The sequence below is a fragment of the Salvelinus fontinalis genome, chromosome 12 (assembly GCF_029448725.1).
Source record: "Salvelinus fontinalis isolate EN_2023a chromosome 12, ASM2944872v1, whole genome shotgun sequence".
Lineage (NCBI taxonomy): Eukaryota > Metazoa > Chordata > Actinopteri > Salmoniformes > Salmonidae > Salvelinus > Salvelinus fontinalis.
The window spans coordinates 36,292,355-36,353,302 of record NC_074676.1 but is presented as its reverse complement, the minus strand read 5'-3'; the positions used below and the strand labels follow the sequence as shown (position 1 = coordinate 36,353,302).

Sequence of the window (60,948 nt, the reverse complement as noted above, 5' to 3'; positions counted from 1 at the left end):
AGACCTGGACAACGGACTCACATAACACGAATAACGCACGAACAGGGAAAATAGCCTACACATAAATTAACGATGAACAAACAAACCGAAACAGTCCCGTATGGTGCGACAAACACTGACACAGGAGACAACCACCCACAATGAACACTGTGAAACAACCTACCTAAATATGACTCTTAATTAGAGGAACGCCAAACACTTGCCTCTAATTAAGAGCCATACCAGGCAACCCATAAACCAACATAGAAACAGAAAACATAGAATGCCCACCCAAACTCACGTCCTGACCAACTAACACATACAACAAACTAACAGAAATAGGTCAGGAACGTGACACATGGACATCACAGAACCTCAACATCTTACAGAAAATAGATTCTAGAGAGTATGTTGTTCTATTATCAGTCAAAGTCAATAAAAGTATAAAACTTCCAAAGCCTTTTTAGAGGTTTTGCAGGTTCTTATGAGGTCACTCATAACGCAACCTACGCTCTCATAAAAATCAGGACGGTTGGATTGTATAAACATTAGCAGTTTCTCTAACTGCCCTCCCATCTTACTCAACATACATTTCCCCTGAAGCTATTACCACCTCTATGATCCAAGCAGTGATAAGAGCTGTCAGCACTTTTCCTTTTCTCTCATTATTGTGTGCCAGTTTCTTACAGTTTGTACATGTACCTGTTCTGTTCCTCTCCATTGATTGGCAGTCTGGCAGGGAAATATATTTTGCAATAATGAGATCAACCCCAGTCATGCCTTTGTTAATAAGGATCCGCCCCTTTAAAAAAAAGTTTGCCTAAAATTACATACCCAAGTCTAACTGCCTGTAGCTCAGGACCTGAAGCAAGGATATGCATATTCTTGATACCATTTGAAAAGAAATACTTTGATGTTTGTGGAAATGTTAAATTAATGTATGAGAATACAACACATTAGATCTGGTAAAAGATCATTCAAAGAAAAAAACATGTGTTTTTTGTATTTTTTTGTACCATCATCTTTGAAATGCAAGATAAAGGCCATAATGTATTATTCCAGCCCAGGCAGAATTGAGATTTTAGCCACCAGATGACAGCAGTGTATTTGCAAAGTTTTAGACTGATGCAATGAACCATTGCATTTCTTTTCAAAATGTTGTATCAAGACTGCCCAAATGTACCTAATTGGTTTATCAATACATTTTCAAGTTCATAACTGTGCACTCTCCTCAAACAATAGCATGCTATTATTTCACTGTAATAGCTACTGTAAATTGGACAGTGCAGTTAGATTAACAAGAAGTTCAGCTTTCTGCCAATATCAGATATGTCTATGTCCTGGGAAGTGTTCTTGTTACTTACAACCTCATGCTAATCACATTAGACTATGTTAGCTCAACCGTCACGATCCAAGCAGTGATATCACGTGGGTGACCCACCGATCCTGTAGGTTTTAAGACAAGCATGTGAGTACAAAATGGAGAGACAAACTATCAAATTATCTCCAAGCTAGTGCCTAAGTGGAGTCCTGACTTAATCACTTTGAATGTATACTTTTTTTTAGGCTATTTCTAAATATGTCTGAAACATTGCTTTGACTCTTTTCCTTTTGCTAATTCTTTAAAATGATAGGACAATAATAAATCATGTTTCTGGAGCATTTTGGTGATAAGGGGTAACTAATCACATCCATTATCCCGTGTGATGTTTGGAATGGTCTGTTTGTTGTGGTTCTGGGGAGCTTTATGTCTTAGCTGAGTCAATAACCTAAGGTCTACAGTTGAACAGTTCCCACCCCCTGAATATCATAATGTAGTGGTGAAAGCCTGTGCTGAAGGTTTGTGGAACTTTGTGTCTACTGTACACACTTAATTTCACAATTAGCCAATTAATTTCAGCTTTATCTCAACATTTCTGATTGGAATGAGAGTTCGGTATCTGCAAAAACATGTTGAGTGGATAATAATTTGAGCAAGAATGTAATAAGAAGCTAATTCTCTCTGTGCTTACGCATAGATCATTTTCTCAGTATTTCATTCCCCCACATGCATCTTTGAAATAAAAAAAAACAAACTTCTATGAACTGAGTACTGAGTCACTCGTGAATATCTGCTCAAATTCAAATGTTGACCTGTTTCCTTTTGGCATTGCAACAGCATCCTTTCAGATGAATCACTTGTTATTCTCTTCCTCTCAAGTGAGACTGTTGAGAAATATGAGGTGTGGGCCAAAAACAAGTTTATAGATAGTTTATAGTCTCACAGTGCTCCTGGCAAATACAAAGAAGTCAGTGTTCTGGAACATTGATCACAGTCCATGTTCATATGGCATTGTATTGACAGTTGTATGCCTTGTTCACTGGAAGTTGGGTATGTGGTTTATAGTTCAGAAGCAGCCATTCAGATGTCTGAGATTGATTGAATACATTACTCTTGAACCCTGATAGAACATATTTTAGTGTAATTTCATTGTAGTAGTTCAGTGGCTGTATAGCAATAGTGTTAAATCAACATTAATAAGAGGAATAGGCCACTAGTAGCGATGAAAGAGATACTGTGTGTGTCCTTGGAAAGAAACAGAGGCAAACCAATTAGACAAGGTTGGATTTATGTCTCATTGTGTAGTCTCAGAGATCTTCTCATGGGAACCTTGTCCTCTGCAGCATATTGGAGCCTCCCTGTCACACTCCACTGAGGGCAGGGACAGGAGGTGATACATAGAGAGATTTCTCCTGGGGCATCACACTTGCCTTAAAATGGTGACTGTAGCAAGAATGAACATGTATAAACTGTTATTGATTCTCTGCCCATCATACTGTATCACATTTCAGGTAGATATGTGGCATTACAAGTGATAAGCTTCAGAGAGCTGAAGTTCTGTGTCTGTAAATGCTGAAGGCAATGAGAGGAGTGAAAGCTTTTTTTCAAATGAAACTTGTGCAGTATAAAGAGTTAATGTATAGATAGAGTGTAATGAGCTGTCCTTGGAATCATACAATTAAAAAGGATGAATATGAAGACAACTGTGGGGAAGATGGTTATTATGGACATCATGAAAATATGTCTTTCTATTAATATATATTCTTAATTAGTTTTATGTATTCCCTATTGACATATCCATTGATATTTCTGAGATGTATCAACATTTTGTACTTTATTACATTTTTATTACAAATGTGAACTTATACAAATAATGTTTTCACATAGTAGTGATTGAAATCAAAATAGAAATTGTAGCTTTATATAAAAGTTTAGTGGTCAGGGGCCCTACAGTCAGCATGTAGTCTGCATATAGGCAGAGGCAGCACAGCACACACACAATAATGCTAAGCTGCCAAGTGGCTCATTACTAGCAGGCACCATTCATGGTTAGTCATCTAATGCTAACAGTGAATACAGTAATACAGTATAGTTGTCTTGCTATGCTACTGGATTGCCACCTTAACAATGGAACCTCAGGTATTCTCCCAAAAGCATGTGATATAAACTCATTAAGCCAAACTGTAATATAATGAGTAATGTAATGATGAAGCTCACATTCTACATACAGGATGATATGTCATATATTTGCCCACACATTTCACTTGACATATGGAAATTGGCATACACTGGTTAAAAGACTCTCCAACGAAGCAGCAGCTCAACTACATCCCCTCATTCTCTTTTCTCAGGAAGCTATTGATACAAAAAGGCCATAATTAGATACTGTAAACTTGTCAAACGCAGAAGCATTTCTAAAAGGATTAGTTAAGAGTGAGAGTTGTACCTAGTTGCTTTGCTGCTTATCGACAACAGTCATCAGATTCTGTACCCACTTCTGGCTGGGATTGGCACAAACAGTCTTCCGTTTCTTCAGCATGAACCTACAGATATGAGACACGTGGTGGGATAAAAAGTGTTTGTTTTCCGTTAGACACTCAGACTCAGTATTGTTTTTTAGATTCACATTCTACGAGGAGAAAAAAAGGATATCAAAATATGTAGAAAAATACCAAATTTCTCTGCCAAAAAGCCTTCTTGGCATCCATTGCAGGCAACTGGAGGATTTGTTCTACCTTACCAGTGTCCCAATGATGGACTGACTGTGTAGCTTTGTTGTTGTTTGGGGAGTGAGGACTTAGGGACAGAAGGTGAGGAGGTGTTCTAACACACTCACACAACAGCCTTGATGTTGCAGTCGCCATCTGTTTCCTGTATCCTGTAGCTCATCACGTTCCTCTTGGTGTTCTTCTTCAGGCCAGCAACGTGCTTCAGGCAGCAGTTCCCATAAGAGCCTGACAACAACCAGGGGGAAAGGAAATGGTTACTATTATACTTTGTGCTTACATTTCAATTTAATAAATTATAATGTACTAACATCACAGGAGGTTGGTGGCACTTTAATTGGGGAGGACAGACTCCTGGTAGTGGCTGGTGCGGAATGAGTGGAATGGTATCAAATACATCAAACACATGGTTTGATGCCATTCCATTTGTTCCATTCCAGCTATTACAATGAGTTGTCCTCTCCTCAGCCGTCTCCACTGACTGATATTTCAGTTACACATGGTTTGAAATGTGCAGTTGAAGTTGCGAAATATTACAGTGTGATCGTTTTCTAATAATGTTTTTTTGAGTAAATGTATTGCAGATGTGTGCAAGAGAAGACATATCACCAGGACTATTCATATTCACAATTTCTAATAATGCAAATATGAGAACTGCTTGCAAGTGCAGCATAAGCCATGTACATAACTATTGAAATGGTTGTGAAATCTAGTGCCAGGTGATTTGAGACAATGTTTTGAAAGGATTGGATCACAGAGACAACCATCAGTCTGTGTAAAATTGTCTGGTAAGAAAAATATTTGGAGCTGAAAAATCTTTCTCTTCTGGACATAGTATGGACCAGTTGAAGCTTGTAAAAAAAACAACAACATTATATTGAAATAACTGACTTTGTGCAGAATAATGCTCTCCATTACGAGAGGTTACTACTCTATCTGCAACACGTTATTAGTGTACAGAATGTGGAGTGGCTATAAGTACAGTTGATTTTTCAACAATACCTTCATTACAAGAACAAATCAGGACAAACAATAGGCTTTAGACTGTTACACCAATTACAGGGAACATAAGCTTCATAATAATTAGTCTATAGAATGTACAGTACAGTAGATTTAATGGTGCCTACCTTGAGCCATGCTGAGGTACATGCATGCCAGGAGCAAGAGAAAGAACAAAGCCTGGAACTTCATGGTGTCACTGCTTCTATGGTCCACTGTAAGAACAGGACAGGATGTAAAGCCTGAGAAACGTTCTCTTTTTAATACCACCACACTGTCAACGGGATGTTTTCCTGACAGGGCCACCCCATTTACAATACTGGTATGTTTGTTTTCCAGACCCCAATCCTGACCTCTTGATTTCAAACACTTGGATGTGTGGAGCTGTTTTGTGCAGCAATGTTGGGTTTGGCAGAAGCTCTGACTATGTTCTAATAAAAGTTAGCATGCATTCATCAGATTAACCATAACCTCTGTCTCTTAAAACAGCAGCCTCAACTTGTTTCTTTTACCACAGCATAGGCTAAAAGTTAGTTAAATATGAATTAAGAATCAGACAAGCATATTAACAAGCAATAGGTCAGCATATAAACACACAAGCCTACCAACAAAGCAGAACATGTCGCAAATAAGCTTCTCAAAACACAAAATATCCTTGCAGAAATGACCTGTCTTCTCTGTCTTGTTGAGTTCCCTACTGCTTTATACAGTAGCTGCCATTTGATATCTTCTTCACCCCTCCACCAACCCTGTTCTCTTAATCAGCCACACCTCCTCTCGCATGACAACTAGTAGTACAGTATGTTTTACAATTGCTGGGAAGAGGTAGAATTTGAACAATTTGAGCATCACAATCAAATGCCACTGCAATGCTTTCCTTGGCTTAAGTCCAGTGAAATGATGAGTGACAAACTGTTGAAGACCCTCACAAAATTCTAAAGATGCACCATTGAGGGCATGCTGTCGGGCTGTATCACCGCCTGGTACGGTAATTGGACCGTCCGCAACTGTAGGGCTCTCCAGAGGGTGGTGCGGTAAGCACATTGATTCACCAGGCACACACTGCCTGGCCTCCAGGATATCTACAGCATCCAGTGTCACAGGAAGGCCAAGAAGATCATCAAGGACTTCAGCCACCCGAGCCACAGTCTGTTCACCCACTACCATCTAGATGGTGACGACAGTACAGATGCATCAAAGTTGGGACCAAAAGACTGATACACAGCTTCTATCTCGAGGCCAACAGAATGTTTGATTGTCACCACTAGCCGGCCTCCGCCTAGCATCCTGCCCTGAACCTTAGTCAGTATTACTAGCCAGCATCCCTGTGGAATGCTTTCGACACCTTGTAGAGTCTATGCCCCAACAAATTGAGGCTGTTCTGAGGGCAAAAGACCACTCAATATTAGGAAGGCGTTCCTAATGTTTGTACACTCAGTGTATATATTTACATTCCGGATTCTGACATTGCTCGTTCTGATATTTCTTGATGTCTGTCTTTTTATTTTTGGGATTTGCGTGTATTGTTTTGTATTGTTAGGTATTACTGTACTGTTGGAGCTAGAAACATAAGCATTTAGCTGCATCTGTGAGAACATCTGCAAAATATCTGTACTCAACCATAATTTTTTATTTTTTTAATGTTATTATGTTTTTCGGGAGGGCTTCCATTTCCCTGAGGCCCCTCATTGCTATTGGAGAAGGATCTAAGGTCCAAGGAGCCAGGCCAGCAATCAGTGTACAGGACAAGGGTTTGTTTTAGTCATTTATTAACTGTAAAAATCAACTACATCCTTAGAATTAAGAAAATGTGGACCACACGCAGACTCCTTAATATCTTTTGTATAACAGCAATGAAAACACTGTCTGGAAACCCACTGTCTGCAATTGATTGAATATCAGCCTCTGTGTTTATGTAAGATTCAATACCTGGTTTTGACACAAGCAATTATGTTAAAAGTAGCATCCATTATTGAAGTTATAAGAGGACGGGATAAATTTAATGGCTGGAATAGAATAAATGTAATGGAATCAAACATGTGGTTTCCGTATGTTTTATGTGTTTGATAACGTTCCATTAATTCTATTCCAGCCATTACAATGAGCCCACCAGCCTCCTCTGATTTAACAATACATAAGGGCTGAGACAAGAAAATAATATTTAGGATGTCTTGGGTGGCAGTTGTTTTGTTGTGTTGGTCATTGCTTAGGAAGATTAATTTGCTAGGAACTTGCAAAGACTTGCATAATGTTCTGAAATGTAATTGTCCCGTCAGTCTGAATTTAAATGACTGCACCCTTTTTTTCCTTGTTAAAAGAAAACTCTTGCCATACTAGCCACTATGTGACATCCCTGAACTTGATTCATATCAGATTTGTATAGCATCCCCAAAGTCAATTGGGCAGTTGGGAAAATACTTGTACCTCCCATTTGGCAAAGTGTTATTGAGACCAGATGGTATCAGTCAACATAATACAAGTGTAAATATCTTCAAATCAACTTGAAAATTTGACTTGCTTTGATAGTTGTAAGATCTACTTATCCTCAACAATTTGATTCTTTGATCCATTTGCATCCATTGAATAGTTAACACTTTACATATTTTTAAAGTAGTGACAGATATCAAACAAACAATCATCACACTGGGAAGGAAATATGTTGTCATCCAATAATGTTGTTGGCATCCTTTGGCCCAAAAAATATGCCCTAATGGCCCTTGAAACTTTAAAAGTTATCGGGGCGAGTTGAACTGTTACATATGCAATATACAATTATGTAAAATGAGAGAAAAGAGATGCCCATAAATAATGAACTTCCATTTGACATATTACTCAACAACGTCTTATGAAGAACATTTCCAAAAGCATGGAACATGGTGTATTTTTTTTTATACCCCATCTCAAACTGGCAGTAACTGGAGGCGTATGAGTTTCTGTTTATTGTGAAACCAAATGTTATGTAGAAAACTGCCAAATAAATTATGTTGAAAATGTTGAGATAAAACGTAACGTGATCTTGTTACGCTTTTACAATAAAATAGGAAATCTTCTTGTCAAAACTAAAGGGGTCACAATGAAGAAAAATTATTGATGATTGATAGAATTCCCTGTAAAATGTACTGTACTTTAGAAGCATAAGCATGCTTGGTGTTAATCCCAAAGGAAAATACCTAAGATGTATTCTGTTTCTTCTTTCACTGCAGGATAAGATATATTTAGAAAATTAAGCCTGCATAGGCTACTTTTCACTTACTTGGTTGTGACTATAGAAATAAGAATGACCTTGTTTTATTATAGGCTGTGTTCTATTTTAAACATGACAGCTGTACACAAAAATACATGTATTTGTTTTATGTACATTGCTTGGATAAAAAGCACATAATCATCCTGTGAATGCTGATGAGGACTAGCCTGACTGACACGACTCGGTGCAGGAGGACTTCGAGTTAGGGCGAGGAGGACAGGCCTAGGTTAGAATAATATCCTTATAGCATAGCCTACTATTAGCCCAACCAGCCGAAAGATGGCGCTTTTGCTCCTTTTACGTCGATTCTCGTTGTACGTCAGACTTTAATGTATTCAGCTGGTAATTTACTAGTGTCCCTAGTGGACCGTCTCGTAAATACAACATCCTCCATTCAAGCTGAAAAGGCGTCAGTTTCCTCCATAACTCGATCTAATGGCTCGTCGGTGGAAAAAAACGGGGGAAATGTTTACTACTGTCTTAATGAAACAAAAAAATGCACTATTATCAAGCACACTTGGCCATTGTAATGATGTTTAGGCTACTGATGTTTTCGTCATTTGACCATGCATTTTGCTGACCGTGCGTCTTGGTTGGGTATTTATTTAAATGTTGTCGTTATAAAAAATTATATTATACCGGGTTTCATGACCAATGCTTTCTGTTTTATAGTTATAACAAATGCACTCCACGAATACAATTTATTCAACACTTATATATGTTTTATTTTACACATATAACCAAATAAGAGGACCCGTGACCAAAACGTACCCCACCCTATGGAAATCAAATGCCCGTGCAAACGGATTCATTCTGGGCGCCGGCTCTGAAGCAAATCAGCAATCTGTTCGCTAGCTAACCCGACCTGTGTTGATTTACTGTTTGCTGGTCCAATCAGAGGCCCTAGTCTGCAATTGAACGCGGCACGTGTATAACTACAATCTGTTAGCAAGTCGGACGTTTCCTAGTTTCGACTAGCACATCAACTGTGCCACAAAATGAGTGACAAAACCTGGCCAGATATTTTCAAGTCATAAGTCAAAGTAGAGTCACGAGGCTCCAAGTCAATATGCTAGTTGGAACTAGGAATCTCTGAAATGTTCGATTTACTAACTGGTTGTAGTTATAGTCTACACACGCCGTGTTCAACAATTCAGAAAGTTGCACATTTTCCAATGTCCTAGTTCCAACTATAATATGAACTCGGCACAAGTAAAAAAAGTCTCTATCACAGCCGGCCGTGATTGGGAATCCCATAGGGCGGAGCACAATTGGCTCAGCGTCGTCCGGATTTGGCCGATGTAGGCCGTCATTGTAAATAAGAATGTGTTAACTGACTTGCCTAGTTAAATAAAGGTTAAATTTTAAAAAACATCCCACAACATGGAAAGTCTTGAACGCGTCCAAGACAGCGCGTCATACAAGTCAGATGAGCCAAGTCATATGACCTAATGCCAGCTGACGGAAGCAGAGGTCCACTCAGCTGCGGTAGCGTATAATGTTAATCTGTTGATTTCACGATTAGTTAGTTGAACAAACTATTGTTAAGACTCAGCCATGTAGCAAGCTGATTTACCGTAAATGAATAGGGCACATTGCTGTTGTAAGTCTGACTTTATATGGCAGCATATGTTACCTAGCTAATGCAGATCATTTGGTCAGCAGTGCTCCTCATCTGTTCCTCTTTTGCACTTTTAGAATTCAGCAAGGCTCGTGCCCTGAAGATGGCAGATAATAACTTTCTTTCAGTCTTGTTCATAACACTCTGTACGGTCATTACATGTGGTGAGTTTGCCCTTGTTCAACCAACAAGCTATGATTTTAATAGCTGGTAATCTTGCCGCGTTCAAAATAACTGGGAAATCGGGAAAAATCGGTCATCAACTCGGGAACTCATGCTGCGTTTCTTATGCTAGTCAGAACTAGGAAGCTCGGAAATGTAGTTGAACGCTGCAGGTGTATAACTACAACCAGTTAGCAAGTTGGACGTTTCCTAGTTCCGACTAGGCCGTGAGCGCTGTAAAACAACTTAACTCAAAGTCAAATCATGACTTCAGTGATCTTCAGGTCAGAAAGTCGAGTTGGAATTCTGATTTGTATGACGTTCAAATAGTTTTTTTTCCCGAGTTCCTAGTTGTTTTGAACACGGCATGAGGCTTCTTTCTACAGCTCCAACCTGAAGATCACTGACGTAATGATTTGACCTTGTATTTTTCAGAGATCCCAGTTTTCTTGAAGGCACCATCTGAACCAGTATCTTGGCTTGAGAAGAAGAAAAATAGGACAAAATCTCCTCTCCAGGATCCTGCAATTCAAAATCCCATTAACCATATCCCATTAACTCTGCAAACGTTATAGTCAAATTGTATTTCTCATGATCGCCGAATAGCTTACAACAGATGTTGACTTTACCATGAAATTCTTACTTACGAGCCCTTCAACAACAATGCAGGGTTAAAAAGTAAGAAAAGATGAGCAAATAACAAAAGGGAAACGGTAACAAAATAACCATAACAAGGCAATAAAAAGAGTACCGGTATTGAGTCAATATGCAGGGGTACGAGGTAATATGTACATGTATGTAGGTGTAAAAGTCACTAGGCAATCAGGAAAAGGTCTAAATAAAATCAATGATCTTTCGGGATACTGTGCTGCTGGATCAGCCAACCTGTGAGTGGCAGTAATGAGTGAATTTATTGGAGGTGCTGAAGGTGGATTTAGCGCATGCGCACTTGGTCAAAAACGTTTTATTTATACCTTTTTGGAAGTGCATACTGTGTGTACTGTGTGTAACGGTAGTAATGACTATAGTTGTTCTGCGAAACTCGATATTTTGGTGAGTACCATTATGACGTTTGCAGAGCTTGTTAATGGCACTTTTGCTGCGTTCAAAACAACTGGGAACTTGGAACACTACAACTTCAAGACAACTTGGAAGTGGGAAAAATCGTTTTGAACAGTCATTGAACTCGGCCCTCTTTCTAGAGCGCCAACCTGAAGATCACTGATGTCACGATTTGACCGTTTTTCCCCGAATTCCCAGTTGTCTTGAAAGCACCATCAGAATTGAAGGACCCTGGTTATCAGAGGAGATCTAGTCATATTCATCGTCTCCTCAAGCCCAAGTACTGTTTTAGGAATAATACATTTTGCTAAACAGCCCTATTTGAAAACTGCAATATCATATTCTTTCAACAGATGGGAGTGTATCCCTGTCTGCTCCAGCCACTGTAAATCTGGAGGTCAAAGGTTCAGCCAATATCACCATAACACCTAGGTAACTTTTCTTATATCTGGGCATCTATTGCCAGTTTGTATCAGTATTCCATGTATGTCTATTTGTTGTGATGTGTTTTAATGTTATAATGCAGTGTTTGGCGTTTTATTTCTTTTTGCAGCTCTCCTCTTAATGTGTCCGCACTTATTTATTTTAACTTCACTGACTCCTCTGCAAATGTTACCTCGATACTTCAACTGCCTCAGCAGGTATGCTTTTTAAACCACTCAAACTTACTGAAAAGCATGACCAAAACACCATGTAATTGATTATTAATGCAATCTGAGATCTGAATCTGTCATATTTCAAAGAACTACAGTAGCCACAGTGTGTAAAACATCAATACTCTGTTGTAGGCATAACGGTTTTATATATTTTTTATATTTGCTGTATTTTTGATTTCCAGGTACAATTGCCTGCAAACGCCATATCAAGCACATTTGAGGTTCATGCAGAGCATGTGGGTCAGGTGACCGCCTATTTATACAGTAACAACGCTGACATTGCAAGGTGAGTTGTTCTCAGTTTCTGTCTTTTAGCGAATTTCAACTCTGAGAATTTCCCACATGTCACATTTCAGACAGATTTTAAACCAACACAATGTACTTAAGAGTCTCTTTATGTTTTCCAGCTTTAAGACCAGAATCCGTTTCTTGGTCATTAGAAGCAACATAATCGATATCATTAACCAATTAATTGGGTGGATTTACTTCCTTGCATGGTCTATCTCATTCTACCCTCAAGTATATGAGAACTGGAGAAGAAAAAGGTAGTGCCTCAAACTGTCATATTTATTTCTTAAACAATTTAATCTCAGCCTTAAATGATTTAGACTTAAAGTGCATCTGGATTTGATTTCTGACTTTGTCTATTTGACAGTGTGGTGGGGTTGAACTTTGATTTCCTGGCACTCAACTTGACAGGCTTCATTGCGTACAGTGTCTTCAATGTAGGCCTCTTCTGGGTTCCGTACATGAAGGTAAGAGCTCTGCATGCCCTCACTAACAGTGTAACAAATTGGGACAAATCCTAATTTGAGATCTACATGCACAACTCAGATTTTTGTGTCATTCATGCATTGACACCAATGGGGATTTGTTCAAATATGTTGGTCTTCTATGGACCTATTGACTTGTTTTTTACTCCATATAGTTATATTTTAAATATTTTTTTTAGGAAGAGTTTGTGAAGAATAATCCAAACGGTGTGAACCCAGTGGATGCCAATGATGTGTTTTTCAGTCTCCATGCAGTTCTGCTGACACTTGTGTATATCTGTCAGTGTGCCATCTATGAGGTGAGTAACAGAAGACTAGTAAAATAACTTCCTAGATGTCCCTCTTTGGTTATAGGCTGGAGAAAAATAATGATCAGCTTATGTTTTGATTGTTGGCAAAAAGATACTGTATGTCTGATCCTTTGAAAGGAAAGCATTGTTGTCAAGGCCTCAAATGAACATTGACAGTTAAACGCTTGTTGAAAGTAATGACTGTGTTCCTGTATGTGTGTGGTAAAGAGAGGAGGGCAGAAGTTGTCCAAGATCGCTATTGGCCTTCTGGTGATTGGATGGACATTCGCCCTGGTCACCCTCTTTGTTGCTGTGGCCAATAAGATCACCTGGCTGGAATATCTCTATTATTTCTCCTACATTAAGTTAGGTATCACCCTCGTCAAATACATCCCACAGGTATGGATTTCACAATATTTGACTGCATATTGAATGGTTTTAGCTTATACACAATTATAATTTATGTTACAGTAGATATTGTTGATTTTCATGATCACCACTACATTGTCTATCATCAATACACTGTCTGTGTGTGTCCTCAGGCCTACATGAACTACCAAAGACAAAGCACGGAAGGGTGGAGCATTGGCAATGTGTTGCTGGACTTCATAGGAGGCAGCTTCAGTCTCATTCAGATGATCCTTCAGTCGTATAACAACAGTAAGGCTGCTCACGCATACCATAGATCACCAATGTGCAGACACCTCAGTAAAACATACGGTAATTAGTCAAAGTGAAAACCACAGTCAAAGGACAGTCCCAACAATTGAAAATGTGTCTTCAATTGCAGTCATTCATTGTTTATTTATATAGCTTCTATCTTCATGGGTTTTACTTAACTTAAATTTTTATTTTTTTATTTTTTTACAATTATTCCTGCACATTAACATGACACAGTGGCACAATTATGTAGAATAATTTCCTTTTCATGCCCACCCACGCACAAGCCCGCCCACCAATTCACCATCTCTTTCCCTGTGTTTGGGAGAAGAGCAGACAAATCATAAGAAAAAGTCATCAGCATAAAGAATAACAACAACAAAACCATAAAGAAAGTGGAAAATAAAATGGTTTAAATAATGGTATTAAACATGGTATAATAGTAAATTGAAATAGTGAAACATTTTGATGTTGTTATTCAGATTAGTTCCATCAGTCACACATTCTGCCTTAAACCATTAAATAATTCAGCATGTGATGTAGTATGTCAGGGTATCATATAATGTTTCTATTGTTTCCTAGATGAATGGAAGCTCATCTTTGGCGACCCCACAAAGGCTGGACTTGGTTTGTTGTCCATATTCTTCGATGTGGTGTTCATCATTCAGCACTACTGTCTATACAGGCATAGAACACATTACGAGCCTATGGGTGACCAGAAATAGGCTAATAACCTCTCAGTCTCTGCCTCTGCCAGTGAAACTGGGGCCAAATTACTTCTTATAGGGATTTATACTATGCAGTGTTCAAGGCCATTGAATGAGAAGCTATTTAAACACAGGGCATTTGCTTAAAGTACTTTTTTCCCAAATGATTGTTTAGGGTAATAGGGGTTTCTTTTTGTTACATAATTTGTGAAGAAATTATTAGTTATGGTTTGATACTACTAAGGGAGGAACTCTGTAATCTTTTTAAAAACTGACTGTATAGGCCTATCACTTTTACATCTGTCAAAGCAATAGTTCATTTTATACAATACAATTGTTTATTTTGAAATGTGTTATATATTTGAAAGGTAATTTCTATTTTGAAATGTAAATAGAACATCATGCTTTATTGTCAAATTAGTAAAATGTTTTCCACGAATTAAGATTAGTGTGATGTTTCATTATGCTTAAATTGATTTTATGGAGTAGTGCACAGCACAAAATTGGGGGTGAGGACTATTTCTGTTTTGTTTTGTTGCACAAATGTGTAAACATGACTCCCCCTAGAGGTAGTAACATTTATTTGTCGAGCCATAACGCGCATGTCTACCGCGGAGTATTGTGGGTGTCAGTAAGGAAGTAAAATGGCGGACCTGGCAAACGAAGGTAAGGATTCGCTCAGGGAGAAAGATAAACAAATCTAATAAATGAACCACAATCGCGAGTGAATGTTGCCCAGACAGCTTCGGGACTGTCAGCAGATGTGCAGGGAATGCTCCGTTTTGTTTGCAGCTCGATGTGGAGGCAGCAGTTTGACTAAACATTAGCATTCGTTAGATCCCCGGCCTTTGCTGGCTATATTTTACAGGGGATGTGAAGTGGGGGGCGGCGGTCCGGACCGTGTGGCACAACCGGGGGAGGGGAGGGGCAGTTAACTTTTTTTAAATATCACATCTTTACAGAACTAGCTAACATAAGCTACCTACCAATATATCAGCATGTTTTTGTAGTTAACTAGACAAGAAAAGCAAAAAATTTAAATACTCACGAACAATAGAAATCACATCTGGGTCACATGTGGGGAAACACCGGGTGGAATTTGTCTCCCCGAATAGCCTTTTAAAACCTCCCACCATCTCCATGTAGCTTGATCTACTATGGTCAGAAACTAGCTAACGGCAACACGCAGACAACAATGGCTATGTAGTGTTTTGCACCGCGGTGTTGCTTACAGACAGAAGTTCAGAACTAGGTCCTTCTTGTTCTTGCTCATTGCCGGAGGTTACAAGTCACAGGTGTCTGACCCATTGTAATGTTAGGCCCGACAGACTACATGTTCCAAATTCAAAGTGTAAGTAATTTACTGTACTAGCCAAGTGGCATAACAGGATTAGCAACGTGCTAAACTAGCTATATGGATTTGACTGACTTTGATATATACGATCAAGTCAATCCATTTTATGTAGCTAACAATGCAACCCTGTCTCAGAGCATTTCGCATTATTCTGTACATAACTCAGAGCGTTTAGGATATGTTACGTTTTCTTGGTATGTATTCATTTATGGATGTGTATCACCCATTCGTATGATAAGAATTACAAATCGTGTTATGAATTACAACTCTTATATGTTAAGAATTTGCAAAACGTGAGTGCATACATTTTCATATTTGTTCGTACTAGGTGGCTAACGTTAGCTGGGTTAGGTCATCTAAAAGTGTTACGGTTAGGGGAAGGGTTAGCTAACATGCTAAGTAGATGCTAAAAACTAGTTAAAGTTGCTAAAATGCTAATGTTGTCTGTGATGAGATTTGAACTCGCAACCTAGACATTCGCGCCATACGCCTGCTCCGACCAACCACTCGACTTTCGTTCTTGTGTAACGGATGTGAAATGGCTAGCTAGTTAGCGGGTACGCGCTAGTAGCATTTCAATCAGTTACGTCACTTGCTCTGAGACTTTAAGTAGGGTTGCCCCTTGCTTTGCAAGGGCCGCGGCCTTTGTGGACCGATGGGTAACGATGCTTCGTGGGCGACTGTTGTTGATGTGTGCAGAAGGTCCCTGGTTCGCGCCCGTGTCGTGTCGTCCGTCGTCCCCTTGTCCCCTGTTACACTTGCCTTATGTAACCGTCTGTCTTATGTAACTGTACCAAACGTAACATGTCATACTAATTTGAGGTTCTTTGTTTTACATTTACTATGTTACGTCTAGTCTATGAGACCAGGCTGAGCAATGATGCCAATGCAAATAGCTATCTTGTTGAGCAGGGCCAGTATTGAACAGTATCTATCGCTGAAATGTGCAATCTACTCAGCTGCACATAATGCCTCGATCAGACGAACGGTGTCATTTGCGTTTTGGGACACCAGCAGTACATTCATTTCCAATGGAACGCTGCGTTTGCCTTGCAGCATTGTGTTGCAAAAGCAGTGCATTTTGTGTGTCGTTTGCATCAAACTGTATGTGTAGACTTGACAGAAATGGTAGCAAAAGGTGATAGTTGAATTTTGTTGCACACATATCCAGTAATAATTTTGGATTACATGGATGAGCTAGACACTGCAAAATGTATTACTCGGCATTGATCCCATGACACTGTCGGTCTTTATGCACAGTCATAAGTCTCTATGCACAGTCACACACTGACACTCCAACACACTACATACACTCACACACACAAAACACACATGCGTATTGACCCCACTCACACATAGGGTGTTTCTCAAAATGCATACTACCATACTCTGAGCACGAGAGGGTTGATGTTGAGATATGTCTGTTATTTGAACTCTGAAGCATTTATTTAGGCTGCAAGCTAAGGCTGGTAACTCTAAGGAACTTATCCTCTGCAGCAGAGGTAACTCTGGGTCTTCCTTTCATGTGGTGGTCCTCATGAGAGCCAGTTTCATCATAGCACTTGATGGTTTTTGTGACTGCACTTGAAGAAACTTTCGAAGTTCCTGAAATTGTCTGCATTGACTGACCTTCATATCTTATAGTAATGATGGACTGTTGTTTCTCTTTGCTTATTTGAGCTGTTCTTTCCATAATATGGGCTTACCCATATTTGGTAAAAGACCATCTTCTGTATACCACCCCTACCTTGTCACAACACAACTGATTGGCTCAAATGCATTAAGAAGGAAAGAAATTCCATAAATTAACATTCCAGGTCGCTACCTCATGAAGCTGGTTGAGAGAATGCCAAGAGTGTGCAAAGCTGTCATCAAGGCCAAGGTTGGCTACTTTGAAGAATCTCACATTTTAAATATATTTAGATTTAACACTTTTTTTGTGTTATTTCATAGTTTTGATGTCTTCACTATTATTCTACAATGTAGTAAATAGTAAAAATAAAGAAAAACCCTTGAATGAGTAGGTGTGTCAAAACTGTGACTGGCACTATATTTAGATGATAATTATGAAGTAAAACATTTGCTTTGTGTATATTTCGTTTTGTCTCTATTGTGGCATTGTCCTGGCTGGAAGAAGGTTCAGTGAATGTGGAGATACAGCATGAGGTAATACATTTGAGAAGCACTCCCACTACTGTAATGTTTTATGCGTTCTTCACACTCTCGTCCTCACAAAAACGTACTCGAGAATGTCCTCGAAGTATGCACTTGGAGCATGAGTGTGGAGTACGGTAGTATCATATTGAGAAACACCCATCGACACACTTTCACACTTCACATACGCTGCTGCTACTCTGTTTATTATATGTCCTGATTGCCTAGTGACTTGTACCCCTACCCACATGTACATACTGTACTACCTCTACTACCTCGTACCCCTGCACATTGACTTGGTACTGGTACTCCTTTTATATTGCCTCGTTATTGTTTTTGTGTCACAATTACATTTTCTATTTTTTAACCTTGCATTGTTGAGAAAAGGCTTGTAAGCATTGCACTGTAAAGTCTACACCTGTTGTATTTGGCGCATGTGACCAATAAAAATCTATTTTTATTTGATCTAGGCATAAGAGCACAGCCACCGGAAGTCCAAACTTTCAACTGCCTCTACTCTGGATTTTTACTGATTTTACCATCAAAAAAATACGGAGACTTGTAACACTTCTCTTCAGTGCATGCTCGTTCATTCAAATGTGTGAGATTTAAGATGTGAAATTGAAGGTCGTATGGCTAGCTTCAAAATAAGAGGCTTAGACGGTAGGCCCTATGTGAATAGCTAGAAGACTAATGAGATTAATGCCTGTAGCCACTCTTTGCTCCAGAATGTCACTGTGTTTCTCTGGAGTTAGTCTATTTGACAGCTGCTCCATTGAAAGACACTGGAACTCCCATTCCATTTTGTGAAACCCTCTCACTTCTCTTCTGTGGCCTGGATTCCTTTCTCATTTCGTCAGATGCACGAGGTCATAGGAGACGTGTTTGCTATTTGAATCTGCGACAGTCATTGGACGAAGCCTATCACACACATCATTCATTTCTGTCCGTTTCTAATTTCAATCAAATGGGAAGAATAATCAGTTGTTGTGGTCTCGACAACTTGTTCGCCTTACTGAAACTCATCTGATTTTACTTCTGTTCTTAGCAGGAAGAATGTGAAATGTTCAGTTTGTGATGGTTAGAGCCAGCGGTAGGGATCAAAATTGAAAGTATGGACAAGGACAAGGGTGAGTGGAGATGGGTGAGGCCTTTATGCTGAGTTGGTAGGGGACCCAGAAGCAAAACCAGGTTGCACTCGATCTTACTTTAACGAGATAATGTTTTGGTCCGAGGTGGATCTTTGAAAGTTTTTTCCAAATAATTTTGCCTTGTGAAAGTTAGTTTGGGTGCAATATTGTACAGGCCTTTTATCTTGTCCAGCACCTGAGTTCTGATAATGTGAGCAAGTGTCACCTCACTGATTTCTAGATAAGTTATTCTCTCATGGTAAAGAGCTGAGGCTATATGCTGCATGAAGTAGAAGAGGTTATACTGAACAAAAATATAAACGCAAGAATTTAATTTATTTTACTGTGTTAGAGTTCATATGAGGAATTCAGTCAATTGAAATACATTTATTAGGCCAGAATGTATGGATTTGACATGACTGGGAATACAGATATGCATCTGTTGGTCACAGATACCTTATTAAAAAAGGTTGTCCTCACAATGGGCCTCAGGATCTCGTCACAGTATTTTTTGGGATTGAAATTTCCATCAATAAAATGCAATTGTGTTCGTTGTTCTTAGCTTATGCCTGCCCATACCATAACCCCACTGCCACCATGGGGCAGGTTGGCATCAGCAAACCCACACGACGCCATACACGTGGTCTGCGGTTGTGATGCCGGTTGGGCATGCTGCAAAATTCTCTAAAACTATGTTGGAGGCGGCTTATGGTATTGAAATTAACATTCAATTCTCTGGCAACAGCTCTGGTGGACATTCCTGCAGTCAGCATGCCAACTGCACCCTCCCTCAAAACTTGAGACATCTGTTGCATTGTGTTGTGTGACAAAGCTGCACATTTTAGAGTGGCCTTTTATTGTCCCCAGCACAAGGTGCACCTGTGTAGTGATCTTGCAGTTTAATAAGCTTCTTTATATGCCACACCTGTCAGATGGATTGATTATCTTGGAAAAGGAGAAATGCTCACTAACAGGGATGTGCACAACATTTGAGAGAAATAAGCTTTTTGTGCGTAAGGAACATTTCTGGGATCTTTTATTTCTGCTCATGAAACATGGGACCAACACTTTACATGTTGTGTTTATATTTTTGTTCAGTGTACAGTACGTTGTATCTTAACAACAGACATTCATCTTTCAGTGTGAACACACTGAAATAACTAGCCTTGTCAGAAAGGCTATAGAGTACATTTCAACAGGCTAAGTATAGACTAGAGTGTGAAGGATATATCGAGTTCAACCCAGCATTGTGACACATTTTTATTAAATCAAGGATGTGCAGTTTGTTTTATCAACTTCATTAATTTGATCAAGTAAAAATGCCATTGTGATTTGTTTTGTGACAAAGCAAATCCATTCAGTGTCCTTTTGGTTTTCATTAAAAGGGGAATGTTTCATTGCCATATCGCAGATAGTAGCACTAGTGTGGTTGGAAACCTCAGTAAAACAATGTAATTATGCAGAAGTTCTCGTCAAAGGCCTTGCAGTGTGCATCCACCATGCACTTTTCACACCTGGAGGGCAAATGAGCAATGCCAAGCCATCACAAAGCCTTTTGCCTCACCTGGGGACGACTGACCACACAAACGGGCAAGCTAAAACACACACACACACACACAAACATGCATATTGATGCCACACACAGACACACTTTCACATTCTTCACACACGCAGTTGCTATTCTGTTTATTATCTATCCTAATTGCCTAGTCACTTTTACCCCTAACTACATGTACATATGACCTCAACTACCCCATACCCCTGCACATTGACTCGGTCGCAGTACTCCTTGTATATCCTCGTTTTTTAAATTGAATTGTGTTGCTAATTTTCTTAGTTTTGAACTCTGCATTGTTGAGGGAAGTGGTCATAAGTAAGCATTTCACAGTAAAGTTTACACCTGTTGTATTTGGCGCATATAACAAATATAATTAGATTTGATTAACTAGGCCTACATATTGAAAAGCTATCTTTTTTTGGTTGGAACCAAAAATCTCAAATTTGGACTCAAATAAAGGACAGATTTCCACTGGTCTAATGTCCATTGCTCGTGTTTCTTGGCCTAAGCAAGTCTCTTCTTATTGGTGTCCTTTAGTAGTGGTTTCTTTGCAGCAATTTGACCATGAAGGCCTTATTCATGCAGTCTCCTCTGAACAGTTGATGTTGAGATGTCTGTTACTTGAACTCTGTGAATCATTTATTTGGACTGCAATTTCTGAGGCTGGTAACTCTAATGAACTTATCCTCTACAACACAGGTAACTCTGGGTCTTCCTTTCCTGTGGCGGTCCTCATGAAAGCCAGTTTCATCAAAGCACTTAATGCGTTTTGCGACTGCACTTGAAGAAACTTTCAAAGTTCTTGAAATTTGCTGGATTGACTGACCTTCATGTCTTAAAGTAATGATGGACTGTTGTTTCTCTTTGCTTATTTGAGCTGTTCTTTCCATAAAATGTACTTAGCCCTGTTTGGTAAAATAGGACCATCTTCTGACTGGTACTGTATCTGCTTAATATCAGCTTTTACTGTTCAGTGTCAGTAGCTAGGCACATCCGCCTTCCCAGCCTTCTAAATCGGGCTTTGCTGCCCTTTCTGTTCTGCATTTTTCATGTACCATGACCATCTCACCTTCACATAGTTCAACATAGCTTTCTGTTCTGCATTTTTCATGTACCATGACCATCTCACCTTCACCATAGTTCAACATAGCTTTCTGTTCTGCATTTTTCATGTACCATGACCATCTCACCTTCACCATAGTTCAACATAGCTTTCTGTTCTGCATTTTTCATGTACCATGACCATCTCACCTTCACCATAGTTCAACATAGCTTTCTGTTCTGCATTTTTCATGTACCATGACCATCTCACCTTCACCATAGTTCAACATAGCTTTCTGTTCTGCATTTTTCATGTACCATGACCATCTCACCTTCACCATAGTTCAACATAGCTTTCTTTCTGTCATTTTATTGCCTTTAAAATGGGTGCTTTCCTCCTTTATACACATTACTGATTTATCATTTCAACAAAATGACGTTGAACGGCTGTGAAATAGACGTTGAATTGTCGTTTGCCCAGTGGGTAGAGCCTCCTCAATTAAGTTATGACTGGAGTTCTAATTATAGCGCGGGGGAAAGATTTACTAGGTCCTGGCTGAGGTTCTATCAAAGCTTTGTGGGCACTGACAGTGACAGGGGAGTCCACTTACACTGACTTGGATGCCTGAACCCTGAGGTGTATTGTGTTATGGGGAAGGTGAAGTAAGTGCACAGTTGTACAAAACTTGTCACGGTTTCACTTAGGCACAACCTGCGGGTCTTTATCAGCTCTGTAGAATTCAACTGGTAATATTTGTAGTCTAGAAATGCAGACAAGGCTCATAGTAGGAGAGGGGGTTTTATAGACAAAGTGAAGAGACATCCATCATAAAGCTTTTGCCCAAAGATGTGTAAAGTGAGATCTCCAACAGTGACACATCTGATTTCTCTTGCAGAGAAGCATGCCATAGCCCCACCAGTGTTTGTGTTCCAGAAAGATAAAGCTCAGAAGGTGAGAAACACTCTTTTCATACCTCTTCTGAAAATGTAAACAGTGTGACGGCATGCTATGGAGCAGACTTGGCTTCACACTGACTGGATAATTTCCTCGGTTTCCTCTGTCTGAATGTCTGTTATGTTCTTCCTCTCTTTCTTCCTCTATCTCCATCTTTCTCTGTCAAACCCTTAACAGAGGTCAGTAGAAGGGTCCAGTGCGGAGGATGGAGAAGGTAAGGATGAGGAGGGTAACCAAGCAGGTTCTAGTCTTTTGGAAAATTGAAAATGTCTGTCTTATATTTTGCACTGAACAAAAATATAACCGCATCAATTTCAAACATTTTACTGCGTTACAGTTCATATAATGAAATCACTCAATTGAAATTAATTCATTAGATCTAATCTATGGATTTCACATGACTAGGAATCTAGATATGCATCTGTTGGTCACAGATACCTTAAAAAAGGTAGGGGTGTGGATCAGAAAACCAGTCAGTATCTGGTGTGACCACCATTTGCCTCATGCAGCACGACACATCTCCTTCACATAGAGTTGATCAGGCTGTTGATTGTGGCCTGTGGAATGTTGTCCCACTCCTCTTCAATGGCTGTGTGAAGTTGCTGGACATCGGCGGGAATTGGAACACGCTGTCGTACACATTGATCCAGAGCATCTCTAACATGCTCAATGGGTGACATGTCTGGTGAGTATGCAGGCAATGGAAGAATTGGGAAATATTCATCTTCCAGGAATTGCGTACAGATCCTTGCGACATGGGGCCGTGCATTATCATGCGGTGATAAGGTGATGGCGGCGGATGAATGGCACCGAAATGTGCCTCAGGATCTCATCACGGTGCATTCAAATTGCCATCGATTAAATGCAATTGTGTTCGTTGTCTGTTGCTCTTGCCTGCCCATACCATAACTCCACCGCCACCATGGGGCACTCTGTTCACAGCGTTGACATCAGCAAACAGCTCGCCTACACGGCATCATACACGCTGCCTGCCAGCTGCCCGGTACAGTTGAAACCGGGATTCATCTGTGAGGAGCGTACTTCTCCAGTGTGCCAGTAGCCATCAAAGGTGAACATTTGCCCACAGAAGTCGTTTACAATGCCGAAAGGCAGTCAGGTCAAGACCTTGGTGAGGATGACGAGCACGCAGATGAGCTTCACTGAGATGGTTTCTGACAGTTTGTACAGAAATTCTTCAGTTGTGCAAACCAATAGTTTCATCAGCTGTTAGGGTAGCTGGTCTCAGATGATCCCTCAGTTGAAGAAGTCGGATGTGGAAGTCCTGGGCTGGCGGGGTTACACGTGGTCTGGGGTTCTGAAGCCAGTTGGACGTACTGCCAAATTGCCAAATTGTGGTAGAGAATTGAACATTACATTTTCTGGCAACCGCTCTGGTGGACATTCATGCAGTCAGCATGCCAATTGCACGCTCCCTCAACTTTAGACATCTGTGGCAGTGTGGTGTGACGTCTGCACATTTTGAGTGGCCTTTTTTCCCCAGTATAAGGTGCACCTGTTTAATGATCATGCTGTTTTACCAGCTTCTTGATATACCACACCTGTCAGGTGGATGGATTATATTCGGTGACTAAAATGTGTATATATATTTGTGCACAAAATTTGAGATCAATATTTGCATGCGTATGGAACATTTCTGGGATCTTTTATTTCAGCTCATAAAACAAGGGACCAACACTTTACAGTTGAAGTCGGAAGTTTACATACACTTAGGTTGGAGCCATTAAAACTCGTTTTTCAACCACTCCACAAATTTCTTGTTAACAAACTGTCGTTTTGGCAAGTCGGTTAGGACATCTACTTTGTGCATGACAAGTCATTTTTCCAACAATTGTTTACAGACAGATTACTTCACTTATAATTCACTGTATCACAAATCCAGTGGGTCAGAAGTTTACATGCACTAAGTTGACTGTGCCTTTAAACAGCTTGGAAAATTCCAGAAAATGATGTCATGGCTTTAGAAGCTTCTGATAGGCTAATTGATATCATTTGAGTCAATTGGAGGTGTACCTGTGGATTTATTTCAAGGCCTACCTTCAAACTCAGTGCCTCTTTGCTTGACATCATGGGAAAATCAAAAGAAATCAGCCAAGACCTCAGAAAATAAATTGTAGACCTCCACAAGTCTGGTTCATCCTTGGGAGCAATTTCCAAATGCCTGAAGGTACCACGCTCATCTGTACAAACAATAGTACGCAAGTATTAACACCGTGGGACCACGCAGCCGTCATACCGCTCAGGAAGGAGATGCATTCTGTATCCTAGAGATGAACGGACTTTGGTGTGAAAAGTGCAAATCAATTCCAGAACAATAGCAATGGACCTTATGAAGATGCTGGAGGAAACCGGTATCTATATCCACAGTAAAACGAGTCCTATATCGACATAACCAGAAAGGCCGCTCAGCAAGGAAGCCACTGCTCCAAAACCGCCATAAAAAAGCCAGACTACTGTTTGCAACTGCACATGGGGACAAAGATCATACTTTTTGAAGAAATGTCCTCTGGTCTGATGAAACAAAAATAGAACTGTTTGGTCAAAAGGACCATCGTTATGTTTGGAGGAAAAAGGGGGAGGCTTGCAAGCCAAAGAACACCATTCCAACCATGAAGCACGGGGGTGGGAGCATCATGTTGTGGGGGTGCTTTGCTGCAGGAGGGACTGGTGCACTTCACAAAATAGATGGTTCATGAGGAGGGAAATTACGTGGATATATTGAAGCAACATCTCAAGACATCAGTCAGGAAGTTAAAGCTTGGTCTCAAATGGGTCTTCGAAATGGACAATGACCCCAAGCATACTTCCAAAGTTGTGGCAAATGGGCTTAAAAGGACAACAAAGTCAAGGTATTGGGAGTGGCCATCACAACGCCCTGACCTCAATCCCATAGGAAATTTGTGGGCAGAACTGAAAAAGCGCGTGCGAGCAAGGAGGCCTGTCAGGATCAATGGGCCAAAATTCACCCAATTTATTGTGGAAGGCTAACCAAAACATTTGACCAAAGTTAAACCATTTAAAGGCAATGCTACCAAATACTAATTGAGTGTATGTAAGCTTCTGACCCACTGGGAATGTGATGAAATAAATAAAAGCTGAAATAAATAATTCTCTGCTATTATTCTGACATTTCACATTCTTAAAATAAAGTGGTGATCCTAACTGACCAAAGACAGGGAATTTTTACTAGGATTAAATGTCAGGAATTGTGACAAAGTGAGTTTAAATGTATTTGGCTATGGTGTATGTAATCTTCCGACTTCAACTGTACATGTTGAGTATATTTTTGTTCAGTATAGTTACTTTGCTAATCTTTGCTCATTCTGTCTCCTCCAGACTCTGATAAAGATGAGAGTAGTTACTGTCCCCCGGCCAAGAGGGAAAGGACATCGTCACTAACACAGTTCCCACCCGCACATTCAGGTAATTGTACATTTTGTTTAATTAAAATACTTTCCTTAGTGTTTGGAGAAAGGGTGTGTACTCATGTTATTTATCTTTGTCTTATGCAGTTTCTAAGAACAATGTGTTCATGCCATCCAGTTTCTGTCAGTCCCCGACAGGAAATAATAATTCAGATTCAGAACCTGGTGAGTTCATGAATAGTCATGTTAAGATCTCCTTTTCAATCTATTTGATTTTTGCATGATAAGGAAAAGTACTCTTGAAGAATCACATTTTTTATAAACAAAGATCTGGCTTAGCTTCCAGCTATCTCACGTTCCCTCTCTCTTTCTCCTTCTTTCTCTGTTCTCATGTCAACAGAGGAGAAAACGGTTGGGTTTCGCCTGAAGCCTCCCACCCTGATCCATGGACAGGCTCCTAGTGCAGGTGGGTGCTCTCTCTCTCTCTCTCTACGCTATTATTCTGACATTTCACATTCTTAAAATAAAGTGGTGATCCTAACTGACCAAAGACAGGGAATTTTTACTAGGATTAAATGTCAGGAATTGTGAAAAAGTGAGTTCTCTCTCGTCAATGTCATGTTAGTTCTTAAGGCTTTATTGTCCATTTAAGGGACAAGGGAAATGGGTTTTGGGGGTCTAGTATACAGGCTCCGTAACAGGCATAAACACAATGTACAAAACATCACAATAAGAGTGCAAAAAGATGTCCTTTCTTTATCTGGCTTTGGTCTGTCCAGAGCCTTATATTTAGGCCAAGTATAATGTGTTGCAGGTGTCCCGAGCCAGAAACCCAAGGAGCAGCAGCGCAGTGTACTACGACCCGCAGTACTGCAGGCCCCTCTGGCCACCAAATCACTAACCCAGACCGGTAAGCACACTTTCAGGACGGATGAACCGTAGTCTTCAGATCCTCTCAAACAAACAGCTGTATTGCTTTGTTCTGTTCTGCGATGGCCATTCTCCTTCAGCTTTCTTTCATCTCAATGTGCTTCGACAAAACATTTGTTGAAGGTGAAAGGAATCCAACCATTCTCTTCTTGTGGTCCTGATAGGGTTGAACAGTGGTACAAATGGAGTGAATAGGTCATCTGAGGGTCTACCAGTCACCCAGAACAACACAGAGAAGTGTGATGACACGACCACGTCACAGGTAGGCTGAGAGGTGAAAGGGCGTCAAAAGTTTGGACACCTACTCATCCAAGGGTTTTTCTTCATTTTTACTAAGACATGAACACTATGAAATAACACATATGGAATCATGTAGTAACCAAAAAAAGTGTTAAAATTACACATTTTAGATTCTTCAAAGTAGCCACCCTTTGCCTAGATGACAGCTTTGCACACTCTTGGTATCTCTCTCACCTGGAATGCTTTTCCAACAGTCTTGGGATTTTGCGGTCCAAATCAACCCAAACCATCTCATTTAGGTTGAGGTCAGATGATTGTGGAGGCCAGGTAATCTGATGCAGCACTCCATCACTCACTTTCTTGGTGAAATAGCCCTTACACAGCCATGAAAAACAAATGATAGTCCCACCAAGCACAAACCAGATGGCATGGCATATCGCTGCAGTATGCTGTGGTGGCCATGCTGGTTAAGTGTGTCTTGAAAGCTAAATAAATCACTGATAGTGTCACCATTGCTCGTGTTTCTTGGCCCAAGCACGTCTCTTCTTATTGGTGTCCTTTAGTAGTGGTTTCTTTGCAGCAAATCGACCATGAAGGCCTGATTTCAAGCAGTCTCATCTGAACAGTTGATGTTGAGATGTCTGTTACTTGCGACTGCACTTGAATAAACTTTCAAAGTTCTTGAAATTTGCTGGATTGACTGACCTTCATGTCTTAAAGTATTGATGGACTGTCATTTCTCTTTGCTTATTTGAGCTTATTTGAGCTTGCCATAACATGGAATTGGTCTTTTACCAAATAGGGCTATCTTCTGTATACCACGCCTACCTTGTCACAAAACAACTGATTGGCTCAAATGCATTAAGAAGGAAATAAATCCCACAAATTCACTTTTAACAAGGCACACCTGTTAATTGTAATGCATTCCAGGTGACTGCTTATGAAGCTGGTTGAGAGAATGCCAAGAGTGTGCAAAGCTTTCATCAAGGCAAAGGGTGGCTACTTTGAAGAATCTATAGCATATATTTTGATTTGTTTAACACCTTTTTGGTTACTACATAATTCCATGTGTTATTTCATAGTTTTGACTCTACAATGTAGAAAATAGTAAAGATAAAGAAAAACCTTTGAGTAGATCTGTCCAAACTTTTGACAAGTACTGTATATATTTATCAAGCGAGTTCATAACAACAACAAAAAACACAACAGGACAAGACACAAAGGCAGGTTTTATGCTTGAACATTCATTACGGAATTTCCATGAATGTCTCTCGCTGCTTTAATTTTCTTTCAAGGAGAAGAAAAGCGAGAGGGATGAGAGCAGGACAGGAGGAGGGAAAACTGATCCTCCTGTGGAATACACATTTGTATTTGGCCAGAATGTCTGAGCCAAGCTGACCTTGAATAGTTAACTCAAGTGCATGTCATATGGAATACTTTTCAAAGATGTTGTGAAGTGCTCTGGGCTTTGCCTCATACCTGACAACAGCCCACTGGGTGTGTGGGTAAATCCCAATATAGCAGCCTCTTGTGGCCTTGCATACTTTGTTACATTCTTTTGATCTGTTCCTTTTCTGTTATTTGTCTGATCCTTACCTTTTTCTCCATTGGTCTAGGTTGAGCAAAGCAGTGAACAGAAAGGCTCTACATCAGCAGAATCAGGGGAAACCAATTATTTCCTACAATACAGAAGCACTCCCAGGTTAGCCGTTTATGGATTCTGTCTACAATGGATATGATCAGTCATCTGTTTTATTAGGCTACTCTTTCATCTCCCCTATCTAACATCCTTTCTCCTGTATGTTTCCCACCCAGCTTACAGAAGGCTGAGAACAAGGCTGACGACGGGGATAAGTTTGTGTTTGGACAGAACATGTCGGATCGTGTCCTGGTAAGACTTGCTCTTTGTGAGACTAATCTAGTCATCTTTTATCACAGTTTTTTTCTACCATTTGTCCCTCTTCCAACTAATGATGGCATCCACAAAGTTGTGTTAAAGCATGTTGTATAACATTCTTGTTTTGCAGAGTCCGTTGAAATGTGAACAAGCAGCCGAGGGCAGCAGAGATCTCCCCACTGCCCCGCCCTGTGAGCTCCCGTCAAAAGACAGCAGCCCTGATAAAGGTGGGTAAATAAAGACCATACTGGATATGAAATTAATGTTAAGAGGCTTATGTAATGGCAATGCAATGAAGGAAACACCTGGCTTTTTTCAGGCCCCTACTATGTGACAGTGTTTGAATGTGGTTTTGGTTCTCTTGATTGCAGATAACAATGTGACAGAGTCTTTGGAGGAGTCGGCGGCGGCCTACACCAAAGCCACAGCCAAGAGGTGTTTGTTAGAGAAAGTAGAGGTCAGAACTGGAGAGGAGTCGGAGAGTAACGTTCTTCAGGTATGCAAGATGTTTCCTACGTATTTGGTGTTTAATTGCTTGATTTCAATGTCAGAGAATGTTTGTAGTTTACCATGAAATTGAGCAATTGATGATTGATAGTTTTGTGTTTACATGTCTCCTCAGACAGTTGGAAATAGGCTGAAATGGTCCATGGTCATTCTCTGACAGTGGCATGTTTTTTTGTCTCCTTAGGTCCAGTGCAAGTTATTTGTGTTTGACAAAGCTTCACAGTCTTGGGTTGAGAGAGGCAGAGGACTGCTAAGGCTCAATGATATGGCTTCCACAGAGGAGGGATCGTTACAGTCCAGGCTGGGTACAGTCATTAATCATGAATTAATCATTAGTCATGAATCAAATCATATCAACAATTTAGTTAATTTAAAAATCTCAATACACTTTACTGTCATGCCACACTGCCCTGGATTGTATCATATGATTCTGTGGAGTTGTTTTTGTACATCTGTCAAAATGCAACTCCCATTTGAAGGTATTATTGGTTATTCTATACATTGTTTTCTGTGATGTAGTGATGAGGACCCAGGGTAGTTTGCGTCTGATCCTCAACACCAAACTGTGGCCTCAAATGCAGACGGACAAGGCCAGCGAGAAGAGCGTCCGCATCACAGCCATGGACACTGAGGACCAGGGGGTCAAGGTCTTCCTCATATCGGTATGAGAAAGACCACATTAGTTATTACTAGAGATATATATTTAAGAGTGTTTGACCAACTTTTAGAATGTTTAATATTGTTTTAATGCTTTCAGTTACAAAGAATAGTTTAAATATTCCCCATGTAATGTTAATGGGGAACTAACATGGCTGCCATAGAATGTTGAAGTGTCACGTAAATGCATCAAAACGCAGAAACCGCATTGGCCCAATTCTCTAAATACATGGCTCTGGTTATTACATAGTAATCACACTGACAGTGGTAATAGATGTTGAGTATATCTAACACTTCCAGAACATCCAGTTTATTGCTGATGTGTCATGTCTGTTCCAGGCAAGCTCTAAGGACACAGGGCAGCTGTATGCAGCGCTGCACCATCGTATTCTGGCCCTGCGGAGCCGCTCAGACCAAGAGCCAGAGCCCAGGGTCCCCATCCCAGATGGCCACATCCCTCATCCCCAGTCTAACGGGGAGGATAGTGATGAGGACGAACCACTCACACCCACTGCCAACACCACAGGTAAACTATATAACCCCTTAGCCTAGCTGTTACCCTAACTTTTTCAATCACCACAAACTGATCTGAAGACCTCTTACAGCGATTGTTCAAAAAAGTGATCTAATGATATCCTGGACACAAACTAATGGTACAAAACTGTTATCTGGAAGTGATCTGGGAAAAGTTGTCTGGTGGTCCAAGAAAGTTATCTGGACATTCCCCCTAACGGTCCAACAAACATTTGAAAGTTCAAGTAAGTGACCTTCGACACCCTCGCTGATGGTCCAAGGAAGTGATCTGGGGGGTCCAAGGAAGTGATCTGTGTGTCTTTAAATAGGACCCTTGCACTGTTTCCTTGGATGTTGTGAAGTGTCTTGGATTTTCCCTTATTTCATGCAAGCAAAACATATCTGTCCCATTCAAAAAGCCCAAGAATGTGATTTAAAACGCTATTTGATTGGACTGCCCTAGTCTATCACTCACCAGGCCTGTCTTTCCTCTCCCCAGAGGGTCCAGAGGCCCAGTCCTGCGGGACTGGCAGTGGGATTGGGTCCTCATAGCACCTGCCCCCTTTCATCGGCTCACGCACTGCAGTCAGGACCACCTTACAGACCCCTCCATGGACACCTCAGGCCAGCATCTCCCCAGTGGTCCGAGGTCACAGTGGAGCGCCAGGAAGGATCCTATGCAGGTGTTACTAAGTTAACTCTGCAGTTCAAACTCTGGATTCACAGTATATCCAGGATGGATGGTCTTTTTTGTTTAGTATTTGTCTTTTTTAACCTCTAGAACTAGATTTTGGGGGGAGTGGGGGGTGTTGTGAATTGGATGCTCATCATATTGATGAGTCTGAGGGAACGAGAAAGCAGTTTTCTTTTCTAGCTGATATAAGTACATTCTAAATAGTTTGCTGTTAAAAGTGGGACTTCTTTAGCCACCTTGCAAGAGAACAGACCTCAGGCACTTCAGTGGGGCTTGTATTTTGTTCAGCGAGGTAAAGATTGAGTTGCATAGCAAATATTTGTTTATAAAGTCTTTTTTTATTTCACTGAGTTTTGTCATTGAAGTGTCTGAACTCTTACTTCAAGTTGTATTTTTCTAAGGCAAAATGCTTGCACACACTAGCTAGGATTAGTCCGTCAATACCTCCTCTGGCCACTGTTAGTTTTTAGACTGTAGTCCACATTGTCATTTATTTTTTTACCACAAATCGGTTGAATTTAAAATCCCTTGTGCAAACACCTGCTTTGATGTTCGTAGCCATAAAATATTTAATTAAATAGTGGAATTTACCTGTGTTCATGATTATTATTACTGATACATTACGTTTTTATTGATAGTTAATATTATCGACTTTGTTTTTGAAATTCACGCGAAAATTAACTAATTCTGTAAATAAGAAAGCTTGTTGGATTTGATTATTTTACAACAGGTTTGCACCATGACCCCAAAGTTTACCCTGAATATAGCCGTTAGATTTGTTTGTTTAAAAAAAAAATTTTTTTTTTATAGATAGATCAGAAAAATATACATGTTCTCAAATATATATATGGAAGAAACCCTTTTTATGTTTCAGTTGTTTAAAATTATGTAATTAGTTTGCTTTAAATAAGTTCCAATTACAAGGATTTGTTTATAACAACCACGATCTCAGAATCATATAAGACCATTGCAACAAAAAAAATCACAATTTTTTCATGCGATCAGAAAGGCCAATATAATAACTTTTAGGTTAGGGTGTTGGCATTTGGTGTATCTAGCATGTCATTATTTGCATCTGTCCTAAACTTGTTTGACATCAAAACCCTACAAAATGCACATATACTCTCAGAACAGCGAATGCTGCCATTTTATTCAAAGAGCTATAGACATTGGAACAGGTGGTACTACGCACACAGGGCACAGTATTTTTCACCAGTAGTCTGGTGCTGAGCCCTCTATTTATTCCTTTGTTAAATAGATTGCCCTGGGTTGGTGTATTTAAAACAAACAGCCCTTAAAGAGAAGTAGATGACTAATGTAATATTTTCTTCAGTGAAGTGTAGTTCCTCTTGTTTTAAGCCTTTTTCTTCCTCATCGGTGGAATGAGTAATATTTCTAAGTTCTATTATAGCGTTCTACTTTTTCATTTACTACAAGCCTTTGATGTGAAAAAATGTATTTTAACTAAAAAAAAGTATAATAAGAAAAGTTTGAAACAAAAAAAAACAGGCAAGTAGACATATTATTGGTTAAAATGTATAAATCCTGTAATGTATATTATTGAATAAGCAGCCTTTAAAGGAATAATCCACTCAAACTTTATTTAGGTAATTGTCATTTCACTGTTGATAATGAAACAAATTCCAAAATATAGTTTTTGAGTGGATTACTCCTTTTAAGTGTAAAAAAAGGACAACTCCTTATTTAGTACTCTTCTTCACCACAGTCTATAGAAACCTCACCGTGTAATGTGCTCTGTAAAATTGTGTTCTCTCCATTTTTCCCATTCTGCTTGTGTAGCTACAAACAGGACTATTCCTAATGGCCCCGTTTTTAACAAGGCATCTGGGTTTCGCCTATCAGATAAGAATAGAATAGAATGAATAGAACGTAAGTCCCCATTCAAGTCAATGTTTTGTCCATTCTATTCATTCTATTTCTATGCATTTAATCCTATCCGATAGGTAAAATCTAGATAACTTAAAAAGAAACTGGGCCCTGGACATGAATGTATGGCAACTTGTCTCTATATAAAGGGCCAGGGGCCGACGTTTTTCAGCACTTTTCCTTCTCTGTGATATTTCTCCCATCAATATGAATTGTTTTAATGTTCGTAAATGCACATGAACTGGGGCTGTCCATTGATGAATTGGCGAAGGTGGTTGATAATGAAGTGTTGAATGTTTGTTTACATTGGGGTCGTTGATGGTTATTTGTTGGGGAGTGACTGTAAGACAGATATACACTTTTGTTCATGTTATATTTTTGTTGATGAAATTTCTGTCATGTCTGCTATAGTTCCCTTAAAACATCTACCTGTTTTTTTTTATTATTATTTTTATGCCTAGCTGTTGTTGTTCCATAACCTGGTGCTTTTTTGTTGCATTTCCTATCACTATACAAGTCAATGTTGATATTCTGTTAGATCGAGATCAAAACAGTACATCTTTGAATGGAAGTTGAGTGAAGAGGATGTTATGAAACCTAGTTGACATGGACGCGCCCTTGCTGCTATTGTACAAGGGCACCTATCTCATACTGTATCTGTGACTTGAATATGTTTTCATAGGAACATGTCATCTGCGTTGGCCTCTTAACATGCCATTAACTTCAATATATTAGGTGATAGTTTACAGCAGTGGCATTGCTGCTTGTTGTGATTGATCCAATACAACGCAGGTGTGTTCATAGAGTAGGTATGCCAGAGATACGCAAGGGATCAGGAGTGTTGCATTAATAGTCATTGGAATTGTCAGAAAAAGCAGATTAGTTTCAAACAGGCCCACTTATGAGGGACAGGCTTGCTTACCACCTATCCTCTCTTTCCAATGGAGACATTTAGAGAGGAACCACACCTATCAGGATAAAGATGCTTGTCATTGAGGAGCACTAGAATAGCTACATGTCTCCTTTCAACAATGCCCACCTTAACCAGTCATTTTGATATCAATCGTCCAATATGTGTGAAATAAGGACAAAGATAGGCTACAAAGTCATAGCAAATGTCCATTCAGGCAACACACAGGAGGAGATACTGTACTGTACCATTCACCCCTGTTGATGTGTGTATCACAGAAAGACTACTTTGAATCTCCTCCTGTCTGAGATCTTGTACGGCTGTCAGAGCATCTACTAGCTGTAGAATATTATTTACCAATCTCTAATGCGTTCACTCGATGGAACGCCTCCTCTTTCTAATAACCCTAGTAGAGTGCCGTCAAATGTCGTTGACAAATGTGAGTCTTTTGGTCTAGGTTTTTCTTCGTTTTTTTCCCCTTAAAAGGTTTTGAGGATATTAAAGAAGAAGGCAGTAAATGTCCCCCTCCCCTCCACCACCCTATAGATGTATAAGAGATGAGGGACAATGATGTGACTATGCTTAGATTGCTGATGGATTGAGCTGTAAACATTGGGCTGGAGAACCACAGCATTGCAGTGAGTCATTCTAGCGGTCTGGGCCTACTCAAGGGAGGCAAGGGAGCATGTGGCATGGATTTCTGTTTATAACGCTGCTGTCTGTCAGCAAACCATAGAGGTCTGTCCATCCGTCCAAACAAATCACAGGGATACTTGGAGATCTGGTTCAGTACTATCTTCCCCCAGTCCTAGGGGTGGGCATCTTGGGACCTGGAGCGCTGCAGGGAGTGCAGGCTTTAGTGCCGTTTAGTTAATTTGCGCATAATGATTTACAATAAAATAGAAGAAAGATTAGAATAAGCCCTGAAGGCTGGTGAAACAAAGGCCTGCACAGCTCTCCATGAACAGAGTTGCCCACCCCTGTTTCAGTCCCTTCATCTGAAATTCATTGTTGAGTCTACTGTTTTGACAGGTGAAACAATCATGTTATTTTTTGCTTTGAGCTTTGGTATAAAATGACTACAAAAAAGGCAAAAACATAAACAAAAAAACGAATAAAAAAAAAATCACGTGTTATAAAAAAATGTTTATGTAAAATTGTCATATCAAATGTATTTCAAAATTACATTAAAACTTTTAACAGAAAGCAAAGCTTGTTTTGTTGTTTTCATGGTTTAATCAAATAGCTTTGATTGTATGGTTTCACTTGTATGTTAGGTGAACTAGAGTAAGTCATTTCGAAGTACAATAGCTAATCCTGCAAACTCAGACTGTCTCAGTGTAGTGAGTGCTGCTCTCTCGCCACAGGAGGGTGCTCTTGGTCTGAAGATGGTTCACTATCAACAGGAGGGTGCTCTTAGTCTGAAGACGGTTCACTATCAACAGGAGGGTGCTCTTGGTCTGAAGATGGTTCACTATCAACAGGAGGGTGCTCTTGGTCTGAAGATAGTTCACTATCAACAGGAGGGTGCTCTTAGTCTGAAGACGGTTCACTATCAACAGGAGGGTGCTCTTGGTCTGAAGATGGTTCACTATCAACAGGAGGGTGCTCTTGGTCTGAAGACGGTTCACTATCAACAGGAGGGTGCTCTTGGTCTGAAGATGGTTCACTATCAACAGGAGGGTGCTCTTGGTCTAAAGATGGTTCACTATCAACAGGAAGGTGCTCTTGGTCTAAAGACGGTTCACTATCAACAGGAAGGTGCTCATGGTCTGAAGATGGTTCACTATTAACAGGAGGGTGCTCTTGGTATGAAGATTGTTCACTATCAACAGGAAGGTGCTCTTGGGCTGAAGATAATGAACTGTCTCTGTTGATAGTGAACTATTTATTTATCTTGTTAGCAGTACCAAATTGGCGTGAAAAATGTGAAATGGGCGCTAATCATATTTTTCCGTCATTATTATAATTTTAAGATAATACCTCTGAAACCACCAGCGGTGCCCTTTAATGGTTGTAAACTGCTTATTACAGTGGGCTCCAAAATCATTGGCACCCCTGACTGGCAATGCACAAACAATACTTAAAAAAATATAAACAATAGAATTACAGAGATGATCTCAAAATACCAACATGTGAGAAATGCTGTACTTTATTAATGTTTCAATGGAACCCACCGAAATCATTTATTGATTTAATTAAAAATCAATGTCCTCTAAATCAAGGTTTCACAATTAATGCCACCCTTAAAGATTATTGTAAATAACATCTACCAAAATTAAACCAGGAATTAAATTCCACTTATTTAAGTTTATCTAAGTCTTAAGGAACTACAGTGGGGCAAAAAAGTATTTAGTCAGCCACCAATTGTGAAAGTTCTCCCACTTAAAAAGACGTGAGAGGCCTGTAAATTTCATCATAGGTACACTTCAACCATGACAGACAAACTGAGATTTTTTTTCTCCAGAAAATCACATTGTAGGATTTTTAATGAATTTATTTGCAAATTATGGTGGAAAATAAGTATTTGGTCACCTACAAACAAGCAACATTTCTGGCTCTCACAGACCTGTAACTTCTTCTTTAAGAGGCTCCTCTGTCCTCCACTCGTTACCTGTATTAATGGCACCTGTTTGAACTTGTTATCATAATAAAAGACACCTGTCCACAACCTCAAACAGTCACACTCCAAACTCCACTATGGCCAAGACCAAAGAGCTGTCAAAGGACACCAGAAACAAAATTGTAGACCTGCACCAGGCTGGGAAGACTGAATCTGCAATAGGTAAGCAGCTTGGTTTGAAGAAATCAACTGTGGGAGCAATTATTAGGAAATGGAAGACATACAAGACCACTGATAATCTCCCTCGATCTGGGGCTCCACGCAAGATCTCACCCCGTGGGGTCAAAATGATCACAAGAACGGTGAGCAAAAATCCCAGAACCACACGGGGGGACCTAGTGAATGACCTGCAGAGAGCTGGGACCAAAGTAACAAAGCCTACCATCAGCAAGGGCATTGAAGATGAAACGTGGCTGGGTCTTTCAGCATGACAATGATCTCAAACACACCGAAGGAGTGGCTTCGCAAGAAGCATTTCAAGGTCCTGGAGTGGCCTAGCCAGTCTCCAGATCTCAACCCCATAGAAAATCTTTGGAGGGAGTTGAAAGTCCGTGTTGCCCAGCAACAGCCCCAAAACATCACTGCTCTAGAGGAGATCTGCATGGAGGAATGGGCCAAAATACCAGCAACAGTGTGTGAAAACCTTGTGAAGACTTACAGAAAACGTTTGACCTCTGTCATTGCCAACAAAGGGTATATAACAAAGTATTGAGAAACTTTTGTTATTGACCAAATACTTATTTTCCACCATAATTTGCAAATAAATTCATTAAAAATCCTACAATGTGATTTTCTGGATTTTTTTTTCTTATTTTGTCTGTCATAGTTCAAGTGTACCTATGATGAATATTACAAGCCTCTCTCATCTTTTTAAGTGGGAGAACTTGCACAATTGGTGGCTGACTAAATACCTTTTTGCCCCACTGTATATTGAGCCTTTACATCACTTCCGTTTTCACTACGGTATAAAAATGAGGTAACACGCATGCAATATCCCTTTGTCATCCAACACCATGAAGAAAACAAAAGAACTGGCAGTTCAAAAGAGACAGATGGTCGTAGACCTTTATAAATCTGGTAATGGCTACAAGAAAATCCACAAACGATTGATTATACCACTGAGCACTGTCAGAGCAATTGTAAAAATAAAAAATAAATAAAAAGATATGGAAAGGTTGAAAGCCTCATGGGTAGAGGACGCAAATGCTTTTTGCCTCCCAGGATAGGGAGGAGGATGGTGAGAGAAGCAACAAAAAACGCTAGAATCCCTGTGAAATAATTGCAGGCCTTGGGGACGTCTTGGGGTCACCATGTTTCAAAAAGCACCTCCACAACCAAAGGCTCTTTGGAAGGGCTGCCAGAAGAAATCCCTTTCTGACCCCAAGACACAGACGCAAGCACATCGAGTTTGCAAAACGTAATTTCAATTATGACTGGAAGTAGGTGCTCTGGTCAGATGAGACCAAAATTGAACGTTTTTGTCAGATACAGCATCGGCATGTTTGGCGTCGAAACAGAGGAGGCATACAAGGAGAGGCATCTCATACCCACGGTGAAATATTGAGGGGGGTCAGTGATGTTTTGGGGCTGTTTTAATTCCAGAGGTCCAGGGGCACTGGTTAAGATTGATGGCATAATAAACTCCAAGTATCAGGCAATTTTGGCTGACAATCTGGTTGCCTCTGCCAGAAGGCTGGGACTTGGCCGTAGGTGGACTTTCCAACAAGACAATGACCCGAAACATACCTCAAGATCCATACAGAAATGGTTCTGTGACAAAATCAATGTTCTGCCATGGCCTTCTCAGTCGCCGGACCTCAATCCAATCGAAAACCTGTGGGCTGAGTGGAAGAGGGCAGTTGATAAGCGCAAACCCAAGAATGTGAAGGATTTTGAAAGGATCTGCATAGAGGAATGGTCCAAAATCCCTCCAAATTTGTTCCTTAACCTTGTCAAACACTACAGGAAAAGACTCCATGCTGTTATCCTTGCCAGAGTTGGCTGCGCTAAGTACTGAATGAGGAGTGCCATTACTTATGCAACCTTGATTTTGGCAAAATGTATTTTCTATTAAATAATTTTATGATTTTGGTTGGTTCCATTGAAACATTAATAAAGTAGAGTATTTCTCACATGTTGTTATTTTGAGTTTCTCCATAATTATATTGTTTATATTTTTTAAAGTATTGTTTGTGCATTGTCAGTCAGGGGTGCCAGTAATATTGGAGCCCACTGTATATGTATTTATCTAATTTGGCTATTTCTGCAGTTCCTGCTGAATAAATAGCTTGCAGTATACACTCAGTGGACAGTTTATTAGGTGCAACTGTCTAGTACTGGGTCGGACATCCCTTTGCCTCCAGAACAGCCTGAGTTTTTCGGGGCATGGAAACGTAGCTAAATTGGTATCAACATGCGCCAGGAAAACATTCCCCACACCATTACACCACCACCACCAGCCTGTACTGTTGACACCAGGCAGGATGGGGCCATGGACCCATGCTGCTTACACCAAATACTGACTCTGCCATCAGCATGTAGCAACAGGAACCGGGATTCGTCGGACGAGGCAACCTTTTTCCACTCAATTGTCCAGTATTGGTGATCGTGTGCCAACTGGAGCGGCTGCTTCTTGTTTCTAGCTGATTGGAGTGGAACCTGGTGTGGTCGTCTGCTGCAACAACCCATCCATGACAAGGACTTACAAGTTGTGCGTTCTGAGATGCCATTCTGCACACCACTGTTGTACTGCGCCATTGTTTACCTGTTTGTGGCCTGCCTTTTCGCTTGCACGATTCTTGCCATTCTTCTTTGACAGCTCATCAAGGAGCTATTTTCGCCTCCAGGATTACGCTGACTGGATGTCTTTTGTTTATCGCACCATTCTCTGTAAACCCTAGACACGTGAAAAGCCAAGGAGGCTGGCTCGCCGTTTCTGAGATACTTGAACCTGCGCGCCTGGTACCAACGGTCATACCTAGGGCTGTTGTGGTGACCGTATTACCGCCATACCAGTGGTCACGAGTCATGAAGGCAGTCAAATTCCACGTGACCGTTGAGATACGGTAATTAGGTGTCTCCAAGCGCCGATGCTGCTGATAGTCATTAGTAGCCCACCAAACTTGCTAACTGCCTAGTACTCAGCACTCTATTGCCCCTCTAATCACTCAGACATCAGTGCAACTGTAATCAGAAATCTAATCAAACACTTCATGAGATCCCATTAGCTCATGTTGCACAACATTTCTATAGGCTATGCAATTGAGCAAGAAAACAGAGTGATGACCTCTAATAAAAAGAGGAGGATCCCATCACCTTTCTATAGGCTAGACTTACTATATTTAATTATCCACTTTCCTAATATTAAGTACATTGTTTATCTTCACAAACAGGAGTATAGGCTACCTGCCTGGCATGAAAATGAACCATGGAAAAAGCGTCCTCCATTCACTATTTAAGTGTGTAGATGACATGTATTTTTCCCCCTGCCCTTGTTTTGAGACAGGTGCATGATAATGTTCCATTCTAAATCAATACAGCACCAGTCAAATGTTTGGACACACCTACTCATTCAAGGGTTTTTCTTAATCTTTTACTATTTTCTACATTGTAGAATCAAAACTATGAAATAACACATATGTAGTAACCAAATCAAAATATATTTAATATTTGAGATTCTATAAAAATAGCCACCCTTTGCCTTGATGACAGCTTTGCACGCTCTTGGCATTCTCTCAACAAGCTTCATGAGGTAGGCACCTGGAATACATTTCAATTAACAGGTGTGCAATTCAATTAACAGGTGTGCCTTGTTAAAAGTTAATTTGGGGAATTTCTTTCCTTCTGAATGCGTTTGAGCCAATCAGTTGTGTTGTGACCAGGTAGGGGTGGCATACAAAAGATAGCCCTGTTTGGTAAAAGACCAAGTCCAAATTATGGCAAGAACAGCTCAAATAAGCAAAGAGAAGCGACAGTTCATCATTACTTTAAGACATGAAGGTCAGTCAATCTGGAAAAGTTCAAGAACTTTGAAAGTGTCTTCAAGTGTAGTCGCAAATCCCATCAAGCGCTATGATGAAACTGGCTCTCATGGTGACCGCCACAGCAAAGGAAGACCCAGAGTTATTTCTGCTGCAGAGGATAAGTTCATTAGAGTTATCAGGCTCAGAAATTGCAGCCCAAATAAATGCTTCACAGTGTAACAGACACATCTCAACATCAACTGTTAAGAGGAGACTGCGTGAATCAGGCCTTCGTGGTCGAATTGCTGCAAAGAAACCACTACTAAAGGACACCAATAATAAGAAGAGACTTGCTTGGGCCAAGAAACATGAGCAATGGAAATCTGTCTTTTGGTCTGAGTCAAAATTTGAGATTTTTGGTTCCAACCACCATGTCTTTGTGAGACGCAGAGTAGGTGAACGGATGATCTCTGCATGTGTGGTTCCCACCGTGAAGCATGGAGGAGGAGGTGTGATGGTGTGGGGGTGCTTTGCTGGTGACACTGTCAGTGATTTATTTAGAATTCAGGCACACTACAACAGCATTCTGCAACGATACGCCATCCCATCTGGTTTGGGCTTTATGGGACAATCATTTGTTTTTCAACAGGACACTGACCCAAAACACACCTCCAGGCTGTGTAAGGGCTATTTGACTAAGGAGAGTGATGAAGTGCTGCATCAGATGACCTTGCCTCCACAATCCCCTGACGTCAACCCAATTGAGATGGTTTGGGATGAGTTGGACTGCAGAGTGAAGGAAAAGCAGCCAACAAGTGCTCAGCACATGTGGGAACTCCTTCAAGACTGTTGAAAAAGCATTCCAGGTGAAGCTGGTTGAGAGAATGTCAAGAGTGTGCGAAGCTGTCATCAAGGCAAAGGGTGGCTACTTTTTTGGGTTACGACATGATTCCATATGTGTTCTGATTTCTTATTCTACAATGTAGAAAATAGTAAATATAAAGAAAGTGTCCCAGCTTTTGACTGGTACTGTGTATGTCAAGACAAGATTTAATCAAGAATAGTCTGATGGCTGACAATATTAGCTTGTCACATGTGAATGATATATTATCACTTGTGAATGATGCCTAGCGTAAGGCAAGAAACAATGCCTTTTTCGACTCATAGTCGCTCACCTCATGTAGCCTGGCCCATAGGCCTATATGTTTTGATAAGGTTTGTATCACAACTAAAGTGGCCAAATAACTTCTTAAAATTAAGTACATAAATATGCGTTACAAGGACTGTAGAGCCTAACTGGCATACATAAGCAGCGCATGAGTTTCAAGTTTGGGGAAGATAATTTTCACAATAAAAATGCACCTTTATAATAAAAGCATAACATGCATAATCACATTTGTGGGTATTTTGATAATGGTGTTTTCCCACTAATGGAACATTTGTGCTTATAGCCTACTGGCATGTGCACATTGCTGCGATTATATTGTGAAGAACTAGCCTAAAAGTTTATCAACATTTTAAGTTAAATGTTCTGATCTGTTGCGTCAGCCACATTACGTAAAAAAGTTTTTTTGATGCTAGTGGTTATATTAATTTGGGATCTATCGCGTCCCACAACTGTCCCAGACTTTGTTTGGACTATGTTTCTTGCACAGAATATAATAGGTTAAGTTTTGTACTAAGGGGGATAGTAGATTGACATAGGCTAGTGCTTTTGCTGTTCGTTAGGCCTACTCATCTTGTTGGCTGACGAAAGGTAAATGTGGACAGTTCTTCCAATGTCTTCATTATGCACCTCGGAATTGGATAAGGTCCCTCACAGTCACGGCACTTCGGGGCAAGGGAACAACGACCACTGGTCGCAAAAGGCATGGAATTTTTTAGGGTGCATTCGGCCACACAACGGGGAAGCCGCCGTGAAATTCGAGGCATTATCAAGTGCTTGTCAAATTGTGAATGAGAGATTGATGAAGTGTATACAGCCTGTGCAAAAAACAAAGCAGAGCTCATGTCTATTAAGCATAATTTCGAATCATATTTAGAGTCACATCATGCAGCCTTACAATGCATTACAAATCAAAACATTTAGCCCAATGTTTGTAGAACGTGCTTATTTAGACCGGTCTACAAACATTTTTATTGTGAAGGTGTAGGTTATATTACATGGATTTATAAACTTTTTTGTTGCTTTAAGATAATTTATTGAATTGTGTCTTCTATGCAGAATGATGATAACATAGGCTTAAACAGTCTCTCACTCTCTTTCTCTTTCTCTTTCTCTCTCTCTCTCTCATAATAACAATACCACTGAGTGCTGGTATTTGGCCAGTGATCCGGGTGTGTCTGTAATAAAGGCTTGTAATTGGTTACACCTGCAGAGTGTTGGATGGCAGTGAGGCTTCAGGGTTCATCAGAGACATCTTAATCCCTGTAATAAGTCAGAGGGGTTTGGCTACTTCTCTACCACAGCCATGGTTCACCTAACACTCCTCTGTAGCGCTGCCCAATATATATATACAGTATCCAGCTGCAGCACGGAATAGGCACGCTCAAGTCTCACAAATACAGACTACGTCCCAGACACTGGTGTCCTGTTTGGGTAGAGTTAGTGTTGATGTAGGAGTTAAGGTTAGTTATTAGGGATGGGGTTAGGGTTAAGGACTGGACCATGTTATGTTGGCATCCCAGTGCCTGGGAGTGAGAGTGACTGGGTTAGCTGAATCCTATACCTTTGTCAACTAGCTGTTCCTGTTGGGGTTTTGTCAGCTAAAGAAGTCACTGAAACCCTTAATAAGGAGTTTAGTTTTGGAATGGGAGGCTAGTAATAAACTGGTCCTGAACATCTCTAAAACTAAGAGCATTGTATTTTCTACAAATCATTCCCTAAGCTCTAGACCTCAGCTGAATCTGGTAATGAATGATGTGGCTGTTGAACAAGTTGAGGAGACTACATTACTTGGCGTTACCTTAGATTGTAAACTGTCATGGTCAAAACATATAGATTCAATGGTTGTAAAGATGGTGAGAGGTCTGTCCGTAATAAAGAGATGCTCTGCTTTTTTGACACCACACTCCAAAAAGCAAGTCTTGCAAGCTCTAGTTTTGTCTTATCTTGATTATTGTCCAGTCGTGGTCAAGTGCTGCAAATAAAGACCTAGTTAAGCTGCAGCTGGCCCAGAACAGAGCGGCACATCTTGCTTTTCATTGTAATCAGAGGGCTAATATAAATACAATGCATGCCAGTCTCTCTTAGCTAAATTTTGAAGAGAGACCGACTGCCTCATATTTTTAAAAGAAAGATTGTGTTGTAAATTCGTATATTGTTTGCATTGTCAACTTACACAAAGCTCTGACACACATACACACTTTGTCACGTTCCTGACCTTATTTCCTTTGTTTAGTCTTTGTTTAGTTGGTCAGGACGTGAGCTGGGTGGGCATTCTATGTTTTGTGTTTCTATGTTGGGTTTGTTGTTTGGCCTAATATGGTTCTCAATCAGAGGCAGGTGTTTGTCATTGTCTCTGATTGGGAACCATATTAAGGTAGCCTGTTTGCACTGTTGGTTTGTGGGTGATTGTTTCCTGTCTTTGTGTTCTGCACCAGATAGGACTGTTTTCGGTTTTCACATTTATTGTTTTGTTGCTTGTAGCGTTCACGTTATTATCTTTATTAAATCATGTTGAACACTAGCCGCGCTGCGTTTTGGTCCTCTCCCTCATCCCAGGAAGAAAGCCGTTACACACTTACCCCACCAGACCTGCCACCAGGGGTCTTTTCACAGTCCCCAAATCCAGAACAAATTCAAGAAAGCGTACAGTATTACATAGTTGTACTGCACCGTTGTTTGCATGTTTGTCCCGCCTTTTAGCTTGAACGATTCTTGCCATTCTCCTTCGACCTCTCATCAAGGAGCTGTTTTCGCCCATAGGACTGCCGCTGACTGGATGTTTTTTTTGTCGCACTACCCTTGTTGCACCATCCTCGGTAAACCCTAGACACTTTTGATTGTGAACTCTCTTCCATCTCATATTGCTCAAATGAACAGCAAACCTGGTTTAAAAAATACAGATATATATTTTGTCATGTTTCATGTTTTGTGTGGACCCCAGTTGCTTTCGCAACAGCTAATAGGGATCGTAATAAAATACCAAATACCAAACCGTGTGATACATAAATTATGTTCATGTCTTATTGGTACTGTGCATTATGTCTATTTGTCTGCTATATTCAATGATCCAAAAATACCCCCTGAGAAGTAGAATAAAGCATTTCTTTATGCACAATACAATTGTATGTTAATTAAGATAAGCACTAACTTTCTAAAACATTTTCCGCTGTAACATGTTGTGTAACAGCTGTCATAAGGATGTTGAAATATAAACGCAGTCTCCCTACTGTTTGTTTAGTAAACCACAACCACACTGATCAGAATCCGACATGCCTCTAACCACTTTAATTTCACTTGTGACTAAATCTAAACAAATATTGTGTGTGAATGGAGAGCATTTGTTCCTTGTTTGCCATATTAAATCAATCTCATAGTGATATGGTTACTGTTAAAATGTTTACAAAACATTCATTCACTTTCAATTTTATATAATGAAAATTGGCAAAGAATAACAAAAAAGAAAGATGTTTTTAACTGTTTAATATATATTTAAATAAACACATAAACATGTCAAATTAGTCTATGTGAAAAGCTTTAAGAAATGCCAGTCACGTCTTATGCCAATAGGGAAATTAATGTGGCAGAAAAATTGTTAAATTCTAACTCCAACTGTGTCAATGCAACTCACAATTATTAAGACCATATTTCTTTGGGGAAAATATGTTAAGTGTTACAAGATATTAATCATAAAACTTCTGAAAGTTGTCTTGATATACATTTTCACAGCTTAGCTTAGTGTGTCTCTGCATCATAAAAGCAAGTATTAGCTTCTATATTTTTCTGCAAGACAGTTTTATTTCTTGGGCAAATTCTTAAATGCTTCACTTATTATCAGAAGCATTAGACTATTTATACCCTACTGTCTTACCCTGCCAGCCAGGTAGTCATTTCATCAGTGCTCCCTTGGGAGAGGTTTGTCAGTCAATGTATTGTAATTCTTTGTACTGTGTATTTAATCCTGACATTAAGGTCAGACAAATCATTAATTAAAACAAGGATCATGATGTTTTAAGGTCCAATGCAGCCATTTTTATCTCCATATCAAATCATATCTGGGTAACAATTAAGTACCTTACTGTGAATGTTTCAATTCATATGATCTAAAAGAAACAAAAATAGCTTCTTTGCAAAGATCAATTTCTCAAGCAAGAATATTGCTAGGAATGTCTGGGAGTGGTCTGAGTGGGGAGGGGAAAACTGTTATTGGCAGAGAGGTTTGGAACTCTCTTATTGGTCTATTAACTTTTCACGGCCTGGTGATGTCACCAGGCAGGCCAAAACTCCATCCCACCAAAACAGGCTGAAATTTGAGGCGGTCTTGTCAAACAACTCTTACACTATCATAATTTTCACAATTTCACAGTATTATTCCAATCTCATAGTGTGAAAGTATATATAAAACGTAGGAAAATCACGTTTTTGACTGTACTGGGTCTTTACAGAAAAGAGAGCAATGAAAGTTGGCAACAACATAGAAAATGTTAATGTTTCTCTACCATTTGTTTTTCTACCCTTCCACCTGCTTTCATTTGTTCTTTCTGTCTACTCCTTTTTACTGACCCTTTTTGTGACAGCGTAAACATTTTACATGGTACAACCTTGTTTGTTTAAACAAGAAATCCAAGTAATGTGCCTTTCAGTTGCCAGGCTTAGAGACAATTAACTCAGGCAAACCATGTGCTCAGTCTGGCATTTTGACTGGTATTAACAGTGACTGGAGTGTGTGTTTGTGGCAGGGCCAGATGTGTTATTTTCAGGAAGAGATCAGGGAGGAGTTTGAAGCGAGCAAAAGGTTCAACCTCACTTGATCTTGAAGGCTGCATGATCTCTGTAAAGTCCTAAATTCCCAGCTTGATAAGGAGGAGGTGGTGTACCTCCAGGAACTCCACAGATCTTCTCTCCCAGACTCTGTTTACACCAAGGGGGAGTCTAGTACCAGATTTTACATGAGATGGGACGCCTCCATAACAAAACATTCTCCACCACACCATCTATTCCGTTTCCCTACCTACGGGGTGTGTAGGCTTTTCTAAATGGAGTGTCATTTGTGACATGTCATTTGCATACTTGGTTGTTTGTGGCACTCTATTTGTTGTTTTGTATTGGTGACATTGACACAGTAAGAGATTCCCCCACATTCTGGTAAAACCATTTAAATCTGTGTTATTAACCCATTTCTCAGTTGCTCCCATATTCATGTCCAAAATTGTAACATTTAATGGGACATTTGTTTTTAGAAAATCAACATATTGTCACGCCCTGGCCTTAGTATTATTTGTTTTCTTTATTATTTTAGTTAGGTCAGGGTGTGACATGGGGATTGTTTGTGTTTTGTCGGTTTTGGGTGATTATATGGTAAAGGGGGTGTTGGGTGTAGTGTATGGGTTTGTGTTGAGTGCATGTGTCTAGCTGTGTCTATGTTGGTTTAGTTGTCTAGGAGAGTCTATGGTTGCCTGAATGAGTTCCCAATTAGAGACAGCTGATTTCTGTTGTCTCTGATTGGGAGCCATATTTAGGGTAGCCATAGGCTTTCATTTGATTGTGGGAAATTGTCTATGTTATACCTTTGTAGCCTGTGTGTGCACTTCGTTATTAGCTTCACGATCGTTTTCTTGTTTTGTTTAGTGTGTAAGTGTTTTTGTTTCGTTTTACCTTCGTATTCATTAAAAGGAATATGGCTTATTTTCCTACTGCTGCGTTTTGGTCCGTCAATCCTCCACACGATCGTGACACATATGGGTTTGTGTGAGAGTTGTCCAATTAGCTGTTTGAGAGTAATTCTGATTAATTTAATTGAACTGCATAATATAGTACAAATTATTGTTGTCATGGCATGGGTCCTCAAATCCTCAAAAGGTTCTACAGCTGCACCACCGAGAGCATCCTGGCTGGTTGCATTACTACCTGGTATGGCAACTGCTCGGCCTCTGACCGCAAGGCACTACAGAGGGTAGTGGGTACGGCCCAGTACATCACTGGGGCCAAGCTTCCTGCCATCCAGGACCTCTATACCAGGCGGTGTCAGAGGAAGGCCCGAAAAATGGTGAAAGTCTCCAGCTACCCTAGTCATAGACTGTTCTCTCTCCTATCGCACCGCAAGCGGTGCTGGAGTGCCATTTCTAGGTCCAAGAGGCTTCTAAACAGCTTCTACCCCCAAGCCATAGAGCTCCTGAACATCTAATCAAATGGCTACCCAGACTATTTGCATTGCCCCCCCTTTTACACCGCTGCTACTCGCTGTTATTATCTATGCATAGTCACTTTAATAACTCTACCTACATGTACATATTACCTCAATTACCTCGACTAACTGGTGCCCCCGCACATTGACTCTGTACTGGTACCCCCTGTATATAGTCTTGCTATTGTTATTTTACTGCTGCTCTTTAAGTACTTGTTCCTTTTATTTCTAATTCTTGTTCGTAGTTTTTTAACTGCATTGTTGGTTATGGGCTTGTAAGTAATAATTTCACTGTAAGGTGAAATTCCTGTTGTATTCTGGGCATGTGACTAAGAACATTTGATTTGATATTAAAAAAATATATTCCATTGTGACCTGCCGCGCCCTACGATCAATGGAGACCAGGTGTAGAAGAGCCTGGCTTGGGTTAGAACAGGATAGAGGGACCATCATAAGCACCCAATATAATCCATATTACTTCAATCATACCTGACCCAATGGGTCTGTGAGAGGAACAACCATGTAGCCTAGACATGGTCATTATCTCTCTGCTAGGTAGCTAATAAACAGTTACAGCGGTTATTAAAGAGATTTTACTTTGAATGAAAAACAGTGATTGATCACTTAGCACTGTCATGACTGTGTCATGTATTACACTTACCCATGAACTTACACTGTTATTGCACAGCAATAGACACTGAGCAATAATGTAGGAAACATTGACTGAGGGCTGGGGGCTGCAGAGCATTCCTAATCCAGTCTTGAAAGATAGTATGCACCTTCAGTTAAAAAAAGATGTAGGTTGATTCACTAGAACTATATACAGACTACGAGTCATAATTGCGGGGGGAATGTTCCAGGACACCAAAGCAGCGCTTTCATAAACGGAAAATCCATCATGTGTTGAAACCCAACTTGTCCAATCAATTCATGTCATTTCTCAGAACGGTGCTAATAACATGTCTAAAAATGAATTATTTGGCCAAGAGAGGTACAAAATCCCAAATCCTGTAAAGATCTTTTCCATGCGTCTCCAGTCCTCCAGCTCTCTGATTGGCCTAAGTCGTAAACACAGGGGTGTTATAGGAGTGTGCATGGAAAGCTCTGAACTCTTATGGGCACCTTCGCCCGAAAAGGCAGGAATCTAGAAAGTTCCACTTAGTTGTTGATCATCATCCCCACATAAGTCCACACTCATGGGCGAGTGAATAGCAAGAAGCAAAGCCGAAATCACTTTTTAGTAAAGAAATTATTTTTCTTTGTCTAGGCCTCAAAAGTCTGCCATTATAGCTGTAGCTAGAGCGGTTTCAAGTGGCCATGGCTGTGTTTAGAAAATGCATCTTTTCCCAGAGAAACTGACACAGCGCAGAGTTGATCTCAGTGTTAATACTCTCCATCTTTTTTCCGTTGCAGATGTAAATATAGAGCATATTTTGGGAATGGTGTTCAGTGCGTAGGTCACATTTTTCCCCTTTAGTAAACCCAGCATTGTGTAGCGTTACGAGTGTGAAATCCTATTACAGGGAGTCTCACCCTAGGGCTCTCTAATTGAACCCATGTCTGAATACCAGTGGTTAATTTGAACACTCCACCAGGACAGTGGCAATACTAGGTCCTCAAACAGTGGAACTGATTCTGACAGGAAGGTACCAAACCCGCACTTAAAGTCAAATCAAATTCATTTATATAGCCCTTCTTACATCAGCTGATATCTCAAAGTGCTGTACAGAAACCCAGCCTAAAACCCCAAACAGCAAGCAATGCAGGTGTAGAAGCACGGTGGCTAGGAAAAACTCCCTAGAAAGGCCAAAACCTAGGAAGAAACCTAGAGAGGAACCAGGCTATGAGGGGTGGCCAGTCCTCTTCTGGCTGTGCCGGGTGGAGATTATAACAGAACATGGCCAAGATGTTCAAATGTTCATAAATGACCAGCATGGTCAAATAATAATAATCACAGTAGTTGTCGAGGGTGCAACAAGTCAGCACCTCAGGAGTAAATGTCAGTTGGCTTTTCATAGCCGATCATGAAGAGTATCTCTACCGCTCCTGCTGTCTCTAGAGAGTTGAAAACAGCAGGTCTGGGACAGGTAGCACGTCTGGTGAACAGGTCAGGGTTCCATAGCCGCAGGCAGAACAGTTGAAACTGGATCAGCAGCACGGTCATCATGCCAGGTAGTCCTGAGGCATGGTCCTAGGGCTTAGGTCCTCCGAGAGAGCATACTTAAATTCAAACAGGACACTGGATAAGACAGGATAAATACTTCAGATATAACAGACTGACCCTAGCCCCCCGACACATAAACTACTGCAGCATAAGTACTGGAGGCTGAGACAGGAGGGGTCAGGAGACACTGTGGCCCCATCCGATGATACCCCCGGACAGGACCAAACAGGCAGGATATAACCCCACGCACTTTGCCAAAGCACAGCCCCCACACCACTAGAGGGATATTTTCAACCACCAACTTACCATCCTGAGACAAGGCCGAGTATAGCCCACAAAGATCTCCGCCACGGCACAACCCAAGGGCAAAAGAGTAGGGGTGTTAACCCCGGTGTCCTGGCTAAATTCCCAATCTGGCCCTCAAACCATCATGGTCACCTAATAATCCCCAGTTTACAATTGGCTCATTCATCCCCCTCCTCTCCCCTGTAACTATTCCCCAGGTCGTTGCTGCAAATGAGAACGTGTTCTCAGTCAACTTACCTGATAAAATAACGGTAAAAAAATAAAAAATAAAAAATAAAATAAAATAAATACTAGGTAGCCCAGACAGGAAGATCACATCAGTGACTCAACCCACTCAAGTGACGCACCCCTCCTAGGGACGGCATGGAAGAGCACCAGTAAGCCAGTGACTCAGCCCCTGTAATAGGGTTAGAGGCAGAGAATCCCAGTGGAGAGAGGGGAACCGGCCAGGCAGAGAGAGCAAGGGCGGTTCGTTGCTCCAGAGCTTTTCCGTTCACCTTCACACTCCTGGGCCAGACTACACTCAATCATATGACCTACTGAAGAGATGAGTCTTCAGTAAAGACTTAACCTCACTAGGGTATGTGGGACGGTAGCGTCCCACCTCGTCAACAGCCAGTGAAACTGCAGGGCGCCAAATTCAAAACAACAGAAATCCCATCATTTAAATTCCTCAAACATACAAGTATTTTACACCATTTTAAAGATACACTTGTTGTAAATCCAACCAAAGTGTCCGATTCCAAAAAGGTTTTATGACGAAAGCACACCAAACGATTATGTTAGGTTAGAGCCAAGACACAGAAAAAGACAGCCATTTTTCCAGCCAAAGAGAGGAGTAACAAAAAGCAGAAGTAGAGATAAAATTAATCACTAACCTTTCATGATCTTCATCAGATGACACTCATAGGAATTCATGTTACACAATACATGTATGTTTTGTTCGGTAAAGTTCATATTTATATCCAAAAATCTGAGTTTAGGCGGGCCGCTACTGTCTCACTTGGCAAAAAGACAGAGAAAATGCAGAGCGCCAAATTCAAATTAATTACTATAAAAATTACTATAAAAATCTAACTTTCATTAAATCACACATGAAGATACCAAATTAAAGCTACACTGGTTGTGAATCCAGCCAGCATGTCAGAATTCAAACAAGCTTTTCGGCGAAAGCAAACGATGCTATTTTCTGATGTTAGCACCATTGTAAACAAAGAGAGAGAAGCATATTTTAATTAACCCTGCAGGCGCGACACAAAACGCAGAAATAAAAATATAATTCATGCCTTACCTTTGGCGGGCTTCTGTTGTTGGCACTCAAATATGTCCCATAAACATCACAAATGGTCCTTTTGTTCGATTAATTCCGTCAATATATATCCAAAATGTCCATTTATTTGGCGCGTTTGATCCAGAAAGACACCGGTTCCAAATTGTGAAATGTGACTACAAAATATCTCAAAGGTTACCTGTAAACTTGCCAAAAAATGTCAACGTATTTTTGTAATACAACTTCAGGTATTTTTTTACGTAAATAATCGATAAAATTGAAGACGGATGATCTGTGTTCAATACAGGATTAAAACCAACTGTAGCTAGCTTTCTGATCACGGCTTCTAACAAACAGGACACTTCGAGTGACCCTCCTTCAAGATGGTCGTACTTCTTCATTACACAAAGGAATAACCTCAACCAATTTCTAAAGACTGTTGACATCCAGTGGAAGCGGTAGGAACTGCAAGAAGGTCCCTTAGAAATCTGGTTTCCTAATGAAATCTCATTGAATAGAGAGTGACCTCAAAAATCTGAATGGTTTGTCCTCTGCCTGCTAAATAAGTTCTGTTTTACTCACAGACATGATCCAAACAGTTGTAGAAACTTGAGAGTGTTTTCTATCCGAATCTACTAATAATATGCATATCTTATCTTCTGGGGATGAGTAGCTGGTAGTTTAATTTGGGCATGCTTTTCATCCAAAATTCCGAATGCTGCCCCCTACCCAAGAGAATTTAAAGGTTGAGACCGAGTCTGCGTCTCTCACATGGGTAGGCAGACCATTCCATAAAAATGGAGCTCGGTAGGAGAAAGCCCTGCCTCCAGCTGTTTGCTTAGAAATGTACGTATGTACGGCAGGACCAAATTGGAAAGATAGGTAGGAGCAAGCCCATGTAATGCTTTGTAGGTTAGTAGTAAAACCTTGAAATCAGCCCTTGCCTTAACAGGAAGCCAGTGTAGTGAGGCTAGCACTGGAGTGATATGATCAAATGTGTTGGTTCTAGTCAGGATTCTAGCAGCCGTATTTAGCACTAACTGAAGTTTATTTTGTGCTTTATCCGGGTAGCCAGAAAGTAGAGCATTGCAGTAGTCTAACCTATAAGTAACAAAAGCATGGATTAATATCTCTGCATCATTTTTGGACAGAAAGTTTCAGATTTTTGCAATGTTACGTAGATGGAAAAAAGCTGTCCTTGAAACAATCTTAATATGTTTGTCAAAAGAGAGATCAGGGTCCAGAGGAACGCCGAGGTCCTTCACAGTTTTATTTGCGACGACTGTACAACCATCAAGATTAATTGTCAGATTCAACAGAAGATCTCTTTGTTTCTTTGGACCTAGAACAAGCATCTCTGTTTTTTCCAAGTTTAAAAGTAGAAAGTTTGCAGCCATCCACTTCCTTATGTCTGAAACACAGGCTTCTAGCGAGGGCAATTTTGGGGCTTCACCATGTTTCATTGAAATGTACAGCTGTGTGTCATCCGCATAGCAGTGAAAGTTAACATTATGTTTTCGAATGACATGCCCAAGAGGTAAAATATATAGTGAAAACAATAGTGGTCCTAAAACGGAACCTTGAGGAACACCGAAATGTACATTTTATTTGTCAGAGGACAAACCATTCACAGAGACATACTGATATCTTTCCGACAGATAAGATCTAAACCAGGCCAGAACTTGTCCGTGTAGGCCAATTTGGGTTTCCAATCTCTCCAGAAGAATGTGGTGATCGATGGTATCAAAAGCAGCACTAAGGTCTAGGAGCACGAGGACAGATGCAGAGCCTCGGTTTGACGCCATTAAAAGGTAATTTACCACCTTCACAAGTGCAGTCTCAGTGCTATGATGGGGTCTAAAACCAGACTGAAGCATTTCGTATACATTGTTTGTCTTCAGGAAGGCAGTGAGTTGCTCCGCAACAGCTTTTTCAATTTTTTTTGAGAGGAATGGGAGATTCGATATAGGCCGATAGTTTTTTATATTTTCTGGGTCAAGGTTTGGCTTTTTCAAGAGAGGCTTTATTACTGCCACTTTTAGTGAGTTTGGTACACATCCGGTGGATAGAGAGCCATTTATTATGTTCAACATAGGAGGGCCAAGCACAGGAAGCAGCTCTTTCAGTGGTTTAGTTGGAATAGGGTCCAGTATGCAGCTTGAAGGTTTAGAGGCCATGATTATTTTCATCATTGTGTCAAGAGATATAGTACTAAAACACTTGAGTGTCTCTCTTGATCCTAGGTCCTGGCAGAGTTGTGCAGACTCAGGACAACTGAGCTTTGGAAGAATAAGCAGATTTAAAGAGGAGTCCGTAATTTGCTTTCTAATGATCATGATCTTTTCCTCAAAGAAGTTCATGAATTTATTACTGCTGTAGTGAAAGCCATCCTCACTTGGGGAATGCTGCTTTTTAGTTAGCTTTGCGACAGTATCAAAAATACATTTCGGATTGTTCTTATTTTCCTCAATTAAGTTGGAAAAATAGGATGATCGAGCAGCAGTGAGGGCTCTTCGATACTGCACGGTACTGTCTTTCCAAGCTAGTCGGAAGACTTCCAGTTTGGTGTGGCGCCATATCCGTTCCAATTTTCTGGAAGCTTGCTTCAGAGCTCAGGTATTTTCTGTATACCAGGGAGCTAGTTTCTTATGACAAATGTTTTTAGTTTTTAGGGGTGCAACTGCATCTAGGGTATTGCGCAAGGTTAAATTGAGTTCCTCAGTTAGGTGGTTAACTGATTTGTATCCTCTGACGTCCTTGGGTAGGCAGAGGGAGTCTGGAAGGGCATGAAGGAATCTTTGGGTTGTCTGAGAATTTATAGCACGACTTTTGATGCTCCTTGGTTGGGGTCTGAGCAGATTATTTGTTGCGATTGCAAACGTAATAAATTGGTGGTCCGATAGTCCAGGATTATGAGGAAAAACATTAAGATCCACAACATTTATTCCATGGGACAAAAATAGGTCCAGAGTATGACTGTGACAGTGAGTAGGTCCAGAGACATGTTGGACAAAACCCACTGAGTCGATGATGGCTCCGAAAGCCTTTTGGAGTGGGTCTGTGGACTTTTCCATGTGAATATTAAAATCTCAAAAAATTTGAATGTTATCTGCTATGACTACAAGGTCCGATAGGAATTACAGCAACGCTGTATATGGCCCAGGAGGCCTGTAAACAGTAGCTATAAAAAGTGATTGAGTAGGCTGCAAAGATTTCATGACTAGAAGCTCAAAAGCCGAAAACGTCATTTTTTGGGGGGGTAAATTGAAATTTGCTATCGTAAATGTTAGCAACACCTCCGCCTTTGCGGGATGCACGGGGGATATGGTCACTAGTGTAACCAGGGGGTGAGGCCTGCACCCTATTTAATTTGTGGAGCTAGAGAAGTTAGAGCCCTGTCTATGTTGGTAGATAAGATGAGAGCACCCCTCCAGCTAGGATGGACTCCGTCACTCCTCAGCAGGCCAGGCTTGGTCCTGTATGTGGGTGAGACCCATAAAGAGGGCCAATTATCTACAAATTCTATATTTTGGGAGGGGCATCTTCATGTCTTAAAGTAATGATGGACTGTCATTTCTCTTTGCTTATTTGAGCTTATTTGAGCTTGCCATAACATGGAATTGGTCTTTTACCAAATAGGCCTATCTTCTGTATACTCCCCTACCTTGTCACAACACAACTGATTGGCTCAAACCCATTAAGAAGGAAAGAAATTCCACAAATTAACTTTTAACAAGGCACACTTGTTAATTGTAATGCATTCCAGGTGACTGCTTATGAAGCTGGTCGAGAGAATGTCAAGAGTGTGCAAAGCTGTCATCAAGGCAAAGGGTGGTTACTTTGAAGAATCTAAAATCTAAAATATATTTAGATTTTTTTAACACTTTTTTGGTTACTTCATGATTCCATATGTGTTATTTCATAGTTTTGATGTCTTTACTATTATTCTACAATGTTAAAAATAGTAAAAATAAAGTAAAACCCTTGAATGAGTAGGTGTTCTAAAACTTTTGACTGGTAGTGTATGTCTCTATCATGTCCATTCTATAACTGTTGTTTGTTGACACCACAATGTTATGAATGAATCCCTCATACAGTCTGAGGGGCTGAGAGCTCTTGTCTGAACATGTATAGTATACAGTACTGTACTTGTACATAGTGTGCTGATTGGTGTGCCCCGGCTCAGAACAAACTCATGCGTTAACAAACATGGGCAACAGCTAGAGTTGAAAAAATTCTGGGAATTTCAATAAATTCCCTGTCAGTCCAACAGTCCTGGTTGGATCATTTCAGATTTCCTGTTTATTCCCTCCTGATTCCGGGAATCCTCCAACAGGGATTTTGGGAAAACCAGGAGCCGGTGTATGTTGTATTTTTTTCTGACCTAAGAGAATATGAAAAACTGTTGTTCCTCCTGGAATTAAAGCCCCTTGGATGATGTACCTTTGTTACAGACAGTAGTGTGGGATTATTACTGTGCTTGAAGTTATGTGGAAAGACACTTCCGTATTGGTGACCGTAAACTGTTTTCTGAGAAATGCTCTTTTCTTCTCTCCCCGGAAAAGGTCCTGCTCTGCACCTGCTAGATAACTATTATTATTATTCTCTGGAATAGAGGCAGCATGTTTTACACTGAGGAGAAGAGAGGAGAGTGCCGTATTCAACATTTGTTCATTTTTTATATTCCCGGTGAACTTTCCGTGGAACTCTTTACTGTACTTTGATCAGGGTTAAGATACTGACATATTTTGTACATTACTCAAGTCCAGCCTTTCAACAGATTATTATCTGATATCTATGCAGACAGGCATCTTCTCTAGAATGATTGCCCCAGGAGTATTTTGTATGTGTGTGTGTCTATGATTGATTCTGATGCAGTGACACACACAAACACACACACACACACACCTCTCTGAGCCCAATGATATTCATACCTCATCCACATATTGAGTACACAGGAAAAACAAACATGGCTGGGGTACGATGATTGATGATGCTTCTGGCTAAAGAAAACATGATACAGACGCACATCAAATCCCCTTGGATCCATGCTCCATAGAGAGTTGTCTGACTGTCATGAGGACAAAGGGCCTGTTTAGCCAACCAGGAGGTTCGTTGTAAGGGCAGGGCTTCAGATCTCAGTACAAACGGAAGTCTGCGATGTTGGATTTCCTCCTATTTTCTAAAATGGAGGTATGTCATCCTGTGAACTCCATTAATTGCTGCTCGCAGATATATTTTTAAGTATTTTTTTTTTCACCTGCAAGATACTGTTCTTAATTATACAACTACCTTTTTTGCCAAAAAGGAGATGCTGAAAAAAATGTTTTGCCCACGCTACACATGTCAATATCGGTCTGCTAATACAGGACTAGTAAAGGCCCAGTGCACTACTTTTGTGAAAAAAGTATACTTTTATATATATATATCTTTTTTTTTTTTTTTTTTTTGAATTTTCAGGGGGTTCTGCAGCACCCCTACTTCCCACGGCTATGTGTGACATGATTGTCCAAAATACAAGACCCTATGCATGGTCTATTATTAAGGCTGTATGATATCCTGTAAGGTTTTACCGAATGTGTCTATATAACTTGTAAATGACATTGTACTCCATGATGCACACATGAACACACAGCTATCTGAATTTAAGAGGTACAGTACTACAGTACATAGGAGGTCATATTCATCAATACATCCTTCTCAACACCAAGCAGTATGAATGGGGAAAAATAAGCCTACTCTCACAATGAAGTGAGGGACACACTTCACACAATGCTCTCAAATGGACTACCTCATGAAGCTGGTTGAGAGAATGCCAAGAATGTGCAAACCTGTCATCAAGGCAAAAGGTGGCTACTTTGAAGAATCTGAAATATTGTCAGAAGGTGAGTGTAGCTGGTGCATGAAGTCAGGCACAGGAGAGCAAAATGAGTGAGCAACGTACTTTACTCAAAAAATAAAGGCACAAGGTAAACAAATACACTTGACCAAAAAACCAACGGTAAATATTACGCACGGGTGAACACAGCACCCGTTGAAAAACCAGCCATAATGAACCGAACTGAACAATGAAATAATCACGCACAAACATGGGGGAAACAGAGGGTTAAATACATGAACATGTAATTGGATAATGAAAACCAGGTGTGTAGAAAATCAAGACAATGGAAAATGAAAGATGGATCAGCGATGGCTAGAAGACCGGTGACGTCGACAGCCGAACGCCGCCCGCACAAGGAGACCTCGGCGGAAGTTGTGACAAATATAAAATATATTTTGATTTGTTTTTCAATTTTTTGGTTACTACATGATTCCATGTGTGTTATTTCATAGTTTTGATATCTTTACTATTATTCTACAATGTAGAAAATAGTAAAAATAAAGAAAAACCATTGAATGAGTAGGTAACTGGTACTGTATACTAGCCAGCATAGTTTGAAATTAAATTGAAATTACGATACTCTGGGATTGCAAATACATGTAGGAACATAAATACAGAAACATAAAATTCACATGTAGGCACTACTAAAAAAAAATTATGCAACACATGTAGGTTAAAAGTTCAAGCCTTATCAGTTGGCCTACAGCAAGTGCATAGAATACGGGTACAACAAAGCATATGTCATCCAACTTCAACCTTCACAAATGTCTTTGGGCAAAAAAAACATCACTCCTCACAATACTTTGTGAAACAGGTAGACCAATTCGGTTACTGTAGAACACCCTTGAAATAACAGCATGTTAGCAGATGACAGCTTGTCAATGATAGTCTGTCATCACGTTCAGATATCTTATCCAAATAAGAGATGCAGAGCTACAGTGCATTCGGAACGTATTCAGACCCTTCACTTTTTTCACATTTTGTTACGTTCCAGCCTTATTCCAAAATGGATTAAATAAATACAAATCCTCATTAATCTACACGCAATACCCATAACGAGAAAGTGAAAAAAGGTTTAGAGATTTTTTTGCAAATACAGGTGTGCCAAGCTTGTAGCGTCATACCCAAGACGAATAAAGGCTGTAATCCCTGCCAAAGGTGCTTCAACAAAGTACTGAGTAAAGGGTCTGAATACTTGTGCAAATGTGATATTTTGCAAACATTTCTAAAATAGAGTTTTTGCTTTGTTATTATGGGGTATTGTGTGTAGATTGATGAGGGGGAAAAAATATTGAATCAATTTTAGAATAAGGCTGTAACGTAACAAAATGTTGGAAAAGTGAAGGGATCTGAATACTTTCGAGTGCACTGTATTTCTTACAGGTTTTAATGGTACATGAGTAATAATAACATCCTTCCCTGAAAGTATTATCAGAGATTCATATGCAGGCTCTGTCACATTGATCATTATGGAGTTCAGTGGAATGTATTTATGGATGCCAAGAAAACCCAGGCTTCCCCAAAAAATTTACCAAGAAATAAGAAAAGAAAAACATACAAAATAATGTATCTTTTGTATCTTCCTAATTTTTCTTCAATTCGCAAGAGGCTGAATGTTTCTAAATGGAAAAGGTATCAGAGCGAGCGAAACCACACGTTTGTCTAACCAGGGGCAGCAGCCTAGTGGTTAGAGCGTTGGGCCAGTAACCGAAAGGTTGCTAGATCGAATCCCCGAGCTGACAAGGTAAAAAAATCTGTCATTCTGCCCGTGAACAAGGCAGTAAACCCACTGTTCCTAGGCTGTCATTGTAAATAAGAATTTGTTCTTAACTGACTTGCCTAATTAAATAAATAAAAATAGCCCATCTGGTAAAAAAGAGTATGCTATTGTTGCCACCGTAGCATTGAATGCAAGGGAAGCCAGTGAGCATTTGGTCTCCCTTGATAAAAAAAGTATAAAATATTAGCCAATCAGTGTTGTTTCTTCTACTTGTTGCTAAACTGAGCTCAACTGTGAATGGTCCTGGCTCACCCCCCAAAAAGTGTCAAGGGAAGACAGTTTGGATTTGGCTTCACTCCAATCACATCACATAGAGAGCAATACGACATTGACAGAAACAACTTGAATTGTTGCATCTCGTTGTGTGGTTCCATCTCGTTGTGATGTAGAAGGCTAATGTTAACTACCTAACGTTGCCCATGAGCAAGCATTTTAGCTAGGAACAAAATTATATAAGTAGTGGACTCTATAACAGAGTCATAAACTGTTTCGTCAACATGAAAGACAGGATGATGGCATTGGCGTTTCTCTACAAGTAGGGTGAGTCAACATGTTTCTTCTACTTGCACGAGCGCACACACACACACACACACACACACACACACACACACACACACACACACACACACACACACACACACACACACACACACACACACACACACACACACACACACACACACACACACACACACACACACACACACACACACACACACACACACACACACACACACACACACACAGAGAAATCAGAACCATGAGCAGACAGTCACATCATACTTAGCTTACGTTGACTGGACTAAATAGTTTTCGGTATCTTTTAGTTGTCACTGTATTAGACTAAACATAGGTGAATTGATGATGTTGAAATGGTGCTGTAATAGTGGAGGCAGCTCCTGTTTTCTTTTGCGACAACTCTCTGGTTCTAAATCAATAGTTTTTTAATAGTTCGAAAATGTCGGACACATTAACTTGCTTGAACATGCTATAAGTCATGTACAGTCGAAGTCGGAAGCTTACATACACCCTAGCCAAATACATTTTAACTTCGTTTTTTTAAATTCCATTTAATCCTGGTAAAAATTCCCTGTCTTAGGTCAGTTGGGATCACCACTTTATTTTAAGAATGTGAAATGTCAGAATAATAGTAAAGAGAATGATTTATTTCAGCTTTTATTTCTTTCATCACATTCCCAGTGGGTGAGAAGTTTACATACACTCAATTAGTATTTGGTAGCATTGGCTTTAAATTGTTTAACTTGGGTCAAACGTTTCGGGTAGCCTTCCACAAGCTTCCCACAATAAGTTGGGTGAATTTTGGCCCATTCCTCCTGACAGAGCTGGTGTAACTGAGTCAGGTTTGTTGGCCTTCTTGCTCGTACATGCTTTTTCAGTTCTGCCCACAAATTTTCTATAGGTTTGAGGTCAGAGCTTTGTGATGGCCACTCCAATACCTTGACTTTGTTCTCCTTAAGCCATTTTGCCACAACTTAGGAAGTATGCTTGGGGTCATTGTCCATTTCGAAGTCCCATTTGCGACCAAGCTTTAACTTCCTGAATGATGTCTTGAGATGTTGCTTCAATATATCCACATAATTTT

The 60,948-nt window shown here is 40.2% G+C and overlaps 3 protein-coding genes across 5 annotated transcripts; 2 read left to right on the top strand and 1 right to left on the bottom strand.

Annotated features, from left to right (window-relative positions):
* Nucleotides 1–3,115: 3,115 nt before the first annotated feature.
* Nucleotides 3,116–5,715, bottom strand: LOC129867273 (C-C motif chemokine 25-like). The gene is made up of 5 exons (XM_055940562.1): nucleotides 5,631–5,715; nucleotides 5,154–5,240; nucleotides 4,137–4,254; nucleotides 3,747–3,843; nucleotides 3,116–3,655 (listed from the first exon to the last, which is right to left on the bottom strand). Exons 1-4 carry the CDS (start codon nucleotides 5,644–5,646, stop codon nucleotides 3,747–3,749), a joined length of 318 nt encoding a protein of 105 aa, XP_055796537.1. The 5' UTR covers nucleotides 5,647–5,715; the 3' UTR covers nucleotides 3,116–3,655.
* Nucleotides 5,716–9,583: 3,868 nt separating this feature from the next.
* On the top strand, nucleotides 9,584–14,643 carry LOC129867272 (cystinosin-like). 3 transcript variants are annotated; one of them, XM_055940560.1, is made up of 11 exons: nucleotides 9,584–9,757; nucleotides 9,968–10,051; nucleotides 11,468–11,546; nucleotides 11,668–11,755; nucleotides 11,953–12,056; nucleotides 12,178–12,315; nucleotides 12,426–12,525; nucleotides 12,723–12,842; nucleotides 13,062–13,232; nucleotides 13,376–13,493; nucleotides 14,076–14,643. In XM_055940560.1, the coding sequence occupies exons 1-11, from the start codon at nucleotides 9,721–9,723 to the stop codon at nucleotides 14,216–14,218; spliced, it is 1,182 nt and encodes a 393-aa protein (XP_055796535.1). In that variant the 5' UTR covers nucleotides 9,584–9,720; the 3' UTR covers nucleotides 14,219–14,643. The 3 variants fall into 3 exon arrangements, with proteins under 3 accessions (XP_055796535.1, XP_055796534.1, XP_055796536.1); XM_055940559.1 differs by having other exon boundaries at nucleotides 9,586–9,757; nucleotides 9,968–10,054; XM_055940561.1 differs by having other exon boundaries at nucleotides 9,716–9,872; nucleotides 9,968–10,054.
* Nucleotides 14,644–14,813: 170 nt separating this feature from the next.
* On the top strand, nucleotides 14,814–33,274 carry LOC129867271 (ran-binding protein 3-like). Its single transcript, XM_055940558.1, has 16 exons — nucleotides 14,814–14,866; nucleotides 22,334–22,389; nucleotides 22,570–22,606; nucleotides 25,747–25,833; nucleotides 25,923–26,000; nucleotides 26,176–26,241; nucleotides 26,590–26,685; nucleotides 26,870–26,967; nucleotides 28,562–28,647; nucleotides 28,761–28,836; nucleotides 28,973–29,069; nucleotides 29,214–29,338; nucleotides 29,534–29,654; nucleotides 29,869–30,011; nucleotides 30,346–30,532; nucleotides 31,019–33,274. The coding sequence occupies exons 1-16, from the start codon at nucleotides 14,845–14,847 to the stop codon at nucleotides 31,069–31,071; spliced, it is 1,428 nt and encodes a 475-aa protein (XP_055796533.1). The 5' UTR covers nucleotides 14,814–14,844; the 3' UTR covers nucleotides 31,072–33,274.
* The last annotated feature ends 27,674 nt before the right edge of the window (nucleotides 33,275–60,948 follow it).

Bases quoted from the DNA above. Each gene is read 5' to 3' on its own strand.
- LOC129867271 (XM_055940558.1), top strand. From the start codon at position 14,845: ATGGCGGACCTGGCAAACGAAG. The intron at 28,837-28,972 runs GTAAGACTTGCT...CTTGTTTTGCAG, and splicing joins ACATGTCGGATCGTGTCCTG to AGTCCGTTGAAATGTGAACA. The intron at 30,533-31,018 runs GTAAACTATATA...TCCTCTCCCCAG, and splicing joins ACCCACTGCCAACACCACAG to AGGGTCCAGAGGCCCAGTCC.
- LOC129867272 (XM_055940559.1), top strand. From the start codon at position 9,721: ATGCCAGCTGACGGAAGCAGAGGTCCACTCAGCTGCG. The intron at 10,055-11,467 runs GTGAGTTTGCCC...TTCTTTCAACAG, and splicing joins CTGTACGGTCATTACATGTG to ATGGGAGTGTATCCCTGTCT. The intron at 13,494-14,075 runs GTAAGGCTGCTC...ATTGTTTCCTAG, and splicing joins CCTTCAGTCGTATAACAACA to ATGAATGGAAGCTCATCTTT.
- LOC129867273 (XM_055940562.1), bottom strand. The intron at 4,255-5,153 runs GTAGGCACCATT...GGTTGTTGTCAG, and splicing joins GTACCTCAGCATGGCTCAAG to GCTCTTATGGGAACTGCTGC. The intron at 3,844-4,136 runs GTGAGTGTGTTA...TCATATCTGTAG, and splicing joins TGCAACATCAAGGCTGTTGT to GTTCATGCTGAAGAAACGGA.